Raw genomic sequence first — 71,172 nt, 5'->3', positions numbered from 1 at the left:
CGTTTGCCTACCTGAAGCCCCCCTCCATCTCCTCACCAGCTCTGGGTCTGGTGGTGGCTGTTCTGTACTCAGTGGTGCCTCCAGCAGTGAACCCCCTCATCTACAGCATGAGGAACAAAGATCTGAAGAATGCCCTAATGAAACTGGCTCAGTCGGTGCTAGAAATAAGCTCCCCATCCTTTCTAACAAGTGGTTCCTAATGCATCTCAGAGCGTTCTGTGCTTTGAGCACTCTCTCTGTGTTTATAATGATTTTTTACTTAACTTTTTGAATGTGTCCTGCTTTGCCAGAAGCATGAACCCACTCTGTGTAATTGCCATACCTGCTGTAAATATGTCTGTGCCTGTGTCTCTGTGTCAGTCCCGGCTTCGCTCAAATAAAAGTGGATTTCCTCACTGCAGTACTTGAAGGTTGGCCTCTCCTTCCAAAGTCAGATTCTAAAATGCGCTCAGGGACTTTCACCATCAAAGTATCTGTTTCTTTCTCAGGGCTCTCCAGGGCCTCCAGCAATGATCTCATAGATGATGTGTTAGGGAAGGAGGGTTGGATTCAATTCTCACCTGTGGGTTCTCAGAGCTCCTGCAGATGGTGAATGGTCAAGCCATATCTTCCATGTGACAGGGCTGATGATGGATATGGAGCCTCCAGGTGATCACAGGGCATCTTCAAGGGCACCGTGTTCCTAGGAGGGAATGGAGCTTCAGGAACTCAAGGGGAGCCACTGAAATGGAAAGGGCTAAAGCAATGAATGCCCAGACTAGGGAGAGCTCTGCAGTCCCACAAGAGGCAGTGGGGACCCAGGAGGCCCAGGGAAGGGAGCCTGGAGAGCCACTGAGGTCACCTTCAGTGTCAGTGTTTGGCTGCCTGGGCAGCTCCTTCCTGCCGGCCTCGGTGCCTGTAGCCAGAGGACCAGCCGGCCCTGCCCAGCCTCCCTCCCAGCTCAGAGGCCAAGGACAGCTCTGCACCAACCCCAGCGTGGTACAAGGCTAGGGCCAGCAGGGTTTGTGGGGGGACAGGGCAGTGCGGGCTGTCATGGGGACCATGTCAGAGGGACATTTCCCCAGGGCTGAGCACCCTGCTCTGGGTGTTGTCTGCACAGTGGAGCCAGGGAGCCGTGTGCGGGTGCAGGGATGGGCACACATGGAAGCCCCCGTGTTCCGCTTGGGAGAAGGGAGACTGCCAAGAGCTCTCCCACCTCTGCCCCACCAGCACTGGTGATGACCAGCCCTGCTGCTGCACCCACACTTTCTTGGTGCTGAACTCAACCACGTCCCCAAGCTGCTCCCTACAGCTGGCTGAAGGGACACCCATGGGGTCTGGCCATTCCTGCTCCTCACAAACTGCTTGTCCAAGGCAATGCTGGAAGAACAGGCTGGCGCCATCCTCTTGGCACTGCACTGCCTGTGGCTGTGACAAATGAACAGTCCCCTCCAGAGAATGGTTCCTGGGACAGGCACTTGGGAACAAGCAGCTGGCAGTGTTGATGGGAGCCCATCTGGGACGTGTCCTCTGGGTGGACAAGGAGGCCTCAGGCTCCCTCAGCCTGTTGGGGAGGAGTTGTCCGCTGGGAGGAGTGCAGGGAGGAAGGACATGAGTCCTCCTGTGGTTTGCGAGGTGAAGGTGCGGACATGTGGCGGAGACCAGGGCACTGCTCCCTCCTCGGCCCTCTCCCAGCTCCTGGGAGCTCGTTGCAGGAGCCAGCCAGTCCTTGAGAACAACTATTCCCACAACTTTGCAGTCAGTGCTGGCAGGCTGTGTGCACGTGGGGTGCCCTTTGAGCCACACACTTCCTCACATTGCTTAAAGGAGACGGTACCCCACCTCCTCACCCTGCCTGCGTGGTTGGTCACTCCCACTGTGGTCTCACCCTTGTCACCTACAAACTTGAACTCAGGTCCTAGCCCTCATGTTCAAAGAGCTCCACACATCTGAGCTGCCCCTTCACACTAAGGGCAGCCCCTTTGCTCACCTTCCTCCGCTCACTCCTAAAGATCTCCTACCCTGCTACTGTATGAGATGTAGAATCATGTGTGAGATTCCAGCACACCTCAGCAATATTTCTCAGTCGGATGAGCACCTCCATCTGCTCCTCTCTCCGCTCCAGGCTTTATGCACTTGTGCAAGTTTCCATTGCAATGCCTCAGCTATGGCGCCGAGAACAGGTTGGTGATAGTGAAACTTGTTCTACCAAGGGCCAAGGACACCGCATTTCTGGTGCCTGCCCTTCAGAGCACAGGCATGCAGTCATAGAGAGCAGGTGGCAACATGATGGTGAGAGAGGGGTCCCACTAAGAGAGCAAAGCCTGCAGAGCCCAGGGCCAGGGGGAAACAGAGTTGGGTTGCCCAGCCTTGGCAGGAGAGGGTTTTGCTGCCTGAGCTCCCTCTGCAGCACCTTGGCGCCTGCGACAGAGCTGAACTGATCTCCAGGAAGGACAATGCACCAGGGAAGAAGGTCCTGGCTTGGACTGCCATCCAGTCACCCGGTGAACATCACTAACATTGTCCTTGCTCCTGTCATCCAATGGTGGAAAGGGGTCTCTGCTCTAGTAGCCTCACCCTTAAAATCTTGTAGCTCTCCCTCTCCGGAAACTCTTCACACCCTTACATGAGGGAAATGGGCTAATGATGACCTCCGTGTGGTAAATCACAGCATGCCCAGCTCCAGAGACTTCTTCAGTGGCACCTTGTCCTTCCTGGAGAGGGGTTCCCCTCTGTCACAGGCCCAAGTTGCCTTTAATTACCCCTAGGAGGCAAATCCCTCTCCTGTTTCTCCCTGGCCTTGGGAATTCCAGGCTTTTCTCTCTTTGTGGGAACCTCCTTTCAGCATAACCCTGACAACTGCGCTCTACACGACCATGTCTCGGCTGTCAAGTGGAGCCATTGCACACATGGTGTCCTTGACTCGTAGTAACAGGTTTCTCCATTGCAGACTTCTTCCTTGTGCCTCAGTTGAGGCTTTCCAACCCCTATATCACACACAAGTGCATGCAGGCTGGGGCACAGAGGAGGGCAGATGGAGAGGCACAAGCTGTCACTGTACTGAGACACGGTTGGAATAATGGAGATGCTTTGAGACCACTCACATGACTAGAGGGCTGCGATGGCAGAGGACAAGCTCCGCAGGAAGAAAGGTGATGGGGTGGATGTCCTTGATGTGAAGGGACAACTCAGATGGAAGGAGCTCTTCCATGGGATGGATCAAGGTTTGGGTGAGAGCTTGCGTAGGCTCCCTCCCGCTGGGGGAATCCGACAATCTGAAGGGTGGTGGAGCTTAGGAAAGCCAGCAGGTCTTTAAGGAGCACAGCTACCCAGCACAAGGATGGTCTATCCCGATGCTCATTAAAACTAGAACACGCCTTGGGAGATCAGCTTGGCTACACAGGATAGCATTGTCTACTTTCTAGGATGGTGTTACAATAAGGACAAAAACCAGGTCCTGCCCTTGGGACAGACCAACCCTGGGGAATGTCCGGCTGGGCAGCACCTCTTTGGAGAAGGACCTTTGTGAGTAGCAAGCTGCATGTGAGCCAGCAACATGCTCTGGAGGCCACAGTGTCCTGGACTGCATGAACAGGAGTCCCCCTACTCTGTACTCATTAGAGTACTTCTAGATACTGCATCCGGTTGGGGCTTTCTGTAGAAGAACTTTGCTCATACATGAAGTGAGTTTAGTGTCAGGCCTCCAAGGTGGATGGGGGCTCGAGTATCACTTGCCCCCCTGTGAGGAGAGGGTTTGTGTTTGTTCAGTGCAAAGAAGTTAAGGCTTCTACCGATGTTTTTTTTCCCTTTGTTTTTCTTTTTTGCCTATGGGTCAGTACTTGACCCCAGAGTCAGGCCCTTCTGCTGGAGTGAGGTTGCTTTTTCAGGCCTGGTCAGCACAAGACCTGCATGGAGAAGCTGAGCGCCATGAGCTTCTTTAGCCTGCTGAACTGTTACAGCTAATGGGAAGAGAGCAGGAGCCTGTGACTGTCTGCAGGGTGGTTTCAGAGATGCTGGAAGTTGTTCAGGTAGTGGGAAAGAAACAGAGAAGGGGAAAGAGTCACAAACTGAAGCCTGAGGTACAGACTTGGCTTGAAGAAAAGAGAAATGTCACTGAAGAGCAGTGCTGTGGTGCAAGAGGTCACCTGGAGGGGACCTGAGATCAACTCATGCCTTATTGTTTCAAAGAAGAGTCACCGAGGACAGAGAGACATGGGAAAAAGATGGAGAGATGCTGGGGGGAGAACAAGGTGGGGAAGCAGCCTGGGTGTCTACAAGCTGCAGGGAAACAGGCACAGACAAGGGAAAATGTGGGACAGCCCAAAGGGGAGACAGCCGAGGGCAGTGCCACAACCAAAAACCTCCTCAAGAACTAGGTCTATGTCCTCTTGGCCATGGCTGGTGTGTCTGCCAGTGAGGCCTAGAAGAAGAAACTTCTTCCTTCTGGCAACAGGGCCTCTGTGCCTGCTTTCCCCCAGGGACACAATGTGTCCTGTATCAGTGTCCTGCCCGAGGCCTTGAACACCCCCACCTACACACTGCTCCAACCAAAAGCCTTGGGCAAAGCACAGTGGAAAGGATGTCCCTACTTGGGGACTGGGCACCTCTATTTGGTCAATCTGCTTGTTAACACACATGAAGGGTTGACTTGACATCAGAGGAACCTGCACGTTGCCTTTTCCTATCTGAAATCACGACTTCCAACTCTCTGCTCTAATCAGCCCCTGGGGAGGCTTTGCTTGGTAATGAACCACAGTGGGACCCATTAACCCTCCAAGAAACTTGGGGATGTGCTTCTGACTTGAACTTCTGGAGAAGTTTCTTCAGTCTCCTCTCAGCATCAGAGGTTCATGGACTCAGCACTAACTACTCCCAAAGGGTCAGTAAAATGCAAAACCCCTCAGGAGCCATGATTCTTGCCATAATTTTCTTCAATTTTCAAATCTTCTATAGCTAATTGGAAAGGAGTGTATTTACATTAGACTGATTACAACGAGCACCTGGAAAAGAAACATGGCTTTTTTTTTTTTTTTTTGACCTTTCTTTATTCTTCCATTTTCTGAATCAGTCATATGCACTTTCTCCACTTCCTAGAGTGTCTCCTAATGAAGTCTGGATATGTGTGAAAAGCAGTGTTTTTGAGGGGAGACCTGTATGAAGAACCTTCTTGCCCAGCTCCCCAGCCCTGCCACTTCCCTCATCAGCCACTGGGAACTTGGATCACTCTGGCTAAAATCAAACTGTTTTTCTCACTCCAGTAGCTGAAAGTTACAGCTCATGTGCACCAGTTCCCACCTGAACTAGCTGCAAACATGTAAAAGTATTAAGTATGATAAAACAAAATCACAATACTTAATACAAAAGTATTAAGTATGATAAAACAAAATGATAAAACAAAACAAAATCGATAGGAAACAAAATCCAAAACTCAACTGTAGGTTGAATCCCAAGTTGCCTCCAAGGAGCTCCACAGCCTACAAGGAATAACCTTCCTTGAACCTCTTTTCACAAACAGTTAGTAAAGGCTGATAGACACACGGTGAAGGAGCTGGTTAAGAGACAACAAGAGTCTCCTGAAAGACTCCCTGAAGCTCAAAGCAGCAAGGGAAGAGTTGAGGTGCCTGAATGATAAAGAGCAAGGGGAGGAGGAAGACTAAAACCCAGTTACTTCCCATTCTTGTTTGAAAACGATCATCCCTGCCCCACCAAAGATCAGTCTACAGGTTTGTTATATATCGACCGGGAGCATATCGTCCCCCCCGAAGATACCATCTATGAGGGTTGAGACCATGGCAGAATTAATCCCTTTATCTGCAATTGCTTTAACAATCGCTTGTACGTCCTTAGGTTTTATCGGCGAGTGGACCTTCTGTCCCCCGTCCGTCACCCAGACCGGGAACGCTAGTGCGGCCGATGGGGCCCAGTCGGCACACGCGATCTTTATTTTCCTCCAGTCCGTGAGAGGGATTTCTCCCCTTCGCAGTTTTTCTTTAATTTGGATGGGAATATTTTGGCTCTTAGCTCTGTTTACCTTCATTTCCTCCTCCCTTAAGTTTGAATCAGTTGTGAGCCACTCATCCTGACTAGTGCCTGATCCGGAGTCAGAACTCAACTGACTGGTTATTTGCGGGCTCCGGTACTTTTTCGTTGCACTCTGGCCCCGCCCACTTCCCTTGCGGGGGGGCTGTTCCCCCCCTCTTGGCTCGCCCCGCCTTCTACTCGCGGGGGTGCAAGTAGATATTTGCGGGGGTGCGAATTTTTTCAGATGGCCGCTCTAATCGGTTCTCAGCCCCTCACTCGCGCTTCCCTCCCCTGTCCGGTCACCCCCACCACCTTTCTCCTCCTCGTTCTCCTCCCCCTTCCGTTTGCATGTGCTTGTTAGTTCTAGCGCTTCCTCCCTGTTCCTGCCGGGTGCATCCTCGCCCTGCCCTTCCCCTTGCGGCTCGGCACCATTTTGGGGCGCATAGGGTGGTGGCCTGACCCAGACGTCCCTAAGCTCTGACTTCCTTTCGATGTTCCTAGCTTCCTCGGCTAGCTCGTCCCAAACAGATTTTGGTTGTTTCTGCTCCTCTGTAAGCGGGACGGGGTTCGGGGATGAAGGGGACGTATCGCCCTCTTGCAGATCTTTAGGCCCCACAGAATCGCCATCGTCTGGGGGTTGCAAAGTCTGTGTGGCTGCCCCGATTCCCACTTTTGGGATGACCAACAGTCCCTTACCGCCACCCAGGTCTCCTGCTCTTGTATAGCTTTCTGCAAAGCCTGTACAACTTTTCCCCAAGACTTAAGGTGTTTCCCACAACCCGAGGACATCGTCTCCTCGGCTAACACCTTCGTACGTTTGTCCCACACTTCAGGGTGGAGAATATCTACCAGCTGGTCTATGACCTTAATTTGTAAAAGCCTCGCAACAGATAGAGTAAAATCTTTTGGTTTACAATCAATACCCCAATGCTTATGTAATTGCGATACGACCTTCACAAGGGCTTCCATCCTCCTTGTTGGTCCGGGAGCGTCCTCCCCGCCGGGCTGGTCCAGCCGCTCCGGCCACCGTTCACCCGTCCAGGTGATGATCCCGGGTTTCGGCACCACTTGTTGCCTTCCAAAGGCGCGGCGACCTGGTTCAAGAACAGCACGGCGACCAACTCCAGGCCGCTCAGGCCATCAGCTCGCTAACACCAATGTGGTGGACGGCAAATGGCGTTTATTGATGAGTAACACAGTGTTATATAGCTAAGGTTTACAACGTCACATCCGCCTGCTTACATCATAAACTAAACGCTATTGGCTATTAGGAGAGGGGCCCTATCTTTCCGTACAGCGCGATATCTTCTGGCCGCCAGACCCTGATTACCTACAGAGAGTAAAAGAATAAAGCAGGAAAATGTGGGTTCATGGCTGAATGGGACTGGGATTCTAGCAAGTGCAGCCCTGCTTGGCTTCAGTCAACCTTCACCAACAAGGTGAAGCCTGAGAAATGTCTGAAAGGGGGTAACTGAAGAGGTCAATTCTCCGTCCTTGCCCTAGCAAGTGTGTTCCCTGGACAGACCATGGGGTTGCCTGGGGTTGGGGCTTGGTTTGGGGGTTTGGCATTTGGTAAGACAGGATCAAAGTCCTGTGGGATGAAAGAGCACAAAGTCTGAGCACAGGCTGAGATGAGGGTGAGCCTCAGCTCCATGATGACTGCTGTGAGCTTCTCTTTGGGTAGAAGTGGGATGGAGGAGAGTCCATGGCGGAAGACAGTCTTCCTCCTGGAGACACCAAAGCAGGCTCACTGTTCTTCACTTCCTCAGCAGGGTTTCATGCACTGTGCTACTTAAGATAGAGGTGATAGGCCAGAAAAGAGCAGAGGTGCCCTTAGCACAGATCCTCCTGAGAACTTTATCTAGGGCTCTGCTTCCTGCCTTACTTCATGGCCATGGTGAAAGTAGTGCACGAACATGGTGCTGCCAAATTAGAAGAATGAAAATGTATTTCAAATTGTTAAAGACTGTCTGAATTTTTGGAAAAGGCCATTTTTGTTATTCTTTCAGAATGTTCCTACTTATGACTATAATCTGCTTTAGGGGATGGATTCAATTTGATCACATAGAGAGGCTGGTGCTGCTGGAGATGCCCTGGGCTAGTTCCCTTGTGGTGCTGAAATTTTTGGAGGTGGCTCCTGCAGGCCCTTAGCTTGTCATTAGGAAAAATATCTGAAATAATAATAATAAAAAACTAAGACCACTTATTTTCCCTGCATTGACTAGAAAGGGAAATCCAGACAACTGCATTTGACAGAGACATCTTCACAGATGGGGTCTGTCATGGGGTGGAATCCGCCTGCTCACAGGCACACTTTGACCAATTCCTCACATATCTCCACATGTCTGATTAACTTGGACTTTTTGAAAGTCAGCTTTGATTCAGATGATCTGCACATCTGCACTTTCCGTGGTTTTAGTCTTCCTCCTCCCCTTGCTCTTTATCATTCAGACAGCTCTCAACTCTTCCCTTGCTGCTTTGAGCTTCAGGGAGTCTTTCAGGAGACTCTTGTTGCCTCTTAACCAGCTCCTTCACCGTGTGTCTATCAGCCTTTACTATCGGTTTGTGAAAAGAGGTTCAAGGAAGGTTATTCCTTGTAGGCTGTGGAGCTCCTTCGAGGCAACTTGGGATTCAACCTACAGTTGAGGTTTGGATTTTGTTTCCTATTGACATAGGATCCAGGTGATTTTGTTTTATCATACTTCATACTTTTACATGTTTGCAGCTAGTTCAGGTGGGTATTGGTGCACATGAGCTGTAACATTCAGCTACTGGAGTGAGAAAAACACTTTGATTTTAGCCAGAGTGATCCAAGTCCCCAGTGGCTGATGAGAGAAGTGGCAGGGCTGGGGACCTGGGCAGGAAGGTTCTTCATACAGGTCTCCCCTCAAAAACACTGCTTTTCACACATATCCAGACTTCATTAGGAGACACTCTAGGAAGTGGAGAAAGTGCATATGACTGATTCAGAAAATGGAAGAATAAAGAAAGCTCAAAAAAAAAAAAAAAGCCATGTTTCTTTCCCAGGTGCTCATTGTAATCAGTCTAATGTTAATACACTCCTTTCCAATTAGCTAGAGAAGATTTGAAAATTGAAGAAAATTATGGCAAGAATCATGGCTCCTGAGGGGTTTTGCATTTTACTGACCCCTTGGGAGTAGTTGGTGCTGAGCCCATGAACCATCAATGCTGAGAGGAGACTGAAGAAACTTCTCCAGAAATTCAAGTCAGAAGCATGTCCCCAAGTTTCCTGGAGGGTTAATGGGTCCCACTGTGGTTCATTACCAAGCAAAGCCTCCCCAGGGGCTGATTAGAGCAGAGAGTTGGAAGCCAGGATTAAACGTAGGAAAATGCAAAGTGCAGGTGCCTCTGATGCCAAGTCAACCCTTCATGTGTGTTTTCAAGCAGATTGACCAAACAGAGGCCCAGTCCCTAAGCGGGCGGATCCTTTCCATCATGCTTTGCCCAAGGCTTTTGGTTGGAGCAGTGTGTAGGTGGGGGTGTTCAAGACCTAGGGCAGGACACTGATACAGGACCTCTTGTGTCCCTGGGGGAAAGCAGGCAAGGAGGACCTGTTGCCAGAAGGAAGAATTTTCTTCTTCTAGGCCTCACTGGCAGACACACCAGCCATGGCCAAGAGGACATAGACCTAGTTCCTGAGGAGGTTTTTGGCTGTGGCCCTGCCCTCGGTTTTCTGCCCCTTGGACTGTCCTACACTTTCCCATGCCTGTGCCTTTTTCCCTGCAGCCTGTAGACACCCAGCCTGCTTCCCCACCTTGTTCTCACCCCAGCATCTCTCTATCTTTTCCCATGTCTCTCTGTCCTTGGTGATTGTTCTTTGAAGGCATGGCTTGATCTCAGGTCCAATCCAGGTGACCTGTTGCACCACAGTACTGCTCTTAAGTGACATTTCTCTTTTATTCAAGTCAAGCCTGTATCTCAAGCTCCAGCTGGTGGTTCTTCCCCCTTCTCAAACTCTTTCCCACTACCAGAACAACTTCCATCATCCCTGAAACAACCCTGAAGGCAGTCACAGGCTCTTACTCTCTTCCCATTAGCTGTGACACTTGAGCAGGCTAAAGAAGCTCATGGCCCTCAGCTTCTGCATGCAGGCCATGTGCTTACTAGGCCTGAAAAGCAAACTCAATAGTGTTGCATCACCTTGAATAAGGAAGCACCTTGAGTGGTGTGACTCGCTTGAGTACCTTGAGTGCCTTGAGTGGAGTGAGTGGCATAAGTGGCGTGATTGGGATGAGTGGCATGAGTGCCTTGAGTGCCTTGAGTGCCATGTGTTACGTGAGTGCCTTGAGTGCCGTGAGTGCCGTGAGTGGCGTGAGTCCCTTGAGTGGTGTGAGCGCCGTGAGTAGCGTGAGCGCCTTCAGTGTCATGACGTGAGCGCCTTGAGTGCTATGAGTGGCATGAGTCTTGAGCGCCGTGAGTGCCTTGAGTGCCTTGAGTGATGTGACTGGCCTGAGTACCTTGAGCGCCTTGAGTGGTGTGAGTGGCATAAGAGGTGTGATTGGCAAGAGTGGCATGAGTGCCTGGAGTGGCGTGAGTGCCTTGAGTGGTGTGAGTGCCTTGAGTGGTGTGAGTGCCTTGAGTGGCATGAGCGGCGTGAGTGCCTTGAGCGACTTGAGTGCTTTGAGTGCCTTGATTGGCGTGAGTGCTTGAGTGGCATGAGTGCCTTGAGTTCTATGAGTGGCATGAGTGCCTTGAGCGGCGTGATCTCCGTGAGTGCCTTCAGTGGTGTGAGTGCCTTGAGTGGCGTGAGTGCTGTGAGTGGCGTGAGTGCCTTGATTGGCGTGAGTGCCATGTGTTCTGCGAGTGGCATGAGTGCCTTGAGTGGCGTGATCTCCATGAGTGTCTTGAGTGGCGTGAGTGCCTTGAGTGGCGTGAGTGCCTTGAGTGCCTTGCTAAAAGTGAGTGGCGTGAGTTCCTTCAGTGGTGTGAGTGGCTTGAGTGTCTTGAATGCCTTGAGTGGCATGAGTGCTGTGAGTGGCGTGAGTGCCTTGAGTTGCATGAGTGTCTTGAGTGTCGTGAGTGCTTTGAGTGCCTTGATTGGCATGAGTGCTTGAGTCGCGTGAGTGCCTTGAGTTCTATGAGTGGCGTGAGTGCCTTGAGTGGCGTGATCTCTGTGAGTGGCATGAGCGCCTTGAGTGGTGTGAGTGCCTTGAGTGCCTTGAGTGCCTTGCTAAAAGTGAGTGGCGTGAGTTCCTTCAGTGGTGTGAGTGCCTTGAGTGCCTTGAATGCCTTGAGTGGCATGAGTGGCATGAGCGCCATGAGTGCCGTGAGTGGTGTGAGTGCCTTGAGTGACATGAGGGGCGTGAGCGGTGTGAATGCCTTGAGTGGCATGAGTCCCCTCAGTGGTGTCAGTGCCTTGAATGGCGTGAGTACCTTGAGTGGCGTGAGTGCTGTGAGCGCCTTGAGTGCCGTGAGCGGTGTGAGTGCCGTGATTGGTGTGAGTGCCTTGAGTGGCATGAGCATCATGGGTGGTGTGAGCGCCTTGAGTGGCGTGAGTGGCCTGAGTGCCTTGAGTGGCGTGAGTGCCTTGAGTCACCTGAGTTCCTTGAGTGCCGTTAGCGCCGTGAGTGCCATTAGAATCTTCAGTGGTGTGTGGCGTGAGTGCCTTCAGTGGTATGAGCAGTGTGAGTGGCGTGAGTGCCTTGAGTGGCATGAGTGCCGTGAGTGGCCTGAGTGCCTTGATTGGCATGAGTGGCATGAATGACGTGAGTGCCTTGAGTGGCGTGAGTGCCTTGAGTGCCGTGAGTGGCATGAGTGGGGTGAGAGCCTTGAGTCACGTGAGCGCCTTGAGTGCTCTGAGCACCGTGAGTGTCGTGAAAATCTTGAGCGCCGTGAGTTCCTGGAGTCGCATGAACGTAGTGAGTGTTGTGAGTGGCGTGAGTGCCTTGAGTGGCGTGATTGCCTTGAGTGCCTGGAATGGCATGACTGGCGTGAGCTCCCCGAGAGGTGTGAGTGCCCTCAGCGTTTGAGTGGCATAAGTTGCCTGAGTGCCTCGAGTGGCGTGATTGGTATGAGTGGCGTGAGTGCCATGAGAAGCGTCAGCGCCTTGACTACCGTGAGCAGCGTGAGTGGCGTTAGCGTCTTCAGTGCCTTGACTGCCATGAAAATCTTGAGTGCCGTGAGTGCCTTGAGTGGCATGAGTAGTGTGATCGCCTTGAGTGACATTATTGCCTTGAGCACCTTGAGTGCCTTAAGCGCCTTGAGTGCTGTGAGTAGTGTTAGTGCCTTAAGTGCTGTGAGTGCCTTGAGTGCTTTGAGTGGCGTCAGTGGCACGAGTGCCTAGAGTGACATCAGTGCCTTGAGTGCCTTGAGTGGCGTTAGCCTCTTCAGTGCCCTGAGTGCCGTGAAAATCTTGAGTGCCGTGAGTGCCTGGAGTGGCATGAGTGCCTTGAGTGGTGTGAATGGCGTGAGTGGTGTGAGTGCCATGAGCAGCGTGAGTGCCTTGAGAGGCCTGAGAGGCTTAAGTGATGTGAGTGCCTTGAGCACCTTGAGTGCCGCGAGTGGCGTGAGTGCCTTGAGTGCTGCAAGTGAGCTGAGTGCTGCAAGTGAGTGCCTTGAGCAGCGAGAGAGAGTGCTGAGATCACCAGAGAGCTGGCAGAGATGTCTGATACCCCCAGCAGTGCAGGGAAGGGCAGGAGGGGTCACTGTGCAGGAACCTGCCATTCCTGTAGTTCAGGAGTGACCCCATGCGCAGACACGCTGTGGCAGCCCAAGAAAAATCCATTCACTTGGGCTTGGTTAGGGATGCAAAAATGCAAGAGATAGCACTGTAGAAATGCTGAAGAAGAGCTGTTATCACCTCGTCTTTCATCCTTTCAAGAATGCTTCGGTAAAACTTCATTTTCACTACTTTGTCTTCAATGACTAGGATGCCAATGTCCCTCAGAACAAGGGCAACATTAGTCCCAGTCTGAAGACAGGAAGAGAGCTCCTTCATGGTCTCTCGTATGCAACTCAGCACTACATTGGAAGGAAAGCTGGTGTAATATGCTATGCAATCGTACTGCAGGTGCACACATCCGTTACAACCTAGGCAGCAACAAAACAGCAAGAGTAACGCAGTCACCAATGGAGCTCTTCAGCAGGCGAAAGAAAAAAAAAGAGAGAGAGTGAGTGAGTGTGTCTGCAGCTGGAAGGTCTTCCAGCAAGACAGTACTACAGAACTTCATCTTTAACCCTCTGGAAATCCATAAAGGAGGCTGATGCATCCCTCCTGTGGGAGAAATTCCTAGTAATCCACAGCCTCATGGGCCAAGAGTTCAGCAATGCTTCCTTCCTGCGCAAACTAAAGAAAGGCTTCTGGCTAACTCGCAAGACCGTGAGTCAGGACGGCAGCACAAGGAGAGGAAAAAGGGAGTCAGTTCCCAGGAGAAGGCACTGCTCAATCTTCGTTCATGTTCCCTAGTAAAGAATATTAAGTAATCGTCATTTTTACCTCACTCCTTCTGGCCACACCCAGGCCCTCAGAATTACTGAATACACAGCCTTGCTTTGGGTGCCCGAGGCCCATCCCCAAGGGATGACAGACTGATGTTATAGCACCATAGCCCCAGCAAGGCAGAGTCACTGGAAAGGAAAGGCCTCTGGAAACACAGCCCAAAGCTCCTGCTGCCCACGGCCATCACCCCCGTCACACTGCAGCTGCACTGCTCCCAGCACTGCCCAGCAATCACCACACGGCTGGCCTCGAAGGGGTTTTCCTGCACAGTAGTGTTCCCATCACTGTTTCATTCTGCCAGAGAACACTACGAGTGTTTTCAATCCACTTTGAAGCAGAAGCGGCTTGGAAGAGCCAGCAGCAGTGCTGACCTTCGCCCTTGCAAGGCCTGCTGAGGCAGCAATAAGGAACAGGAGTTTTAACTACACTGAATTAGAAGCAGCAGCTCCAAAACACTTGATTGGAGACAGCTGTAAAAGCAAGTCCAAGAGGGAGAGAGAGAGGACCCTTCAGTTCTGCATTATAATGTCATAGCAATACAAAATAAATGAGATAAATAAGATCTGAAGCTCTTCTCAGCACCCAATGAAGGAATTACAGATTTAAAACAGGCCCTACGGAACAGCAGTTATCCACAACCCACTGATGTTGCAAGGCAAAGCTAAAGTTTCAACCTGTCTTCTTACCAGCATCATCATCCTCCTCTTGGTCAAGACCATGACGCTCTGCAAGCTCCTCAGCCATGCAAAACACGGGTCTGTAGGCTATCACACGAGCAGTCTTGCCACGTTTTCCAATAAGAGAGACTTTTTGTCTAACAACTCTGAAGACCCCAAGTGGACAAATTTTCACATCCTACAAACAGAAGAGAAGAGAAGAGAAGAGAAGAATTCTAAGCAGGTGAGGGGAACAAAGAGACCCAGGCCTTGTGAGAACATGTCCATGGTGTGATGGGCTCTGCTCACTCCTGGCATACAAAGGGACAAGATGGAGTCCTCTGAAAAGCCTTGGAGATGTCCTTTGGAAGAACATTCCAGAAGATCTCCTCTCCATCCTCCCCTCACTCTCAAAAGTGTATGTAAAGCCTCCAACCACTCCCTAGAACAAAATTGGACTGGAGATTTGCTGTCTCTCTTTAGGGAGACATTATCCATGGCACTGCTGCTGTTTGTAGCATCCTTCTCCAAAGGATTTCCTTTTGTTTTCGAGGAGGGGCAGAACGATTGCATCCAATGGCACAGAGATGCTAGGACTTATAAAACCATCAGGGCTGGAGGGGAGGGACATCAGGGCAGACCCACCGTGTTCTGCACCAGCTTCTCTACGACATATTCAGCAGCACCTTCCCAGACGAGCACAGCCACTGGAAAAGCAAGGGAAAGGGTTGCCTGTCATGCTCCAGGTTGTGGAGCCATCCAGCACACACCTCACCAAGGAGATGTCAGGAGCAGGCACCAACAAACAGCACCCCCTCCCCAAAATGACCCCCCTGCTGCGAGGGGCCGCAGCGCTGAGGTGGGCACTGCCTTCAGGCTGGAACCTGTGCCCTGAGCCCGGCAGCGCTCGGCACCTGGCACAGGCGTGAGGCCGCGGCGATGCTGCCCCAGGACAGCCACGCTGTCTCCAGCTCACAGCCTGCACTGCCAGCCTGGAGGCACGGGCAGCGCGGAGGGAAGGAGCAGAGGCAGCACCTGGGGTGCCGCACAGAGATCCCTGTGGAGCTGCAGAGCAGCGCGAGGATTCTTCTGCAGCCCACGTGGGGCCGGCAGCCTCTGCAGAGCCCAGCAGGAGCTGCGGAAGCCCTCGGCCTTCCTCACCCAGCTCTCCTTGCCTGGCACGAGCAGCTCTCACAGGAGGAGCCTCTCCCTAGGGAGGTGGTGGTGGATTTTCACCCAGTGAGGGGATGGAGATGCCCGTGGCAGTGTGGTGACTCAGGGCATTCCCAAGGGACTCCCCTGCCTGGCCAGTTTCCCCAAATGGGATCCCTGCACACACACGGCCACCGGAGCTGCTCCAGCTCCTTCCCCCAGCAGGAGCTCGGGTGGATGATCCCCACTGTAAGGCCATCAGGGACCCGCGGGGCAGGGACGTCTGCCCAGGGGCCCCGGGACAGCAGGGGCGGCATCAGGGCTGGACCCAGGAGTCCTGGCGGTCACACTGGCACCACAGCTAGAGGGGACCATCAGCCTGGGCCCTGCTTGCTGCCCCCAGCTCCTCCAATCCCCCCAGCCCAGGGTTTCCACAGCCATGTTCACAGTTCATCATCTCTGTGACAGCTCCTGGAAAAGATCTCCTGAAGGTCTCACCTTCTGGGGGTACTTTTGTCACGGCCTCGCCACGTCGTTTTCCGTGGCCACCCTTCCAGAGCACCATCCTTCTCCTCCTCGCTCTGGGTCACCCTGCAGAGAGAGGTGATGAGGACAGAGCTCCTCTCCTCCTCTTCCTCCAGACACGTCGCTCAGCACTAGGCTGCCCACGCTGCCCCTCGCCGGCTCCTACTCGGAACGAGCACCTCTTTGGAGCAGAGCGGAGCCGAGAGCAGCCCCAGCGCCTGCGCTCTCCCAGCTCCGCCGCGACGTGTGGGGAGAGGCCGGGCCGCGTGGGACAGGGCAACTGTGGCTGTGACACGGGACGTCCCCTGTGACCGCAGCCCGTGTCACAGAGGGGACCGGGCCCCTCGCCCCCAGGGCCTGGCCAGGGCTGGCCCTGCAGTGGGCAGGGGCTGCGAGGGGCGCTGGGGCTGCCGCTGCCCCACGCAGGCTCTGTCGCAGGGATATCCCCCCGACGGGGTCCGGCCGGGCTGCACACTGAGCCTGTGCTCATCCGGCCACGGCTCTGTGTGGGGAACCTGCCTGCCAGGGAGGGCAGCGGCACCGCAGCGCGCTCGCCCCATGGCCACACAGCGCGGGCAGCTGCTGCCGCCGGGGCAGGGAGCGGTGCCCACTGAGACCACAAAACCTCCAGCAGCTCCTTGCAGCCACCCAAATGTTCTCCTGGGTGCTCCAACCAGCGGGTCCTTCCCTTGCCAGCTCCTGCAGAGCTGCAGGCCCCAGATAGATCACTGAACACAGGAGCCTCACTGGCCTCATCACACCACAAACACCACAACCAGCAGAACAAGTGGAGCACGGGGGCCCTGAAGCCACATGTGTGGTGACCCTCGCACAGGGAGGGAGCAGCTGCAGGGGTTCAGCAGATCAACACAAGCTCCCAAACTTTTAGAAAGATCTGCAAGACCCATCTGTATGAAACAAGAGACACTCAAAGGCGATCTGCAGACCTCTGCTTTGAACACACTCAGATCTAGGGTGGGGATGCCTAAGGTGGCGAGGAAATGAAAGAGAGAAAAGCAGCTCATACCCACACTTAAATAACCTACTGCTGAAGCAGGGCTCAGGAATGAGGTTTTCAAAACTTCCCAGCTGCACACTTGCCCACTAAATAACTAGTTAGGATCTAAGTATTACATCAGCTAAGGCAAAGAGGAATTCTTGTGAAAACGTCAACTTCGGGAACAGAGAGTAAACACGATTTTGTTGTTGTTTCATTTGTTTGCTTTCCTCTCTTTTCCTCTTTTCATTTCCAAGAGAACAGCAGACACTGCAAGGATCCTTTGACCTAAAAAAAAAAAAAAAAAAAAAAATCATATTCCTCTCTGAAGCTCTAAAACCCAGCTGGTACCACCACTATGTGAGTATCTGAGCAAGAAAGAAATGGGGGTGGTGTTGATTTTTGAAATCTGGGGATCCCAGAGCGTCCCTCTGCCAAGAGCCCAGGCAGAAGTGCTGGAAGCTGGACCAGAGGAGCCACTGGCCACAAAGAACGGGAGAGGGTTTCCCAGATGGTCATTCCTCCTGATGACCATAGAGACCCAGCACGGCTCCTCACACACTGTTCCTCCACCATGAAGATCACAGAGCTGGTATTTCTAGGGTTCAACCACAGGGGAGAAATACATTTACTATAAAGAGTTCACACTCGTAGAATTCCCTCCAGAAATGCCATGCCCACAACACCATTTATAAAAGTTGGTAAGGAGTGCTTTCTCTCCCTCTGCACTTTCACTCTACCCCCATGGAATTAAAAAAAAATAAAAAATAAAAAAGGAGATAGGGGATAAAGGGAAAAGGGGATAAAAGGAGATTATTCCCCTTGTCAACACCATATACCAATCAAGATATGCATGGAGGGATATATAATTTTATTGATGGACAAGAACAACAAAAAAATAAGGATAGTAGAACTATCACTCCAGTTCTAGTGATAGTATTTGAGATAATTTGAATTTCTAACTGGGTTTCTAACTGTGAACATGCTTGTCTTTTTGTCTTTATCATGGCATTGAAACTGGCAAATGGTTTATGGATTTGAATCCAATGAATCTGAATCCATTTTAATATCTGAGCTTAATTTTAGTTCTTAGAATCTTCTGTTATTCAGGGTGAGGAGGTGTTTGAAGCTTTCCTCAGTAACCCTTGGAAAAGATCCCTTGGAAAAGATCCCTTGGATCTCTTGGAAAAGATCAGTGCAGCTGAATTTCCGGAAACAATATATGAAACTGCCTTGAGTCAGCATGCACAGGCAGTATGTCATAGAATCATTATGGTTGGAAAAGACCTTTGAGATCATCAACTCCAACCATAAACCCATCACCACCATGCCTACTAAACCGTGTTCCTAAGTGCCTCATCTATATGTCCCAGTCCAAAATATTGTGTGTTCAAAATTTTATTAATATCTCTCCAGATGTCACTTATAATAGCTCCCTGTAAGCATGAGGCACAAGTCGCATTCCTTCCTTTCACCACCACAATCCAATGAGCTATGTGTATTTAGTTGCTACATATATGATGTGCATGGTATAATATATGGGACATAATTAGAACTGCTGTTATGGAAGGCATCATGAGTGGGGAAAAAGGCAAACCTTTGCACAGCCAATGGCTTCCTTCAGGGCAATCTTAACAGTCCTCTTTCTGAGACTGTAGGGGAAGGGGTTTAGGAATGGATACAAGACTGTGTTCAGCAAAGCTACAGTTCTGCTGATTTCCAGGGAAACATGGTCTTAGGGCCAAGCATAGAGAACAAGGCAGCTTCCCTATGTTATGGCTAAGCTGGTGAGATCGGAAGAATATGTAGCAAAGGCTTTCTACCTCCCAGATACTGAGGGCACATGCAGAATACAGTGGAAGAATGCACATGTAGGACACCATGGTTCAATATAAGGAGCTCAGCACAACCAACAATATCAAAGCAGAGTCTGCTTTCCAAAGCAGGCTGGTATCAGATCAGGACAGTTTGAATAAGGGGTAGTTGTCCCACAAGACATGGTGGGTCTCGTTGGGGCCACAGAAAGTCAGCTTTGAGAGCAGGACCAGGTGGTAACAGAGTGAAGCCTGTGACCACAGAGCAATAATCAGGTAGGTGAAGAGCTACTGCTTCATGATGGCAGCACAATGCAAAGGCTGGTGGAGGGCAAGGTAGCAGTAAAAGGACATGATAATAAGGGAGCAAAATCTGTACAGCCCAGAAACAGCACTGGGCAAAAGAGATGCTTCAGGAAATTGTTCTCTTTCCAGAACTCAGAATCACCAACAATGTGAGGGTTTTAGAGGATATAAACCAGATTTCAAGGAAGGCCAGAGTGATGATGAAACCGTACATGGGACTTTGCAGGCAGTGATTCACATACATGATAAGAAAATGATCTTGATTCTCCAGTTCTGCCAGGGCGGAATTTTGCCCTTGATGCTTTGGCAGTTCTGTGTCCCTTCATGTAGCTGGAACTAGCCCACAGAATGATTTACTTCCCAGGGACTGAGGTGGCACTGATCAGCCCATCACTCCCCAGATCCTCTTTCCTGGCCTGGAAGATGGTTGTAAACGTCTGGAGGGGAGGCCTGGGCGTCAGGCAGTGGCCATAGGGCTGTGCTAGCTCCTGCTGCACTGTTGGTCCTAAGGGTGTGGGGACACGTGACAGGAGCCAGGGCAATGTGGGGGTGGTGGCAGGTCAGTAGGGGCAGGGGTGAACAGCAGTGGGGGCTGCAGTGAGGGGTCATGGCTGGTGAGGCTGCAGTGCAGGGGCTGATGTGTTCACCTCCCATGCAGAAGCCCCACAGTGACCTCATGCAGACACAGGCCATTCCCCTGGTGCCTGTGCCACCCTCCACGCAGGACAAGCTCTGCAAGGAGAACACTCTGCGTGTCCCAGTGCTCAGGGCAGCTCCCTGAGGCTGGCACAGCTTTGCCTGAGGGACCTTCTGGTCTTCGCGATCTAGCCTGGTGTGTCTGCAGCAGGGACAAGAGCTTGTGGGGCAGGAGTGGGAGAGCTGCCCTGGCAGTTTCCCTTTTGCAGTGGAGCAGTGAGGAGCCCTGTGGCTCCCATCCCTGGTGGCCTGCACACCATGGTCCTGATGTGCAGGCACTGCATGGGGCAGGGTGCACTCCAGGAATGGGGAAAGGTTTCCCCAGTATGGACCCAGCAACAACCCTTGGTGTCTCAGCCCACCACAGCCCTCCTGCTTGGGCAGCCACCCCCAGCAACCTGCCCCTGCTGAGTCCTGCAAATGTCCAATGTTGGACTAGTGCTGGAAACGGCCAAAGTGAGAGACCAATCCATGACAAATGCCCTGTGGCCCCTTCACAGTCAGGCCATGCAACCAAGGACACCCAGCTCAGCAAACGTCCTTTTCCTCTCCGGACCCTCTCCAGCCCAGCCCAGCCCCTCTCCAGCTCTCCCCACCTGCCCTGCCCTCTCCCAGCCCACCCAGCAGAGCAGACCAGGCTGGGGGTGGCCCCACAGTAGTGCCCACCATAGGGCACTCACCCCACAGCCCCAGCCCCACTGTGGGCACAGCAGCTGCAGGGGACAGGGCTGTGTGTGTCAGGTGCCCCATCAGGCTCCAAGATGGAACTGGCCCCAGTGGCATACGAACACAGAGGACAGTGTCACTCTGTGCCTCTTGTTCCTGTATCCCAGAGCTTCCCTACCCCAGGCTGCCTGCAGCCCCCATGCCAGTCCCTCTCTCTAGCACAGCACAAGGCTCCCTGCCCTGGGGCTCTGCTGGCACCTCCTGCTGCCAGGGACACAGCAGCCAGCCCCTAGCTGACATGCAGAAAAACATTTCCCCATTTATTCCACCTTTTAAGGGCACAATTACTCCTTTTCCCCTTCCCCAGGAATATCCCTGCTCCCTGGAAAACCCTTCCCCAGGTTAATTCCTTAGTTATGGTCTGCCTGGAAGCTCCTGGAGCCTCCCCAGTGCTCCCTGCAGGACCCCGAAATGCTGGTGCTGCTCGGCAGAGTGAGTGGGCTGTGGTGCTCCGGGGTCACAGGGTGACTCTGCAGTTGTTGTGCTCATGGTTGGACACAGACCCAGATTGACAGGCATTATTGTACCTGAAACACCATGTCAAGGGGTTTCTATCTGTGAATGATGTTCTGAACAATCACAGGGCATATAAAATGGCTCAGGCTGTGTTCATGTGTCCCTAGATCCAGACCATGACTTCAGGTATAAGCTATCATGGGCAGCTCTTGAAGTTCCTCTCCCTGTGCCTGCAAGGTCCCCAATGTGGTCATAGGCCACCATACGGGGGACAGTCCCAGGCAGATACTACTTGGCCATTCACCACTATCAGAAGCACCGAGCACTCACAAGTGAGAACTGAATCCAATCCTTGTTCCCTAACATATTCCCCCAGGAGATCATTGCCTTGGGCCCATGAAGAGCCCCAGAAAAGCAACAAGCATCTCTCAGGCTGAAAGTCTTGGAGCAAATTCTTGGCACCAGCTTTGGAAGAAGAGCCCAATCCACAAGATGCACTGAAATCATACCATTTAATTAGGGGAACGACAGCTCTGCCACAATGACAGACACATTTAAAGAAGACCTCTGGGTCAGAAAGAAATGGTTAACACCTCTGGAGAAGTGGGATGAATTCAGAAACTGGTGCACAAACCTCATTATTAAAGCAAGAATGCTGAAATCACAGGAGTTGTCTGAGAGAAATTAGATATTGCTGGAGTAGAAGGATGGGATTTCAGCTTATTGCTGTTGAAATATTACCAATTGAATCATTTTTTTTCAGTGCATCCCTGAGTTCCTTGTTCCTCATACTGTAGATGAGGGGGTTCAGTGCTGGAGGCAGAATGGAGTACAGAACAGCTACAACCAGATCCAGAGCTGGGGTGGATATGGAGGGGGGCTTCAGGTAGGCAAACATTGCTGTGCTGACAACCATACAGACCACGGCCAGGTGGGGGAGGCACATGGAAAAGGCTTTGTGCTGGCCCTGCTCTGACGGGATCCTCAGCACAGCTCTAAAGATCTGCACGTAGGACACCACAATGAAAACGAAACATCCAAAAGCTAAACAAAAGCTAACAACAAGAAGCCCAACTTCCCTGAGGTAGGAGTCTGAGCAGGAGAGCTTGAGGATCTGGGGGATCTCACAGAAAAACTGCTCTACCTCATTGCCTTGGCAGAGGGGTAGGGAAAATGTGTTCCCAGTGTGCAGGAGAGCATTGAGGAAACCACTGGCCCAGGCAGCTGCTGCCATTTTGACACAAGCTCTGCTGCCCATGAGGGTCCCGTACTGCAGGGGTCTGCAGACGGCAACGTAGCGGTCATAGGCCATGACTGTGAGGATATAAAACTCTGCTGAAATGAAAAAGTTAAAAGTTAAGACCTGTGCAGCACATCCCCAGTAGGAAATGGCCCTGCTGTCCCACAGAGAATTGGCCATGGATTTGGGGACAGTCGTGGAGATGCAGCCCAGGTCGAGGAGGGAGAGGTTGAGAAGGAAGAAGTACATGGGGGTGTGGAGGTGGTGGTCGCAGGCTACGGCTGTGATGATGAGGCCGTTGGCCAGGAGGGCAGCCAGGTAGATGGCCAGGAAGAGCGAGAAGTGCAAGAGCTGCAGCTCCCGTGTGTCTGAGAATGGCAGGAGGAGGAACTCATTGAGGGAGCTGTTGTTGGACATTAGCTCCTTTGGGAGTCCTGTACAAGGAAGGAAAGAAAGCAAAAATTCAGAGCAGACTTGTCTGAGCCAAACTTATTCAGTTTCTCAAAAATCCCCCATATTTCCTCTCTCCCTTAATTCAGCCCCATTTCAGGTGATCCACATTGAAATGGCTGTATTCCCTGCAGCAGGGACCCGCTTCCCATGGCTCCAAAGAGTTGTTTCTGCTGTGATGCAGATGTAATTGGATGTGTCCAACTACTCTTTGATTAGTGTTTCTGGAGATGCCTGGGAATGGTGTCTTGCATTGCTTGGAAGGGATTTGTCCCGGAAAACATGCTGGGAATATTCTCTATTCACCAGCATGAGAGCTGAATACAGCACTAACACCAGTTGTGTCTGAAGGAGAAGAGCTTTGTGAAGGATTTGTCCCCATCAATCTTGCCTTCCTCAACAGAGATATTTGTGTCTGAATCTGTCACACCAGATCTGACTCCAGCCAAGGAGGAGAACAGTCAAATGGAAGCAAGGAAAGACCTTACCTCTTTTTAGATGTCGACATGTCTAGAGACAGACCTTGTCCTCATGCCATTTCACCATCTGCACCTGTATTCCAGAAACTTCAGAGAGAAGGAGTAGCTTTGCTGCGCAAAATCTGCATATATATGATGGTGCACACAGAAACACACAAAGGTGCCTCCTCAATGTGGGAGCATTCTTTGATAGAACAGAAATCTTTGGCATTTCAATCACCCTCAGCATGAACCCGTGTGCATCCCAACGGCAGAAAAAGGACTTCATCATGGGACTCGCTTCATCACTGAGCCTTACCCCTCACTGTCGTGTACTTGCACCTCACTCACATGAAGGACAATGACACTCAGAAGTGAGCCCAGTTCTCCCTGCAGAACCCTCCCAGGAGCAGGAGACTGTCCAGGGGCACCCCCATGTCTGCAGGTGCTAAGGAGCAGCTTAGATAGACCCTGATGCAGCAGCCCAGAAGCTGGTGCTGTCTATGCACTAAGGGATGGCTGAGGGGACATTCAGACGTCCCTGACAGACTCTTTGGCTGCTCCTTGAATCTCTTAATGAGTCTCAGTCTCTTGTCCAAATTTGACAATTTCATTTCCATTTTCCTCTTACCAAGTGGAAGGACCATCTAAGCACTATCTCATTGGCTTCCCTTCCAGGAAATGCCTGCCTTGCCTTTCCTTTTGCAAAGTGCCCCCTGAAATGTGCTCACAGCTAGACCTGTGAGCAGAGCTGACCCCCGCAGCACCCTCCCAGAAGGAAAAGGAGCCTGTCCTGGTAGAGGATAATCCTCCCACCCAGAACTTCTCCCCTCAGTCCTGTGAGGAGCTCCCTGGGCAGGCTGAGTGCTGACCTTCACAGACGACACAGTGACTGCTGCGGACACACGGCACCTTTGAGTGCAGGGGCCCTGCTCTGAAGTGCAGACCTCTCACCCTGTCTGCACAACCCGGCTTCACATCACTGCTGTTTCTGCTGGGGAAGGCAGCAGGATGCCCTGCCCACAGGTGGTATGTTAGAGAATCCCTGCTCTGAAGCAGCTCCTCTTCCTCTGCACTGAAAAAGCCAGGATAAAGAAGAGAAAAATGCTGCCAGCCATGGAGTGTGATGGGTTCTTATGTCCCCTTCAAGAAGCTCCGTAGCATTGTCCTGTAAGCACAAACTCACCATGTCAAGAGCTGTGGAGGTCTCCTGTGTGCTCCCGCTCCACACTGCCATTCCCCTCTCGCTGCCTTCTCTCCTCCCCTGTCCGCAGCAGCAGGCAGTGCCCGCAGCCCTGCTGCTCTTGCCACAGGAGCTGCTCCTGCACTCGGCTGTCTCTGGGCAGTGCTGCCAGGCTGCCACGAGCTGCCTCCGTCCCAGGAGCCTGGCCCTGCTCAGGAGCAGAGGAACAGCTGAACTCACCAATTTCTCTGTCCCTTGTGCTCCCTCCTCCTGGGAAATGTTCACTGGAATAGAGTGAAGTAATCACCTGTCATCTTTTCCCATTGAATGGAGAGCAACTATTTCCAACATTGCAAGTCCTTTCATCAGAGCATGACTAGCTGTGAGAAATGGAAATGCGCTCCTGTGGAACCTCTGATGCTCATCTCTTCACAGAATCACAGAATGATTAAGGTTGGAAGGAATCTCTAGAGATCATCAAGTTCAACCCCCTGCTCCAGCAGGGACATCTAGAGCACCTGGCACAGGGTGGCATCCAGGCAGGTTTTGAAGATCTCCAGAGAAGGAGACTCCACAACCTCTCTGGGCAGCCTGTTCCAGTGCTTTGTCACTCTCACAGTAGGTTCAGGGGATGAGTTACTCTGCCCATCTCATGCTGGTCTAGAAGTCCCTGGCATGAAGTGGGATTCAGAAAAATCCTGCAAACTCCACAGGCAGGTCCAGTGATTCCCCTTGCCACAACTGAAGTGAGCACAGCACAGAGGTCTGCAAGAGAGCTCCTCGTCTAGGCTGCAATTGCAATCACTGGAGATGGAGGATGGGAGTCAGCTGATCACACACAAACACTCCCTGGTGACAGTCCAAAAGACTGAGGAGGTCCAAGGCATGTGCTAGGGCCCACTTGCTCTGATGCAGCTCCTGCAGACCTGCATCATCCCAGAGCATCAGGGTGGGGGCCTCAGGAGAATTGCATTGCCCATCTGAAATGACCCCAGATGCTAAATGCAACAGGAGCCCCATTAACTATGAAGATGAGGCATAGAAAGATGCTTGTATTAAGCAGCGTCTCTGGTAATTCAATGCAGATCCTTGATTTGATGGCATAGAAAAATCCTAGCAGGGCCTTGTCAGATGCCTGGGGTGGCCACCACAACCATGTGTCTCTAGCAGATACAGTAGGGCACCTGCAGGAAAACCATGCCCCATTGCAGTGCTTGCTGGGCAAGTGCCCCACGCTATGCTGAGTTTCCTACCTCTACGCTAATCAATGAAGTCCAGCACTGACTGCAGGGAAAATTGTCCCACCTACATGCAGAACTTTCCCACCTACATACAAAATGCTGCAAGAAGAAGAGGCACATCACTCCAAGCTCTGTGGTCTGGTCCCTTAACTCTGAAACCCTTCTAGCTCCCCTCCCCTTAATGCCTGTTCACCCCACTAGATTATATGAACAGGGACTTCTTCAGCGGCACCTTCACATCTTTAAGCAACATGACAAAGTCTGTGGATCATAGACCCTGGTTCCTACTGGCAGAACAGTTTGGAAGGCTCTTGAATCCCCCTAACATTCACTGAAAAGGCAAAGACCAGGATGTAAACAGGCTGTGAGGTTTCTGAAGTGTGGACACCAGATGCAACAGAGAAGTCTCAGTTAAGGTGGAAGATATGCAACAGTTTGGGTAGCAACAGGATATAAAATACTACTACTGTTAATAAAAAATGAAGTGAAAAAATATTTAAAATATAATATAAATGTTAAAAAAATAGTGAAGAAACAATGTTCAGCATTGGTATGGGATGCTGAGAGAGTCATTTTTTAGAGAGCAATGACAATTTCCCAAGGCTGAAACATATCTGTGAAATTGTCTTCCTCATCCTCCTTGAGTGCCCTGTTCCTCGTGCTGTAGATGAGGGAGGTTCAGTGCTGCAGGCACCACCGAGTACCGAACAGCCACGACCAGATCCAGATTAGGAAAGGAGACATAGGGGATCTCAGGTAGGCAAATATGCCAGTGCTAAAGAGAAAGGCAGACAGCGGGCAGGTGCGGGAGACACATGGAAAAGGCTCTGTGCTGGCCCTGCTCTCAGCACAACAGCAAAGATCTGCTCATAGGATAAGACTGTGAAAATGAAACGAACATTAAACTGGCATTAATAATAAGATGCCTAACTTGGCTGAGGTAGGAGTGTGAGCAGGAGAGCTTGAGGGTCTGAAGGATTTCACACAAGAAGTGTCCACAGAGTTCTCTCTACAGAAAGAAAACAGGAAAGCGTTAGCAGTGGGGACAGGAACAGATACAGTAGGGAGCAAGTGCCCCAGGTTATGCTGGGTTTCCTACCTCTACGCTAATAAATGAATTCCAACACTGACTGTAGGGAAAATCCATCCCGCCTGCAAGCAGCGTGCTGCAAAAATAGGAGACACATCACACTGAGCTCTGTGCTCTGGTCTCTGAACTCTCACACCCTTCTAGCTCTCCTCCCTTGAATTTCTGCTCACTCTGCCAGATGATATGAACAGGGACTGGGCTAATGAGGGCCTGCTGGACTGATGATGGACTGCTGGCTACCCAGGCCTAGGGACTTCTGCAGTAGCACCTTTGTTTTCCCAGAGATTGCTTCAAGAAATCTGCCATCCTGCCCTGTCCCGTGGGCTAGGCAGCTGTGATAGTTACAAGTGGCCCCTGTGCCCACCTACAACCCCTGCACACGCACACCCATGATCCCTACGGCACTGGCATGGCCCTTGGGTGCCTAGGATCCCTTCGTTATCTCCTTAACCCCGCTTCGTGGACTCAGGGGGCCAGCAGAGGGGCTGCTGGTGCTGTCCATGGGCCAGAGTGGGCAAAGGCACTTCTGGAGCTTCCTCACAACCTGCTGGACTCTCCATGGGCTTTGGAGTCTTCAGCCGGTGTCCTTGGGGTGGCCTTTTCTCTGGCACAGTGAGGCACAGAACCTGCCTCCAGCAGCAGCATCCCTGCACATCTGGGCATGCACTCATGCAACAAGGGGAAACATGTCCTAAGGATTCCTGGTTTAATTCTGCATTTCAGATATCATAATTCATATTGCTAACCTGTACCCTCATACCAGCTTAAGACAAGCTGAAAATGGAGAGGACGAAGAACAAAGGACTTTTTCCCCCTCCTCTCCTCCCCTCCCCCCTTTTTATTTTTTTATTATTTTTTAATTATTATTATTTTTATTTTTTGCAGGAGCTGGAGGACGACCTGGAACATAGGCCACAGCAAGGCAGCAAGGCTGCAGGTTGTCACATTTCATTTGGAAGGAGGCTGTTCCCATCTGCCGAACTGATGGTCACCAACCAGCTGGCTAAGCTGGTGAGGACGGCCTTAAATAGGGAGTGACTCAGGGCAGAAGAAGACTCCAACAAGAGTGAGGAATTGATGGCCTGGGATGGCAGGGATATGTGCAGGAGATGTAGACAAAGGAAACCCTGGAGAGAGCAGTTGGATGCATGGAGCTCTGCTTAGGGATGGACAGAGATTCAATCAGGAATGTAGGGATGAGGATTGGTAGGCAGAGCAAGAGCAGTGGCCTTGTGTAGATCTCTGCTATGGATCTCCACCAAGACACCATGATGAGATTGCCATGCTGTTCCCCAAAACACTGTGATGGGGTCTCTCTCCATGGTCTCCACCAGGCCATCATGAGGGGTCTCCATAGTTCCCACAAAGGCATCATGATGGGGTCTCCATGCTTTCTACCAAGATGAGGTATCCACCAGGGCATCGTGACGTGGTCCTCATCGTCTACACCAAGACACCATTATGGGGTCTGCATGGTCTCCCCCAGGGCTTTGCAATGCGATCTCCAAGGTCTCCACCAGGACATTGTGGTGGGATTCCCATAGTCTTCACAAAGACATCCTGATGGGGTCTCCATCATCTCCATGAAGACATAATGATAGATCTACCATGGTCTGCACTAGAGTGTGATGATAGGCTCCCCATAGAAACCACCAGGGCTTTGTGATGGCAGTGGCTTCATGCCCACAAGGCCATTGTGAGGGGGTGGTCCCCATGGTGACCATGGCCTTCTTGGGGGCAAATATCCCAGAATCCCCACTATGAGGACAGCAGCTCCACCAGGAGGGAGCAGCTCCCCTTGGTGCCACTGTCAGGTCCCCACGAGAGGATCCTGAACATGGACAAGGAGCGGCAGGCGAACGCCTGTTCCCAGCGCACAGGCAGGCTCTCAGGCTTGCCGGAGAGCGGGAGCGAGGTGAGCAGTGGGGCTGAAGGGAGAGGCAGGCAGAGGGGATGGCATCAACACGGAGAGCACAAGGATGGTGTCGAAGGGGAGCTGGGATGAGGGGAGAGTTGAGAGCTCTTCTGGGGAAGGTTCATTTATTCCTGGCCCTGGGCGTTGATATAACCGGGTAGATTTTGTTTGTGCAAAGTTGGCCCTGCCAAAACAGAGCATTTCCTTGAAGCTGGTCCACAACTTTCTGCACCAGTCGAGAGAGGACGACACCTTCGAGTGCGATGTGCTCTGTGCAGAGAGTGAGGGGTGGCAGGGACAGCTGTGGGCAGAGGGCTTTTCTGAGCGCTGGGCTCTGAGTGGGACAAGGAAACCTTACAGGTATAGGCCTGATGGTAACAGAAAGGTTTAGAAGATTTGTTTAAAAACAAATCTAGAAAGAAAAGAAAGAATTAAAGCAAAAAAGTCATTTGTTATACTTTCCGCCTTTATTCGTTGTTGTGCTATAGTACGCTAGACTTGGGCATGATCATTTGTTCTTGAAAAGGGAAGTGATTTTCAGAAGTGGGTGGGCTGCAGTCCCAGAGTTCTGCACAGCTGGTGCCATTCCAGGTGCCGTGGTCCCCTGTCCCCAGCCTCCCTCTGCAGCTCCAAGGGGCTCTGCTCTCCCGCAGGTCCCTGCGAGAGTTCTCAGGCCCACGCAGGTCACTCAGAGACACTGGAACATCTCCAAGTCCCGCTGGGTGCTGGAGATCTTCCAAACCCGCTTGGACACAGTCCTGTGCCACGTGCTCTAGGTGACCCTGCGTGTGCAGGGGGTTGGACTAGATGATCCCTAGAGCTCCCTTCCAACCTTCAGCATTCCATGATTCCATGATTCAGCTGCTTTTAGCGGGAGTCGGCTGTGAACGTGGCTGAGCAGCCGCCTCCGTGTTCCTTATCGTTCCACCCAGGTGGGCAAACATCTTCTTTATCCAGGTCTGGATTCTGTTTCTAGAATACTCCTATGACCTTACGGATCATAAATAACCATAAAAATTTCCTATACATGCCACCCCGTGATCTGGAGAGGTCCATCTATTCTAGCGAAGCACCCGAAGAGATAACATTTTCATAGCAGTTTCAACCATACCTTGTGTCAGCATCATTACACAAGGGATACAGTACATAACACAGAGAAATGCAACAAATATAAATAATAGCCCTAATGGCAGTTTCAGTAGCCATGGCCAACCCCACTTCCACTGTCCGAATGGATTCCAGTCATCAGCAACTCTCAGTTGATGAGTCAGATCCTGTAAGGTCTGGATCTGGGCATGGATAGACTTGGAGTGGTCGCGTGGATTCACGGATCTTCCCAGAGACGGGACGCTAAGGTCAACGGTGCCTCCACTCAGCCCTGGTGAGGCCACATCTGGAGTTCTGGGTCCAGTTCTGGGCTCCACAGTACAAGAGGGATGTGGAGCTGCTGGAGAGAGTCCAGCGCAGGGCTACGAGGATGATCAGGGGCCTGGAACATCTGCCCTACAAGGAGAGGCTGAGGGAGCTGGACCTGTTCAGCCTGGAGAAGAGAAGGCTGAGAGGGGACCTGATCAGTGTCTAGAAGTACCTCAAGGGAGGCAATGAGGAGGATGGGGCTGGCCTCTTTTCACTGGTAGCCACCGACAGAACTAGAGGAAACGGCCCCAAACTGAAGCACCAAAAGTTCCACAGGAATTTAAGGAAAAAATTCTTAACAGTGAGGGTGCCAGAGCACTGGAACAGGCTGCCCAGATAGGTTGTGGAGTCTCCTTCTCTGGAGATCTTCAAAACCTGCTTGGACTCAGTCCTGTGCCACGTGCTCCAGGTGACCCTGCATGTGCAGGGGGGTTGGACTAGGTGACCTCTAGAGGTCCCTTCCAACCTTAAGCATTCTATGATTCCCTCTCTGACTGTGGGAGGGTCTCAGTTCACGGTCTTTTGCTTTCACTCTCCTGCCTGTACCTTTGCCCATCCCCTCGCTCTCCCCCATGGCACTGGAGCTGCTCCATGTGTCTGAAAGCCCCAGCCGTGTGGGTCTTCCCTTGGACTTTGAACACTTGGGCTTTTGCCCCGCACAGGGAGGAGCAGAACCGGCCAGGAGTGCCTGGGGGTGGGAATGCGCTGCCCACGGTGGTCCCGGTGGGACTCGTTTGGGAGGATGCGCTGGTGGCCGCACTGAGCGGTCGGGGCCCCTCTGCTACAGCAGTGTCCCCAGGCGTCCGGGGCAGGTGTGTGTGGGGACGTCCTCAAGGTCCCTTCTGGAGCCCAGCAGGAGGAACTCGACCCTCCAAACATGAAAGAAAAAAGGGGCTTTTGCGGTGTCCTGGGAAAATCACTGATGGCTGAGGGAAACCCGTCTAGAGGAATCCAAAGCAGGAGTCTCCAGGTAGGATGCACCCCAACATTGTGCAGTCAATAGACAGCAGCAGAGAAAAAAGCCATCCCCAGGCAGCAGGCTCATGAGCATTTCCCAGTGCCAAAACCTTCCAGGGCTGATGGGAGAGGAGACAACTCCCCCATGGCAGCTGGAGATGTTTCTCAGCCTTGGTGCAGTATGGGAACATTATTGGCTGCTTGCCTCAAATTGCCATTTCTCCTCCTTTCTTCCATTCCTTTTTCCCCCACTTAGCTTTCCTCACTTTATTTTGTTTACTTCCTATTTCCTCACCAAAACAGTTCTCCCCTTTTGCTGTCGTCTCCTCTCCTCTCCTCTCCTCCTCTCACATCTCCATGTGTTCAAGCTTCACTACCAGTCGTGGGCACCTAGTGCCATTTCAGATAACTAAGGAAGTTCTGCATCTGGCCCACATCTGATGCTCTAAAAGAATTTGGATACCACACTTGTTCCATCAGAGCAATAGACACTAACTCATGGCTTGGACCACTTCTGTCCAAGTGTCACCAGGTAACTGACTCCCACTGTCCAGCTGAGGTGGTAACAGCAGGTGCTTAGACAGCAAGCTCCCATGCAGACATTGGTGTTGTTCAACCTCAGTTTGGGCAAGGGGAATCTTGTGACCTCCATGTTTGTGGAGTTTTGGGAAAGGAACTGAATCCTTCTGCAGTCCATGGGCTTCTAAATCAGTGTAAGATGCCCAGACTGACTCATCTGAACTGATATCTAAAACATGGTGAAATGAACTCCGTTCTTGCCCCGGTCCCAGTGTCCTGCCTAGCTAAGAGATGTGATTCAGGGCTTCCACAATGGGACATTTCCAAATTCCATAGTCATTGTCTGATGAAAGAAATTTGTAATGTTGGAATTCATTTCAGTGCACTCTTCAGTTAAAGAAAGGAGGTGATTATTTTAGTTGATTGCAGTGAACATTTCCCAGGAGGAGGGAGAACGAGGGACAGAGAAATTGGTGAGTTCAGCTGGGCCTCTGCTCCTGAGCGGGGCCAGGCTCCTGGGACGGAGGCAGCTCGTGGCAGCCTGGCAGCACTGCCCAGAGACAGCCGAGTGCAGGAGCAGCTCCTGTGCCAAGAGCAGCAGGGCTGCGGGCACTGCCTGCTGCTGCGGACAGCAGAGGAGAGAAGGCAGCGAGAGGGGAACGGCAGTGTGGAGTGGGACGACAGAGTAGAGCTTGTTGTGGGAGCAACCTTCACAGCCCTTGTCACGGTGGGTCCCTGTCTGCAGGGCAATGTTACTGAGGTTCCTAGAGGGGATTTCTGAGCCCAGCCCAGGCCATTACTGATGGGATTTTTACAGCTCGCTCTCCTGCCTTCTCCTGTGCAGAGCAGGGGGAGATGCTTCCGAGCAGCATTCCTGTCACCCCAACAGTGGGACAGGGCATCCTGCTCTCTTCTGCCAGGGGTGGCTGCAGGAGTGTGAAGTCAGGGTCTGCGCCCAGGTCTGCCCAGTGCTGTAATTCAGAGCAGTGTCCCTGTGCCCAGGGCTGTGCTGTTCCCTGGACAGTGAGCCTTGCCACCTGCAAGGGTCAGCGCTCAGCCTGCCCGGGGAGGCTCCCCACTGGGCTGTGGGGAGAAGCTCTGAGTGAGAGGAGAACCTCCGGCAGGGCAGGTTCATTCTCCTGCTGAAAGGCTGGAAGGTCAGGGCCACCCATAGCTGGAGCTCATCATGAGGACATTTTGAGATTAGCTTTCTTCAGAGGACGTTTACCTGCATGGTGGAAATGGAAATGCTGCAGATGTGTTTAAACAAGGGCTCAGCATCTTCACCACCACCCTGAAGGATGAGTAGTTTTGGAAGTGACTTCACCACTCCTCAGTCTGCAGACAGCACCAGTGTCCCCTTTCCAGGCTCACCAGAGATTCTTTGATCAACTCTGTAGTACCTGCATAGAGGGAGATGTCCCTAGGCAGTTTCCTGTTACTTGGAGGATTCTGTGGGACTGAGCTGAGTGCCGAGTGAGTAGGAAGGGGTCTATGTAGGGACACAGGGACAGCTCCTGGCAAGAACACCTCCAAAGAGCAGAGAGATGATTTGAGAGTGAGAGGAAACTGCTGCCAGGAACCTCATGGAAGGCTGGAGTGCAGGAGTTCTCTGCCAGCCCTTGCAGCACAGATGCTTTCCCCTGAGAAAGCGCCCTGTGTCTTTTCTCTGCCACCCAGCAGAGGAACAGGGACTGAGCTGATTGTCCTTCAGATGCCACCTTTAAGACTCTGGACCCTGTGTTGGGGTGTGGTATTGGGCTTTTCCTCCTTGGACTGTTGCTCATGACATGAAGGAGCAAAATGTCCAACAGCAGCTCCCTCCACGAGTTCCTCTTCCTGCCATTCTCAGACAGGCGGGAGCTGCAGCTCTTGCACTTCTCGCTCTTCCTGGCCATCTACCTGGCTGCCCTCCTGGCCAACGGCCTCATCATCACAGCCGTAGCCTGTGACCACCGCCTCCACACCCCCATGTACTTCTTCCTCCTCAACCTCTCCCTCCTCGACCTTGGCTCCATCTCCACCATTGTCCCCAAATCAATGGCCAATTCTCTGTGGGACAACAGGGCCATTTCCTATCTGGAATGTGCAACCCAGATGTTTGTCTTCTTTCTTTTAATTTCAGCAGAGTATTGTCTCCTCACTGTAATGGCCTATGACCGCTACGTTGCCATCTGCAGACCCCTGCACTATGATCTCCTCCTCGACAGCAGAGCTTGTGTCAAAATGGCAGCAGCTGCCTGGGGCTGTGGTTTTCTCAATGCTCTCCTGCACACTGGGAACACATTTTCCCTGCCACTCTGCCAAGGCAATGTGGTGGAGCAGTTCTTCTGTGAGATCCCCCAGATCCTCAAGCTCTCCTGCTCACACTCCTACCTCAGGGAAGTTGGGCTTCTGGTGGTTAGTGCCTGTTTAGGCTTTGGGTGTTTCACTTTCATTGTGGTGTCCTACGTGCAGATTTTCAGAGCTGTGCTTAGGATCCCTTCTGTGCAGGGCCGGCACAAAGCCTTTTCCATGTGCCTCCCGCACCTGGCTGTGGTCTCCCTGTTTCTCAGCACTGGTCTGTTTGCCTACCTGAAGCCCCCCTCCATCTCCTCCCCATCTCTGGATCTGGTGCTGGCTGTTCTGTACTCAGTGGTGCCTCCAGCAGTGAACCCCCTCATCTACAGCATGAGGAATAAGGAGCTCAAGGATGCCATTAGGAAAGTGATTTCATGGACCTTTTTAAGCAGTAGTTATTTTTCCACATCTCTCCACAAATGACTCCTTCTGTATCCCATAACTGGATTGAGCATTGTTTCTTCATGTTATTTTTATTATAACTTTTACTAGTGATAGTAATTGTTGTCGTGTTGCTACACAACTACTTGTATTCATTCCCCTTTTTACGGTGTCTGCTTTGTCTCACCTGACACCCTAAATTGTGACAAATGCTGGACAAGGACTGGCTCCCTAACAGTAATCTGTTAGGAGATTACTGTTAGCAGATTACTGGTTATTACAGTTAAAACTGTTTATAAACTGTTTATTACAGTTATCTCTGCAATAAAGTAATTTCTATCAGTACAGTGCATGAAAGCTGGGCTTTTCCTCCAAAGCTGGTGTCAAGAATAAGCCCAAGGACTTGCACCCCTCAAGGGCCTGCTGCACAGGATTCTCCATGGGTTCAGCAACACAGAGCTCAGAATTGTGTAATGATCTTTCAGAGACCAAGGGCTGGTTTGGGAATTCACCTATCAGAGTCCAAGGATAGTGGAGACGCTGAATGGTCATGGATTTACACATGCACAGCTCTCCTACGTATTAAGGCACAGTGTCAGATGGCTGTTCTCATGAAGGGGAAGCTGGCGGTGTCAGGAGAGCACTGGGATCCTCCTGGGACTGCATATGCCTGGGATGGCCTGTGAGTAGAGCCTCATAAAGGGAGAGCTCCTCAAAGATGGAGTTTCTTAGAGGTAAAGCACTGGGTATTCACAGGCAAAAGAGGACTCTGCAGTCTCAGGAGAGGCAGTGAGGACCCAACTGTCAGGAAGAAGGGAGAACGGAGAGCCCTCTGGGTCACCATCTGTCAAATACCAGGGGCAGGATGTATAGGCACAATCGGACACAATGAGCATCCTTGGAAATGCTCTGCAGTCCAGGTGCCCTGGACTGTGCAGTCATCTGCAGTCCCCCGGAGGGATTAGAGGTCGTGATACCCATTTGGTTGGTTCTGACTCCTACCCCTGGTCACAGGGACACTGAAATGTCACCCTCAGATACTTTATTTGCCCACCCCACCGCCTCCATATCCTTCTCAGCTCTGGATCTCTCTGTACAGGCCATTCGGTACTCAGTGGTGCCTCCAGCACTGAACCCCCTTGTCTACAGCATGAGGAACAAGGAGCTCAAGGAGACGCTGAGGAAACTTCCTCAATGGGTAAAATGTCAGTGCCCAAAACTGTCCTGTGTGCAGTCAATTGTCATTCCCGTGTACTTGGTGTGAAACATGTGCTCTTCATTTATTTCTTTCTGAATTTTTACTCTTACCTTCCTGATAAAATAATAATAAATAATTATTTAAAATACAAAACAACAATACAGCAGGAACAAAAGGCTGACTAGGGAAAATACGGGCCTGCTGCTAAATGGGCCAAGGGTCCTGGTGAGAGAAGACACAGAAAAGGCCCTCTTTGCCTCAGGTTTTAGTGCTAAGAGTGACCCTCAGGAATCCTAGGCCCTGGAGACCATGGAAAAATGGAGAATGGAAGACTTTCCCTTGCTGGAGCAGGATCTGAGTAGGGCTCACTTCAGCAAACTGAACACCCACAAAACCATGGGCTCTGAGGGGACTCTCTTGCACTGTTCAGTGCCCAAGTCTGACAGAGCTCCATGAAATAGAAGAAATCGAGTCCCTCCAGTTACACTGCTTGTACCTCTGGCCCTTGGCAAGCGACCTTCACAATCAGAGACTCTCTGAGCACCGCTTGATAGAAGCAAAAAGGGGCTCACATTGGAATGCTGCATTTATGGCACTGCATCTCGCACTGCTTTCATGCCTCCTGATGGTTAGCTTGCTTCCCTTTACCCCTTCTCTGTCACGCTGCACCATTGCATGTGTCATGATCATATCTCAAAGTGCACAAGTGGCAGTTTCTCCTCTGCTGTTATTCCTGTGTTTCACACCTCAGATAACTTCACCTGCCACCTGCATGGTCAAAGTGACAACTGGGAATAGAAGCAGCTGAGCGCAATGAAGGACCTTGCTCTACCTTGCTTGGTCTTGTTACAGGCATTGCCTGGTTCAGGCTGGGCTGCTTTTTCTTGGAGAGCAACAAGAGAAGAGGCATCTTTCCCTTCTTTTAAAAGTCATCAGGCAATAATTTGCATCCTGCTTGTAACACACACTTGCTACTCAGGGCCACAAGGGCAGTGGGCTTGGGGCATGCAAAGGAGCACGATGAGAAAGAAGAGCACCGGCACAGCTCAGCACTGGAACTGAGCTCTTTTTCCCCTTGGAAGGTGGTCGGGAGGGGAGATTAGTGGGTGTTGTCACAGTCACCCATGGGATGGAAAGCCATGCTGTCACACACGGCATGTGGCCCGTCCTCTACAGTCCTGCACTCCTGCCTTTCACAGGATGGGTGGTGTGTGCTGAGAGGGATTTCTGGCTGAAAATGAGCCCCGGCAGGATGAAGAGGGTCACAGGGGAAGAGGACTGCTGCTTCCAGGGCTTGTCTGAACCTACAGCAGCTCATGGATGTTTCTAAAGCACAGTTGAGCCACGAGACACTGAACAAACTTGACCTGCAATCAGAACACAACCACAAGGACTGCTCCTGCTCTTTGTCCTTCTTGATACTGGCAAAAGAAAAGACAGTTTTACTTGCCACCAATGCCCACTGCATTGTAAGTGAATAGGCTCTAAGGCAGGACCCGCGGTGACAAAATCCACACCTCCAGGCCATCTGCTGACTGCTATGCAGAGCCCAGAAATCAAGTTTGGACAGAAGAAAGGACAGAAAGCATGGAGCACTGGAGAGTTTTCCTTCTTTCTTTACATCACAGCATCCAGGAAGGAGGAATTTGTGACCCAACTAAGAAACATTGCATGAAAACCACGACACTGGTTTACCAAATGAAGAGTACAGCAACACTTGCCTGCTCACTACCCTGGAGCAGGCAACTGCTGCCTGAGAGAACTCCAGGTGCAACTTGTGTCCTTGGTACCTCTTCAGAGCTGGCTGAAAACACTTGTGGCCCCCTCCAACTGGTCTTGATTTGAGGGTGACCAACTGCAGGAAGCAGCACCAGACCAGAAGTACAGCTGCGTTCAGAAATATTGTGACCTGCAAGGCTGAAAATCAGAAGCCAACCCTGCATCCTGGGAGCTGCAATGGGCATCTGCAAAGAACATGGTGTTTTGCCAATTGACTGGAGCAGATGGGGTGATGGAAAGAACCAGACAACACTGGAAAGAATGGTCTTATTTCACTATTAATATTAAGGCAGTACAGAATGATACATTTAACAAAATAGGCTTATTACCAACTCTGGTTTAGCAACAGAGAAATTAGGCAAGATAATGCACCTAACCATCACTATATGAGAAAGGGAATAGTGGTTAAAAGATACATCACCAATTGCCTAAATATGTTACTGTCATACAGATCCGCAGTCACTGGGGAGTCCCTGTTGCAGTGAGGATTTGGAGAACCTTCCTGGCAACTGGGAGGTCTTACGTGGTGCATCCACCCATGAGGTCTCCAAAATCGCAGCAAGTGTGTCCATCTTTTATAGAGCCAAATCAGCAAATCATGATAACTTGCATTTTGTTTGTGAGCGGTAACATGTGATGTGGCATACTTCCCCTATCATGCGGGATGGGGATCTGCTCAGAGCCCAGGCTTCGGATGGGAGGGTTCCCTTCAAGGTCAAAAACAGCCGCACGAGAGCTTAATAAAGCTACAGTTTAATAAGCCTCCGTGCAAGCTGGCATGACCAATTCTACAGGAGAGTGTTGTTTACTGCAAAGGCAGTGCCATATTCATCTCTAAGTCAACCCCGACTCGGGCCTGTCCTTCAGGCGCTGCTACTTCATTTCCTCATGTTCCACTCTGTCGTGACACACAAGGTTATATTCGTCCTCACATTATGGGGCTGCCAAGAGATTACCTTGGTAGTGGGAAGCAGCATGAAAAGTGGAAACAGGACAAAAATACAGCTTGGGAAGCTCAGATTGGGCAATAGGATGAAGAAACATCACTTGAAGGGTAGAGCAGTGGTGCTACAGGGCACCCAGAGCGAGTCTGTCACCACCCATGGCTTTGTGTTTCAAGAAAGAGCCACTGAGGATGGAAAAGCTCTCAATGAAGGGAAGGAGAACCTCTTGTGAGAACTTGCTGGGGAAGCAGATTGGGTGTCCACAGTCTGCAGGGACACAGGAGCAGCTATAGGATGACCCGTGGTAGAGATGGCCAAGAGTGTTGCCAAGGCCTCAACAGAATGGAGGTCTTTATCCTCTTGACTATGGCTATTCTGTCTGTCACCGAGGCCTACCCTGAATCATCAGGACTTCTTTGCCCCCTTTATCCTTCTGGCAACCCTGGGAGGTGTCGTGTGTTTGTCCTGCACTCAGCACTGCACACCCCTACCCAAACACTGATGCCAGGAAGAGACATAGGCAACAAATGGAGGAAAGGATCTCCGTTTCCAGGGTTTCTCTGCCCATGCGTGGCCATTTTCCTTGACAAAACACATCGAGGGTGTATTCAGCATCAGAGCCACCTGAGTATTTTTTCTACCTAACTATTACCAGTGATTATATTTTTTAGCTTTAATCAGCCCCTGGTGAGTTGTTGCAGTTAATGGCCTCAGTGGGATCCATTAATGCTCTACAAAAATTTAGGGTTTCCTTCTGACTTTGACTTCTTCACTGATTCCTTCAATCTCCTTTCAACAGCTGCAATTCATGGACTCAGCTCCAAGTACTGCACGAAGCTCATTAAAAAGCAAAAAGTCCTGATAAACCAGGACTCGCCCTGCAATTTCCTTCAAGTGTCCATGGCTAATTGGAGAGGTTTGGAGAGTGTAGCTGAAAGATGAAGACAACAATCATATACAAGTATTTCATCTTTTTAAAGTTTTCTAGTATTATTCTAAAGAATAGGTGACAGCACATCATCCAATTCATAGCCATCCAGAGTGACTCCTAATGAACTCAGCACATGTAGCAAAAGCAGTGTCCCAGAGATGAGACACTGTATGCACAATCTTCCTCCCCATCTCCCCAGCCCTACCATTTCTCTCATCAGCCTCTTGGGAATTAAAATCACTCATGTGGAAAGCTAGCCTTAGTCCACCTAAGTCTGCACTCAATGTTATAGCTCACCTGCCCCAATTCCCACCTGCTTTACTTAGACAACTGGCTGCCAACAGGCACAGGGGGATCTTCTTTTAGTCACAAGGAAACAAACAAGCAAAAAAATAAAGCAGAGCACAGTTTCATGGAAAATAATGACACTCTTTGACTGGATGCTAAGTCCATACAATCTGTACATATATTAAGGACTTGGTTAACAGGGCAGACTGCAGAAAGACAGAGCAAGCTTTAACCTCCGTAAAGGGCAAACCAGCCGCTGGGTCTCTGAGTGAACAGAGTATCGCGAGGAGTCACAATGTGTCCAGATAGAGCCCTAAAGGGGATGTTAGAAATTGTCACTTTAAACAGGACATGTGGGAATGGGAGACTTAGGTAGATGCACAGGAGACAGGAGAGAGAATGGGCCAAGACCCCCAGCATGCAGAGCTGGGCTCACAGCATCACTGATGAGCTGCCACAGACTGAATAAGCAACCAAAAGAAGTCCTTCCTTTGGCAGGGACTTGGAAAGCCACATCCCTGACAGGGTTCCAGGGAGATGGGGATTTTCTTCTTTAAGATGGTCCCCAGGACTCTGCAGAGATGAGGAAGAGCATGAAGGGAGGTTGCAGGGATGTTCCCCAACTTCATCAGCTGCAGAGCAGGGAGCTGGTCATCTCACAGATTGCTGATTGAGTCAAATGAGATGGGGACTGATGAGTGAGATGGGGACTGCTGGATCAACACTCGCAGCCTGGACCTCAGTTCTTGTTCCCAGGGATCCTGCTGCTTTCACCAAGGCTCCCAGCTTCGGGAGCTCCTTCCCGAGGTGTCACACAGAAACTGTCACTGCAAAGACCCCTGTGGATCCCGGGCTGTGGCAGTAGCTACTCAGGGCTGGAGACTGCCACAAGAGTCCTGCCTGAGGGTCCCACCTGGCTCAGGGGACAATGTGGCAGCCAGGACTCCTGGGGCTGGGGCTTCCCTGAGCCCCAAGGCTCCCGTGGGGCAGCTCCAACCCTTGTGTGGGTGCTGGGGGCAGAAGGAGAGAATTCAGGGCAGGTTTCCCTGGCACTGGCTGCCCCTCTTCTCCCCCACACCGGGGTGGGCAGTGCTGGCTGAACCCAACACAGCAGCTCACACAGCCCCCCAGGCTCCCACAACAGCACCCCCAGCACCCGCATCCCTGAGCTGGGCTCCCCTCCCTGCCCCTGCCCCTGCCCCACACAGCCCCCAGCACCGCCAGGAGCCCCGCGGGGCCTCACAGCCAATGGCTGCGCTGGGCACGAGGAGGTCACTTCTGGGCACGAGGAGGTCACTTCTGCCGCAGTCCCTGATAAGCCAGCTGCAGGGAGAGGGCGTGGCTGCTGCTTGGGAGATCACGCCCATGGGCAGAGCTGATTGGGCAGCAGCAGGGCTGGCTCTGCCTGGTGACTGTGAGGTCACCGCTCCCGCAGCGCCTCATTGGGCAGCAGCCGGGCCCTGTGGGGCTCTGCGCTGCTGAGATCATCTCCGCGGAGCAGCTGCTGAGCCTGGGCTGGGCTCCTGGCGGGGAAGGGCTGGGGAGGCCATTGCTGCCCTGGAGGGCAGGGCCAGAGAGCTGAGCGGGACAGCGCTGTGACGTCATGTCTTTGTGAGTGCCTGATTGGCCGGCAGCAGGCAGGCAGGCGTGGGTGGTGGGTGGGGGGTCTCTGTGGTGAGAGGAGCTGAGAGGGCAGCAGTGGTTCCTGTGTGGGGAAGGGGTTTGAGGAAGCTGCTGTCTCTGATGGCCACAGGCAGCAGCAGGGATGTGGTGGGTTTGCACCTGTGAGGTCACCTCCATGTGAGCAGGTGGATTTGGGGTTTAGGCTTTAGGGTTGTGATCAGTGGCACAGAGCCTAGTTGGAGACCTGCAACTATTGGTATCAGGAGTCAGTCAAAACCTGGTTGGTTCATTAATCAGTGGCCTGAAGGGACAGAGTGCACCCTCAGCAAGTTTTCTGACGATAGAAAATTGGGAAGAATGGCTGATAGCCCAGAAGTCTGTGCAGGCTTTAAGAGGGACCTGGACAGCCTGGAGAGTTGAGGGCAGAGGAACATCATGAAGTTCTACATGGGCTAGTGCAGGGTCTTGCAGCTAGTAAGGAATAACCCCATGCACCAGGACAGGCCGGGGGTTAACCTGTAAGAGAGCAGCTCCACAAAAAGCGACCTGGGAATCGTATTTTGCAGCAAATTGACCATGAGCCATCGGTGTGCCCTTGTGGCCACTGATACTGGTGGCTGAGGTCTGCTGGTACCCAGAGTGCCCCACAATATTGCAATGGCAGGAGATGTCTTTGGGTGGTCACCAGCTCCAGGCTGTGGTGTTTCACGGCGGGTGCAGGAATTGCCCTCCACTGCCCCTTCCCTGGGCCTCCTGGGTCCCCACTGCCTCTCTGGGGATTGCAGAGCCCTCCTTTCCCCATGTGCACCTGGCTTTAGTGCTCTACCTTCTGGTCCCTGCACTGTGAGTCATCCCTGTTTCATTAAAGTGGCACTCAGTGCCCACTCCCAGGCAAACCCTGTGCCTGGAGATCCCTGGGGGTTCTCTCATCAACACAGTCACGTGTGGGGCAGTCTGGCACAGGCAATGCAGAGACCCTTGCCTATCTGCAGTGGTCACTGAGAGATGAACCCTAGATTCCTGTGCAGTTGTGACAAAAACTAGGTATCTTTATTATTTGTTATTTTAAGATGGATGTAAAAGAGAGAAGTAAAAAAGAAAGAAATGGATAAAATACAGCTTTGATGGTGGATATCCTGATGAGTGAATGAAACAGTTGTTACCACTGACCTTGTACCCACTGAATGAGTTTCTTCAGTGCCTCCTTGAGCTCCTTATTCCTCATGCTGTAAATGAGGGGGTTCACTGCTGGAAGCACCACTGAGTACAGAATGGACACAACCATATCTAGAAGTGGGGAGGAGATTGAGGGAGGCTTCAGGTAGGCAAACAATATAGTAATTACAAACAGGGAGACCACAGCCAGGTGCGGGAGGCACATGGAAAAGGCTTTGTGCCGGCCCTGCTCAGAGGGGATCCTCAGCACAGCTCTAAAGATCTGCACGTAGGACACCACAATGAAAATGAAACACCCAAAGCCTGAAGAGGTACTAACAACAAGAAACCCAACTTCCCTGAGGTAGGAGTGTGAGCAGGAGAGCTTGAGGGTCTGGGGGATCTCACAGAAGAACTGCTCTACCACATTGCCTTGGCAGAGTGGCAGGGAAAATGTGTTCCCAGTGTGCAGGAGAGCACTGAGGAAACCACAGCCCCAGGCAGCTGCTGCCATTCTGACACAAGCTCTGCTGCCCAGAAGGGTCCCATAGTGCCGGGGTCTGGGGGATCTCACAGAAGAACTGCTCTACCTCATTGCCTTGGCAGAGTGGCAGGGAAAATGTGTTCCCAGTGTGCAGGAGAGCACTGAGGAAACCACTGGCCCAGGCAGCTGCTGCCATTCTGACACAAGCTCTGCTGCCCAGAAGGGTCCCATAGTGCCGGGGTCTGGGGGATCTCACAGAAGAACTGCTCTACCTCATTGCCTTGGCAGAGTGGCAGGGAAAATGTGTTCCCAGTGTGCAGGAGAGCATTGAGGAAACCACTGGCCCAGGCAGCTGCTGCCATTCTGACACAAGCTCTGCTGCCCAGAAGGGTCCCATAGTGCAGGGGTCTGCAGATGGCAACGTAGCGGTCATAGGCCATGACTGTGAGGAGATAATACGCCGCTGATACGAAGAAAAGGAAGAAAAAGACCTGGCCAACACATTCCAAGTATGAAATGAGCCTCATGTTCAACAGACAATTGTGCATGGATTTGGGGACAGTGGTGGAGATGCAGCCAAGGTCGAGGAGGGAGAGATTGAGGAGGAAGAAGTACATGGGGGTGTGGAGGCGGTGGTCGCAGGCTACGGCTGTGATGATGAGGCTGTTGGCCAGGAAGGCAGCCAGGTAGGTGGCCAGGAAGAGCGAGAAGTGCAAGAGCTGCAGCTCCCGTGTGTCTGCGAATGGCAGGAGGAGGAACTCGTTGAGGGAGCCGCTGTTGGACATCTGTTCTATTGGGCTCAGGAAAACTGTGTAGGGAAAAAAGGCAATAATAGCTTAGAAGAATTTTCTGTGAAATAAACTTTCCATTTTTCATAGAAATGCTTCTCGAGCCCTGTCCCAACTCTCAGTAATTCCTTCTTCTCACTCTCACCTTCAGTCAGCTCCTCAGTTTCTGCTCCACCTGAGTGTTCTGGGAGGAGCCGGAGCCTGAGTTACTCTACACCAATGTGTATAAAGGACTGATTCTTGGTATCTGTCCTTTTCAGAGTTGATATCACAGGACATCCACCTTTAAGATAAAGGGTCTTTTCATATTCCCACACACACTTCCAAGGAGTTCGGGGTGCAGCAGGGGGTTTTCGCATTTTGTTTTAGAATTACTTATTTTGGAAATGTTTATATTCTGTCACCATATCTGGTCGGGTTCTTTGCATGTCTTTATTGGCATGCAAATAGAGACAGATGTCTTTATTGCTGCAAGCACGAACATAAAGCAGACTGGAGAGGGAAATGGGGTCTCTGCTGCTGAGGGAACCGTGAGGAGTGCTGTTGAATCCATCTGCCTTGTTCCTGCAGACAAACCTGGACTCTGTTGAGATCATAGAAGGCTGGTTTCAAAGCACTCAGTTAACTTTGCTCTCCCTCTAAGTTCAAGGTGGATATGTGATGCAGAGAACAGGACACTGCTCCTTACATGGCAAAGACTCTTTGCAATGAATCCTCTTCTGGAGGGCACCTCACAACCCCAGCAGGACAACAGAGACACTCAAGTGTCCTGACAATCACGGGGTCTCCTAAAAGGAGAGTCAACCCCTTTGCAGCCCTTCCAATGACGCTGCCCAGCACCCTGGGCACATTGCCCCTCTTCAGACACCTCCATGGCAGGACCTCAGGGTGAGTATCTGAATTTGTAGCTGAAGCCCCAGCTGACTGCCAGGACAAGAGCAGAAAGGAGAGGCAGGGAAATGAGGAGAAACACTGTGACTGCTGCCAAGGGAGGACAGAGAGACAGAGCAGCACCGCCCCCAGGTTGCACCTTCCAGACAGTGTGGACTCCCAGGGCAGTGGTTCTCAGACCCTGGGCCTTGCAATGGGAAATGGGCACATGGCAGGAGAGAGGCAGCTCTGCTGTTCTGGAAATCTGACTGCAGAGGAAGTCAGAAATGCCCTGGAGCCCTTCCCCTTGAGAGCAGAGTGAGACTAAGCACAATGAGAATGAGGAGAGCTGCAAAGGGGATATTGCTGCTGCCCACAGGTGAAAAGGCAGTTGAAGGAATATTCTGGGGTCCTCGTAGACCTATTGATCCCTCAGAGCAGCACTGCAGAACTCTCTTTCAGGCATCTAAACCTAAAATGCCCCATTCATTTGCTGCCTTGTCAAGGATACAAAACAAAATCCTAGCCTCTGGATATTCCCTTCCCTTCCATAGAAGCTTCCCAAGAGTGTCCTCTTGAAAAGCCCCTTCCAGATATGTTGTGTGGGTGAGACTGCGCTGTGAGCAGCCCTGACCCCACACAGCAGCCTCTCAGCAGGAGAATGAACCTGCCCAGGGGGGATCTCTCCTCCCACCCAGAGCTTCTCCCTGCAGCGCCCTGGCAGACTGAGTGCTGATCCTCACAGAATCACTGCCCTGGGCACACAGCACCCTGGGGCGCATGGACACTGCTCTGAAGAACAGTGCTCTGAAGAACCTATGTGCCCACATTGCCTTCACTGTCCTGCATCAGCTCCAGAAGAAGCAGCCATGATGCCCTGACCTTGTGATGCTGGGACAGGGAATTTCTGTTCTGAAGCATCTCCTCGTATGCAGAGTAGAAGCAGGGAGAACAGTCCTCAAAAAAAGAAAAGTCATCAGCTGGAGGGGTGCTGCAGACCCCTCCAGAAACCTCAGTAGCATTACCCTGCAGCTGGTGACTTACCGTGTCACAGATTGCTCCCACCATGAGCTCTCCTCTGTCCTCCCACTCCACGCTGCCTTTCACCTCTCTGTCCTCTCTCCTCTGCTGTCCACAGCAGCAGGCAGTGCCCGCAGCCCTGCCGCTCTTGGCACAGGAGCTGCTCCTGCACTCGGCTGTCTCTGGGCAGTGCTGCCAGGCTGCCACGAGCTGCGGCCCAGCTGAATTCAGGAATTACTCTGTCCCTTGGGATTCCTCCCTCTGGGATATGTTCCATCAAGTAGAGTAACCTGTTTTCCTTCTCTAAAGAGTACAGGGATACAGATTCCAACACTGCAGTTTATTTCATCAGATAATGATTATCTACCAAAGTAAGAAATGTCTCACGGTAAGGCCTGATTCACATCTCTTAACTAGGCAGGACACTCGGACAGGGATAAGAAGGGAGCTTGTTGATACATGGTGCATATATGATTCAGATGACTTATTCAGATGACTAATTGGGGCTCCACATGTCTATTCAGAAGCGCCAGGTTTGGAGAAGGATTCAGCTAACTCATGAACTCCACAAATACATGGCAGGCGGGATTCCCCCTTACCAGGCTAAGCATGCACATGGTCTGCTTGCAAGCTCCTGGCCTAAAGGTCCTAATGGAATCACTGGAGATAGAGCTTCAGCAGGAGGCCGGGTCAGGAATTTCCTTGGTCATCTCTAATGACCCTGGATGCCTTTTATCCTACTAGAGCAGCACTCACAATAAAGCTGAGGGACAGGCAGATCCCTACAGCTCAAGGGGGCTTGAGGGAGAGAAGGCACCTTTCTCTGGTTGCAAGGGACGTTTGGGGATCATCTGTCAGATGATGATCAAGTCAATGTTAGTAAGCACCTGGGAGGCCAGCAGCAGGCACATGGCACCGCTACTGCTTGGGAGGGAGGTCACATTGTCCGTGCTCCTGACTGGACAGCACCAGGCATTAGCAGGTCCATACATGTCTGTGAGGGTGGCCGTGAGCTCTGCTCTTTGCTGAGTCCCGGGCAGGCCAGCAAGAGGCGCCTGGCTGGGAAGTTCCTTGGGAGGTCCCTGCTGGCAGAGCAGCTGCGAGGCCAGCGCTGGCCCATGGCTGGGGACGGGCTCTGAGGCCGCTCCTGTCCCAGCAGCAGCGCGGCCGGCAGCGGGGTCTGGTGCAGACACGCAGGGAGGTCCCTTGTGTGCGCGGAGCTGCCGGGGCAGCAGCAGGCGCTGCCTGTGAGGCCAGGGGTGTCTCAGCAGCGGGCAGGGACACGGAGGCCATTGCGGGGACGCTGCCAGGAGGCCCCTGCTCTCTGCAGGGCTGGCTCTGTGCTGACGCGTGGGCGTCGGCTGGTGACGTCACTGCTGCCGCAGCCCCTGATAGGCCAGGCCGCGCAGCTGGTTGTGACGTCAGCAGCCCCTTCCTGGCCGGGGCGGCTCTGCTGAGGAACCTGGTGTCCCTGCAGCCCGCGGCGGCAGCAGCCCACGCTGGGCTGTGCGTGAGCGAGGTCCCCCTGCCCGAGGAGCTGCTGGGCCAGCAGGAGGCTCACGGCGGGTGCTGGCGCTGAGGTCGCTGCTGCCAGAGCAGTGAGGGGCCAGCAGCAGCGGCGGGGACGAGAGGGTTTGCTGAGGGTGCCCCATGGAGGGGCTGACACCTGCGGAGCTCTGCAGCCCTGGAGAAAGGCAGCTCCTTAATCAAGAGGAGGGAGAGGAGCACTTAGCACCAGGAATTTGTGCCGCTGTGAGCATGATCTTCTCTGGCAAACGTGGACAAGGAGCAGAGACTTGCAGCCAGCTACCACTGGACCAGAGAGTCCAGCAAGACCTTTTAGCCTGCTAAATGAACAATTGCCTGAGTGAGCATGGTGTATTGAGAGCAGCACCATTAATAATCTGTGATTGTAAGGCTCTGTCTGTAGTAATTCCCCTCCCAGTCCAACAGGAGGGATCTTGTGAGATTTTCCTATAAGGTCTGAACTGGGTCTCTGTCCTTCATGGGTCCACCTGCTTTTATGATCTAGGTAGGACTGAAAGACAATAGAGGTCTGTGACTTTCTATTCAAGCATGTTCTCCTTGGATAACAGGCACAAATGCTTTAGCAGGAGACAGAACGAATGTCCCCCCCAACAAAAGGGAGCTCAGAGCCTGCTGCCTGATGGACACTGAGGTTCAGGCCTGCAGCTTCCTCAGCTCTTGCCAGGATCTGCATCCAGATATCCCAAGTGGCCTGTGCAATACATACAGATATGTATCTTGGAGCATGTGGAGTAGAAGAGGTAATATCTCAGGTGGAACTGAGAAGAACTGGTGTGGGATGCGGTCATGGAGTCCTGGACAGCTGGTGCCATTGCAGGTGCCCTCGTCCTCTCTGCTCAGCCTCCCTCTGCAGCTCTGATGGCCTCTGGTCTCCTGAGGTTTCTGTGAGGAGCTGCCAGGCCCAGGCAGCTCCCTCAGAGATCTCGGGGCCTCTCCAAGTGCTAGTTTTAATTCCAATATTTTCCTTTCACCTGTTACCAAGACTGAGAGTATGAAAAATGGTTTGGAAAGTGCATATGGGCAGCTAAAAAGAGCCCTGCATGTTCTTGGTTAGAAGTGGAGCTTGGAGACCTCCCTCAAGTGCCCTGAGAAAGGGAGAGAAGTTGGAGATTGGAGGTTTTGAAACTGGACTGGTCTGCTCTTAAGAAGGGCTGGGTTCTTTTCAGGGGAACTTATTTAGGGTGATCGTCATGCAGTTCAAAGAGATGTGGGCACATGATGCTGGAATCAAGGCTAACAGGCAGACGAGCTGTCCTCACTTTGCACAAGGTGACTATGAATCCATTTTTCTCAAGATTCCCAGTAGAAATGCTGAAAATTTCTGCCTCTGAGGGACACTCCCCAGGTGGTATTTCACCTAATCTGCTGCTATTGCAAGAGCCCTGGGGTTACTCTGAGAACCAGTCAAGAGCACAGACACATGCCAGCAGTATCAGTGACGGGGAGTCCCATTTCGCTGGGTCTGCTACCCACCCCAACCACCAAGACCAATGTGGAGTTAGGAGTCACCCCACAGCCCCACTTGTCTCCCTGGAGATTTTCTGACACCAATTGACACGAGGAGAAAAAGCTACCAAAGGGGTTTATTTGAAGGAGGCGAGGGCTGCTGGTGATGTTGGTGAGTTTGGTTTCTCTGGGCACATGGGTGCTGTAGGACACAACAGGGCAGCATCTCCGTAGCCCCCAGGACGCAGCATCTGTCGCTCTGTCTCTCGGCTCTGCTCCAGCCCCCATCTCAGGGGACCTGTCTGGCACATGCGTCCGCTCACTACTCCTCTCGCTGCCCCACGATGCAGCAGCAGCAGAACACTCTGCGCACAGCCCGAAGCGCCGTCCTGAGCCGCGAGCGCCATCGCCGGGGAGCCGCGATGTCCGGGAGGGCAGCGATGCCTGTGGTGGGAAGCAGAGCTGTGGGCAATGGGCTGCAGGGCACAGGGCTGCACCTGCTTGTCCCTGACACCAAGAGCTTCCCGAGGGGCTCTGTCCTCGGCACAGCAACTCCCGAGTGCTTCCTGCTGCTGGCCTTGGTGCCACCCCCTGTGCCAGGACAGGCCCACTGTCCCCAGCAGGGCTCTCCACGCAGGTACGTACCTGGCTCAATGTCAGGTGTGGGGCTGCAGGAGGATGCTGACTTCTCCTCTTGGGGCTCCAAGGCCGCCTGCATGGGCAGAGCAAGAACACGCACCCGTCAGCCATCAGCTGGCCCTGCTGAGGGTCCCAGTGCCCCAGGTTGCACAATGGCAAAGGGTTTGGATCAGAGGAGGCTGCCCATGGCTGCACGTCCCAAGGGAAGGGACCTGCGGCTGGCACGGCAATGGGACAAGGCTCGTTGTGGGGCTGTAGCAGCAGGGCTGGGCAGGGGGAACGGAGGCAGCCAGGGGCGTGCGTGGCACAAGTGGGTTTGTGCCCTGGTGTCGAGGGAGCTGCCCCTTCCCTCCTTGCTCGGCATCCAGATCCCAGGGCTGAATGTGACGTGGGCTGGAGCAGACTTCATTGCTGTGCCTTTGGCACTTGGAAACAGAGAGGAGCCGGCATCTCCCCATGGAGACATGGCAGAGGGCAAATGCCTGGGGGTGACAGTGGGATGCCATGGGCAGGGGGGCTCCGAGGAAATGGGGAAACTCTGGGCGCCCCCCACACAGCTCCCACGGCAGCTCCCGGGGATGGTAGGGACAGGGGAGGTGCTGCTTGCTCACCTGGGGAGCAGGGCCTGCAGCCGGGGGAGAAGCTGCTGCTGTTGTTTCCTGCAGCAGGGTTTCCTTGGGAGACGGGCTGCTGCTCATCTCATCCCAAGGGGTTTCAGCCAAGGGAGAGGCCTCTGGTGCAGTTTCTGTAGGAACTGATGGGGACGGAGGAGCATTTTCCCTTGCATGCTGAATGCAGTTGCTGGATGCAGGAGAGGCCTCTGGTTCTGCTCCTGCACTTGCTGTTGGTGGGACAGACACGCTGGCCTCTGCGTGCAGAAAGCTGCTGGCCAAAGCAGGTGCTCCTGGCTCGCTGCCTCTGGGCACTGCTGGCTCCAGAGAGGGGCTCTCCACGTGGCCAGGTGCCTCGCTCACAGCCTCTGTGGTGCTGACATGGGGCGAGCAGGGCACCTTCTCGTGCTCCGTGTCCTTGTCCACAGCCGGGCTGCAGAGGCTGGCTCTGACCCAGGGCAAGGAGTTAATTTCCTCCACCTCCTCCCCTTGCACAAGCTCTTCGCCAGCCTCCTCCTCCTCATCAGTGTCCTCTGCTGTCTCCTCCTGCAGTGCTCCCAGGCCTCTCTTGCCTCTCGGCGCCTCCCGTGTGGGGGCATGAGCATAGAGCCGCTCCAGCACCTCCCACTTGCAGCTTGCGCCTTTGAGGAGCTCCACTCGCGTGATCTCTGGTCTCCAGAGGTCATAGAAGGAGTTTCTGGCGAGGAGCTAGAAGGAGAGAGGGAGGTTTGTGAAGGGAGGAAAGGCCTCGGGGGCTCCGCCAGTGCTTTGACAAGCCGGCTGTCCCACACGGCGCGGCACAGCTGCTGGCCACAGCACCGGGAGGGCTCCCCCGTGGCCCAGCACTCCCTTGCACTCACCTCCTTGGGTCTGGCATTGAGTGATCCTGCCAGCGTCAGGGACAAACGGTTGTCATGGCCCTCCTCCTGCTCGCCCTGGCTCTCTCTCAGGTTCCGCTCCCTCCTTGGAAAAGCTCCTTCTCGGAGCTGGGCCAAGCTCTGTCCAGTGCGGTGCAGGCAGCTCCTCTCGAGCTCCTCCAGTGGCTCTGTTTTGATGCTGAGCACAGTCAGGTAGCGCGCAGTGTTGTCTTGCTGCACGTGCACTGGCCTTCCTTGGAGGTGGCACGTGATCTCCAAGGGTTGTTGCCGTGCCTGTGCTGTCCGTGCTCTCACTGGCCCACTTGGGCAGCTCAGTCCACTAGGCCAGCTAGGCCAGCTAGGAATGCTGCACTGGTGTCCTCCCCGACGACTGTAGGGATCGGGCCCTGTCTGAAGGGCAGAGGATGATGTGCTGGGGCGCCACTCTATGCTCTGGAGCTGCCATGATCTTGCCCGTGCACCTTGATCGATGGCACGTGCCAGTGCGTGTGGTGGCACAGGTACAGCGAGCTCCATCCGAGCACCGTCGGCATCAGGCTGTGCTGGCTCCCGTGGAGAGGGCGATGGTGTTTCCTGAGGCCTTGCAAGGCTGGTGGAGGGCTGCGGCTCTTGCACCGTGGAGAGGACATCGCTGGCCGTCTCCTCCACAACCTGCAATGAAGGACACCACAAAGGCAGTCCTTACTGCCGTGCTTGACCCTTCCCTCCATCCTTCCCAACGGGAAACCTCCTGCAGCCTCTGATCCCCTTGACAATGGCTCTGCCATGCAGGTGGCTGCTGCCCTGCTCCCAAAGGCTGCCTGGGGAGAGGGCTCGTGCCTACGGGCAAGCCTTGGGCAAAGGCAGCTCCTCGGAGAGCCCGAGGCGGGTGCGTGCAGGCTGCCGTGCAGAGCAGCGCTCGGCCTGCCGGGCACAGAGACCTCCTGGTGTCTCCCAGCACGTCCCGCCTGCTTCTCAGCCCCATGGGGAGTCAGGCAGAGGCTCGGCCTCCACCGCCGCTCAGCTCTGTACCTGTGCAATGCTGTGTTCAGAGGTGCGTGAGCCCTGAGGGCCGGGCAGCGGCGACAGCCGGTCCCTTTGGTGGGACAAAGCCGGGCTCCCACTGCTCTGCACTGCTGCAGGCAGCTCCTGCTGGCCCACCTGTGGGGAGAAGGAGGCCCGTGATGGGGACACTTGTGTTGGTACGAGCAGCTCCTAAGCACAGGAAACCCCAGCCTCATGTCGAAGGGAACCTCCTGGCTGAGCACAAGTGGCTGTGTGTGGCCTGGACCTGCTCTCTGCCCTCAGCACAGAGCTCCTGGGGTTCATATGGGTCTTGGTGCATCCAGGTCATAGAATCATAGAATCATTATCTTCAAAACCGTCGAGTAAAACTGTAAGAGTTTCTGGAGAGAGAGTGATAGAAGGTGTTAAGGGTGCAGCGACTAGAGCAGAGACCTTGGGGTGATGTGCCTCTCCCATTTCTGAAGCATGCTTGACTGGAGATAAGGAGGACGTGGCCTAAGGCAGTGGTGGCATCCAGTTGTTTGGGCTTTGTCAGGAAACCACTGCAAAGTGTCCTGGTTTTCCTATAGTTGCCCTGCTGTATCTGCTAGAGACATGGGGTTGTGTTGGACATCCCAGGCAGCCCACCTGTCCCTGTGGGCCTGTTTTGGTATCACTGAGTCAGGTGACTGCACTGATTGACATCAACTGCTTGCAGTGTCTGCATGTGCTTCAGCTGCCTAGTCAAGGAGCTCTGGTGGCAGTGGGCATGTGGTGTCCTTTCAGGTCACCAACTCCCTACCTGGTCCCCAACTGACGCTCTTGACAGAAGTAGGTGCATGCCTTCAAGCATCTCACTCGCTTTCAGTGTCACCATGTGCTTGTGTGTGAGCAGCTGGCTTTCCCCCTCCGTCCCCAGTGATTTTAAAGGGAGCATAGAGCAGGATCTTGCTTGCACACAGCCTTGCTGTGCTCCCTTCTGCCTGCACAGGGGGAATCCCACTTCCTGGGTGCTTCTGTAGAGCACATGGGAAGGATCTGAATTCCCCTCCAGCCCAGGGCCTCCTAGGCCAGCTGGAGAAGCCCAACCTGGCTCATCTGAGTCAATACCTGAACTCTGGGAAAATGAGTCCACTTCTTGTCCCCATCTAGGTGTCCTGCCCAGCTAAGAGATGGGAATTGGGTCTTCCAGAGTGGGACATTTCTACCTCTTGCAAATAACCATCCTCTGATGAGACCAGTTGCAATGCTGGCATAAATCTTCCTTCAGTGCTTAGACAGGGACCACTGTTGATTATTTCAGTCTATTCCAGGAGGAAGGAGCACACGGGATGGAGAAATTCATGAGTTCAGCTGGGCCTCTGCTCCTGAGCAGGTGTGCTGGATGGGCTCGGGATTTGGCAATAAAAACACATCTGATGAGACAGACTTACTGACACTGATGCCTTTAATCAAAACAATATAGGTACAAGTACAAAGGAATAGGAAACGGTTACTTACTGAATAATACTTGCCAGCAGAACTATGAGACCACACATTTCTCCAAGATAGCAGTGTGGAGAGGCTGGCAGGCTCGCAATTGTAGCGGGTATCCCTGCAGGAGACAACGTTGACCTCGATGTTGGGAGTCTCCATCCCACCGGAGTCTGCCCTCATGCTTTATTCCCGGGGCGTCCTGTCATGTAAGGCCAGTACATGCCAGGAGGCTGCCCAGGGGTGGGCAAATCTCCACCTTCCTGTTATAGAATCCTTCTAAGACTGTGCATGCGCACATTCCAGAAGGGGGTCTCATTCCTCAGTGTGGTGGTCCCGCTTTCCTTATCCTTCTCATTCTCACATTCTCAAATATCCTTAGACAGCATTTTATAGTTAGGCTGGCAGGAAAGCGGCCTGAACAGCAGTTCTTGTTTCCTTAGAGATCTGGGTGTTACAATCTTCCTTTTTTGGTGGCCTCTGCTGAGCATTATCAAAGTTGAGTATTTTTCCTCCAGTCCCAGCCCCAGCACCGTCATTCTCACCCAGGCCAGGAGGAGGGGAGGCCTTGGGAGAAACAGCTGGATGGTGCAGAAAGAATGGCAGCCGCGGGCTTTACCTTGGGACCTGTGACAGAGGTGAACCAATCTCCAGGAAGGACAAGATGCCAGCGAAGAAGTCCCTTGGCTTGAGTTCACAGCCTGAGGTCATCATTGGCCCAAGTCCTGTTCATGCCATCTAGGGGTGTGAAGAATGTCAAGAGAGGGAGAGCTAGAAGGTTTGAAGGGTGTGGAGACCTTGGGGTGATGTGCCTCTCTCACTGATGAAGTAAGCTTGACTGTAGACTGTTAGGACTTGGCTGAAGGACAGTGGTGGGATCCAGACATGTGAGCACTGTTAAGAAACCTAAGTGCCCAAAACCACTTGAAAGGGACACATTTACCCTGTAGGTCACAGGCTGTATCTGCTAGAGACACGCGGCTGTGCTGGACGCCCCAGGCATCCAGCATGGCCTATTTCTGTGTCAGTGAATCAAGTGCCTGAACAGAATGAGATGAACTATTTCAATGTCAGCATCTGCTCGTGTGTCAGCTTCCTAGTGAGTAGAGCTCTGGTAGCAGTGGGCATCTGATAACATTTTGGGGGAACAAATCAATTCCCTACCCGCTCCCAACACATGCTCTAGAATAAAGTAGATATGGTGATCATAGCAATCAGACACTGGCACATGCCTTCAACCACCTCTGACCCTTCCAGTGTCACCAAGGGTTTGTGTGTGTGCAGCTGACACCCACCCTGAACAACCAGTGATTGGGAGCATAGAGCAAGACCTCCCATCCAGGCATCCCTGCTGTGCTCACTTCAGCCTGGGCAAGGGGATCCTACCTGCTGTGTGTTTCTGTGGAGCTCACCACAGAATACCATGGCAGCCCAGGATCTTCTAAACCAGCCTGAGAATCCCACACTGGGTGACATCAACCAATACCTGAGCACTGGGAAAGTGAGCTCTATTCTTGTATTTATTTATCTTGACTAGCTAAGTGTTGGGAAGAGGGGCTTCCTGAGTGGGACATTTTCAGCTCTTCCAAGTAACCATGCTTTGATGAAACAAACTACAGGGCTGACACCAGTCTTTCCTAGTGTTTAGAGAGGGATAACCAGGGATTATTTTAGTTGACTACAGTGCACATTCCCCAGGAGGACGGAGCACGAGGGACAGAGAAATTGGTGAGTTCAGCTGTTCCTCTGCTCCTGAGCGGGGCCAGGCTCCTGGGACGGAGGCAGCTCGTGGCAGCCTGGCAGCACTGCCCAGAGACAGCTGAGTGCAGGAGCAGCTCCTGTGCCAAGAGCAGCAGGGCTGCGGGCACTGCCTGCTGCTGCGGACAGGGGTGGAGAGAAGGCAGCGAGAGGGGAACGGCAGTGTGGAGCAGGAGGACAGAGCAGAGCTCATTGAAGGAAGAAATCTTCACAAGCCCTTGCGTGGTAAGTCTCTGGCTGCAGGGCAATGCTGCTGAGGTTTCTGGAGGGATCTTCTGAGCCCATCCCACCCCATGACTGATAAGACTTGTCTCTCCTGGAGTACCCAGGGGTTGGCAGGAGAAGGAGGTGATTCAGCTCAGGGATTCCCTGATGCACCTTCACAGGGCAGGGCATGCTGCTCCTTTCTTCCAGGTATCGCTGCAGGGGTGTCAAGTGCTGGGTGTGCACATAGGTCTCTCCAGGTTTCTGAATCAGAGCAGCATCCCTGCACCTGAGGGAGCACCCTGGGCAGTGACTCTGCTGCCTGCAAGGGTCAGTGCTGCACAGAGAAGCTCTGACAGGGCCGGTCCCAATCAGCCAGGATCATCTTCCTGTTGACACTGTGCTGCCTCGGTCAAATCTGCTCACCTTGTTCATGTACAGGACATGTCCCAAGAGTCTTTCCAACAGGAAGATCAAGAGAAGGGCTACTTCCAAGGGCAGGAACTTTCCTCTTCCTGTCTGCACATTCAGTTATCCCCCTAACTGCTGCAGGGAGAAAAGAGGAGTGTATTCTGTTTTGCCAAAGTAGTGGACTCAAGCCTTCCCCCTCAGAGATCAATAGGTCTGTGAGAAACTTTGTAGAGCCTCTTCAACCCACCTTAGTCTGCAGACAGCATCAGCATCGCCTTTGTGCAATATATTTTAGTTGCTCTGTAAAGTGCCTGCACAGCGATGCCCCTGGACAGTGCCCTGTCCCCAGAGGCTTGTGTAGGGCAAAACTGGGCACACAAAAATGATGTGCTCTGTGAGCACAGACTGACAAAAATTGTTGGGACAGAGTAAGATGCCATCAGGGACTGCAGTGGGCAGCAGAGATGGTCAGGGAAGGAGAGGGAAGTGCCCACCATGACGGGAGGATGGATTTGGGGAAGTCATGCTCAGTCCTTCCAATGCAGACACCTTCCTCTGAGCAAGCCCTGCCACGTCTCCTCTGCCACCTGGCAGCCTCTCTGCCCTCACAGCCTTGGGGTCCAGGGTATCAGCCCACTCCACTACAGCCAGATCTCTGGCAAAGGACAGGGACATCCCTCCTGCTCTGGGCACATTTCCTGCTGCGCAATATAGGGGCTTCAGATGCATGGCCTGCAATGTCACCATCTGTGAGGTAGCATGCCCACATAGGTGAGGTAAGGGTGTTCCTGGGTGCCCCTCTGCCTGTCTTTCCTTTCTCCCCTCGTCAAAAGGATCACAGGATTGCTCCTTACGAGCAATCCTCACTCTAAATAACATGACTATAAATCGATTTTCTCACGATTCACAGTAGAAATGCTGAAAAATTCTGCCTCTGAGGAACACTCTGCAGCGGTGAGGGGGGCATCCCAAAGATAATGCATGTCAAAATAAATGTTAAAAATGCCCAAATTGTGCTCTCAATACACGTTCATTAGAGGTGGTGCTGTAGATACTGAAAAGCCCTTCAACAAACCAGGGGGCTTTAACTTTCAAAACTTTAAAAATCTGGGATAACTGCTCAATATCTTTTTTTTTTCTGAACAATCCACAAGGCTTGGAGAGAGTGAAATGTCCAACATCTCCCTCAATGAGTTCCTCCTCCTGGCATTTGCAGGCAGGCGGGAGCTGCAGCTCTTGCACTTCTCGCTCTTCCTGGCCATCAACCTGGCTGCCCTCCTTGGCAATGGCCTCATCATCACAGCCGTAGCCTGTGACGACCGCCTCCACACCCTCATGTACTTCTTCCTCCTCAACCTCTCCCTCCTCGACCTGGGCTCCATCTCCATGACTGTTCCCAAAGCCATGGCCAATCCCTGTGGAACACCAGGGCCATTTCCTATTTGGAATGTGCTACCCAGATATTTTTCTTCTTCTTCTTGTTTGGAGGAGAGTTTTCTTGCCTCACAGTCATGGCCTATGACCGCTACGTTGCCATCTGCAGACCCCTGCACTACGGGACCATCATGGACAGCAGAGCTTGTGTCAGAATGGCAGCAGCTGCCTGGGCCAGTGGTTTCCTCAATGCTCTCCTGCACACTGGGAACACATTTTCCCTGCCTCTCTGCCAAGGCAATGTGGTGGAGCAGTTCTTCTGTGAGATCCCCCAGATCCTCAAGCTCTCCTGCTCGCACTCCTACCTCAGGGAAGCTGGGTTTCTTGTTGTTAGTACCTTTTTAGTCTTTAGTGTTTCGTTTTCATTGTGGTGTCCTATGTGCAGATCTTCAGAGCTGTGCTGAGGATCCCCTCTGAGCAGGGTCGGCACAAAGCCTTTTCCATGTGCCTCCCGCACCTGGCTTGTCTCCTTGTTTGTCATTACTGTATTGTTTGCCTACCTGAAGCCCCCCTCCATCTCCTGCCCACTTCTAGATATGGTTGTGTCCATTCTGTACTTGGTGGTGCCTCCAGCCCTGAACCCCCTCATCTACAGCATGAGGAACAAGGAGCTCAAGGAGGCACTGAAGAAACTCATCCAGTGGGTACAAGGTCAATGATAACAACTGTTTCATTCACTCACTAGAATATCTAGCATCAAGTCTGTATTTTATCCATTTCTTTCATTTTTACTTCTCTCTTTTACATCCATCTTAAAATCATAAATAATAAAATAAAGATACCTAGTTTTTGTCACATCTGCCCAGGAATCTCTCATTAGGACTTAAACATAGACCAGGATAAAGCAGGAAGCCAGGCTTCCCCCTTCACTATCAGAGAGGGGGGATTCTCTGAGCCGCTTCTTTGAGCGGATGTGCCCAGTGCAGAGAGGAGAGTTTCCCTCTGCAGCGTCTTTTCCAGCACTGACACCAAGGAACCTCTGGGATACAGAGTCACGGTGGGACAAGGGCAGGTAGGGTGAGACCAGGGGTCCAGTGTTGTTTAGGAGATCTCAGCTCTCATGCCTATGGTGAGAGTGTGATCTCAAATCTCTCTAACAGAAATGGCAACCAAGTGTAAGCACACATTTCCATGGCTCCATGCAAAGCTCCAACACACAAAACTAAACATGAGTGAATTGAAGGAAAGTCTAGAGGCAGCCTTTCCATGGCAGTTCATCTTTCCTGAAGACACATTCCAGGAGGGCAGCAGGACTTTCTCTATTTAGAGTTGGCCTCCTCATTTCCATGCTGTCCTTCCACGCTTTATTCTGCGGATATGGCCCAAGAACTCTCATAATCTGGTCGAGATAGACTTGTTTTTCCTCGTACCCTGGAAAAACAGGCAGGACCAATCCCTGGGCTCCCTTAAGCCACAGCTGGATTCCAGAATAATATTTCCATAATAAAAGGGGATCTGCCCTATGATGGTCCTGAATCTGGCCTCTCTTTAGAAACTGGAATCAAAAAATATGCCCAAGGGTGTGCAACCACAAATGGGCCTGCTCTTCTGCTTGTGAACTCCATGAGATCCAGGGGATGACCTCAGCATTCCAGGGTGATCTGTTAGCCTCAATCTAGGGTTCATCTCTCAGTGACCACTGTAGATGGGCAACAGTGCCCATCTGCCCCACACGTGACTGTGTTGATGAGAGAACCCCCAGGGATCTCCAGGCACAGGGTTTGCCTGGGAGTGGGCACTGAGTGCCGCTTTAACGAAACGGGGATGACTCAAAGGGCAGGGACCAGAAGGTAGAGCACTAAAGCCAGGTGCACATGGGAAAAGGAGGGCTCTGCAATCCCCAGAGAGGCAGTGGAGACCCAGGAGGCCCAGGGAAGGGGCAGTGGAGGGCGATTCCTGCACCCGCCGTGAAACACCACAGCCTGGAGCTAGTGGCCACCCAAAGACATCTCCTGCCATTGCAATATTGTGGGGGCACTCTGAGTACCATCAGACCTCAGCCACCAGTATCAGTGGCCACAAGGGCACACTGATGGCTCATGGTCAATTTGTTGCCAACCACGACTCCCAGGTCCCTTTTTGTTGAGCTACTCTCCAACAGGTCAACCCACGGCCTGTCCTGGTGCATGGGGTTATTCCTCCCTAGCTGCAAGACCCTGCACTTGCCCATGTTGAACTTCATGATGTTCCTCTACCCCCAACTCTCCAGGCTGTCCAGGTCCGTCTTAAAGCCTGCACAGACCTCTGGGCTATCAGCCATCCCTCTCACTTTTCTGAGTCTTGCTGAGGGTGCACTCTGCCCCTTCAGGCCACTGATTAATGAACTGACCAGGTTTTGACTGATTCCTGATACCAATAGTTGTAGGTCTCCAACTAGGCTCTGTGCCACTGATCACAACCCTAAAGCCTAAACCCCAAATCCAGCTGCTCACATGGAGGTGACCTCACAGGTGCAAACCCACCACATCCCTGCTGCTGCCTGTGGCCATCAGAGACAGCAGCTTCCTCAAACCCCTTCCCCACGCAGGAACCACTGCTGCCCTCTCAGCTCCTCTCACCACAGAGACGCCCCACCCACCGCCCACGCCTGCCTGCCTGCTGCCGGCCAATCAGGCACTCACAAAGACATGACGTCACAGCGCCATCCCGCCCAGCTCTCTGGCCCTGCCCTCCAGGGCAGCAATGGCCTCCCCAGCCCTTCCCCGCCAGGAGCCCAGCCCGGGCCCAGCAGCTGCTCCGCGGAGATGATCTCAGCAGCGCAGAGCCCCGCAGGGCCCGGCTGCTGCCCAATGAGGCGCTGCGGGAGTGGTGACCTCACAGTCACCAGGCAGAGCCAGCCCTGCTGCTGCCCAATCAGCTCTGCCCGCAGCGGGGACCTCCCAAGCAGCAGCCACGCCCTCTCCCTGCAGCTGGCCTATCAGGGGCTGCGGCAGCAGTGACCTCATCATGCCCAGCGCAGCCATTGGCCGTCAGCTGCCATGGCAACGCTGCGCCCTGCTGACCCACCAGCAGCTCCGCCCTCCCCTGCTGCGGGCAGCGCCATCTCGTGGGGGCTGCGCAGGGCGTCGCAGGGCTGGGGGCTGCCGGGCCCTGAGGTCGGGGCCCCGGGGCGCGTTGGCTGCCCCGGCGGGGCTGGGCTCTGTCACAGGGGCCCCGCGGGGCTCCAGGCTGTGCTGGGGGCCGTACGGGGCCGGGGCAGGGAGGGGAGCCCAGCTTGGGGCTCGGGGAAGCCCCAGCCCCAGGCGTCCTGGCTGCCACATTGTCCCATGAGCAAGGTGGGACCCTCAGGCAGGATTTTGCAGCAGCCTCCAGCCCTGAACAGCTACTGCCACAGCCTGGGATCCACAGGGGTCTGCAGAATCCTGGGGACCATCTTAGCGAAGAGAAATCCCATCTCCCTGGAACCCTGCCAGAGATGTGGCTTTCCAAGTCACTGCCAAAGGAAGGACTTCTTTGGGTGCTTATTCGATCTGTGGCAGCTCATCAGTGATACTGTGAGCCCAGCTCTTCATGCTGGGGGTCCTTCTCTCCCCTGTCTCCTGTGTGTCCACCTAAGTCTCCCATTCCCACATGTCCTGTTTAAACTGGCAGTTTCTAACATCCCCTTACGCAGGAGGCGAGACATGACTCCTGAAGGCTTCAGTATGAGTCTAGCAGAAATCACTTTATCCGCATTGCAGCACTCTATTTATCTACTACATTTCTGTTAAGTCATCTAACCATGTGTACGCTTACATTGCGATTGGTTGCATACTACTGTCCACACATCTTCACCGGAATAGGTTGCCTGTAGATATCAGGGGCACACATTTACATGATTGGCCTGCGCACAGTCCTCTATCCTGCACTGATAAGCTTGTTTACAGGTTCTTCCTCTCCTACTTCTGTGTTCTTGCAGCTGGTGACTTTCCCACGATCTTTTCGCCTTGGTCTTAGTCCGGCTCATCATATTCGTCTTCTATCAGGAAGCCTCTGTTACTTAGATATGCTCCCACACCCTTAGGACACCATCTGGACACATTGTGACTCCTCCTGATACTCTGTTCACTCAGGTTGCCACGCTGTTTGAACGGCAACAAGAGGCCCAGCGGCTGGTTTGGCCTTTACGGAGATTAAAGCTTGCTCTGTCTTTCTGTAGTCTGTCCCATTATTCAAGTCCTTACTATATGTACGGATTGTGTGGACTTTGCATACACTCAAAGAGTGTCATTATTTTCCATGAAACTATACACTGCTTTATTTTTTTGTTTCTTCATAACTAAAAGAAGATCCCCCTGTGCCTGTTGGCAGCCAGTTATCTAAATAAAGCAGGTGAGAATTGGGGAAGGTGAGCTATAACATTGAGTGCAGACTTAGGTGGACTAAGGCTAGCTTTCCACATGAGTGATTTTAATTCCTGAGAGGCTGATGAGGGAAAGAGGAGGCGGGGAGGAAGATTGTGCATACAGTGCCTCATCTCTGGGACACAGCTTTTCCTACATGTGCTGACTTCATTAAGAGTCAATCTGGATGGCTATGAATTGGAGGGTGTGCTGTCAGCTATTCTTTGGATTAATAATAGAAAACTTTAAAAAGATGAAATACTTGTAACTGATTGTTGTCTTCATCTTTCAGCTACACTCCCCAAACCTCTCCAATTAGTCATGGAGACTTGAAGGAAATTGCATGGAGAGTCCTGGGTTATCAGGGCTTTTTGGTTTTTAATGAGCTCCATGTAGTACTTGGAGCTGAGTCCATGAATTGCAGCTATTGAAAGGAGATTGAAGATATCCGTGAAGAAGTCAAAGTCAGAAGGAAACCCTAAAGTTTTGTAGAGCATTAATGGATCCCACTGAGGCCATTAACTACAACAACTCACCAGGGCCTGATTAAAGCTAAAAAATATAATCATTGGTAATAGTTAGGTAGGGAAAATACTCAGGTGGCTCTGATGCTGATTACACCCTTGATGTGTTTTATCAAGGAAAATGGCCAAGCATAAGCAGAGAAACCCTGGAAAGGGAGATCCCTTCCTGCATGTGTTGCCAACATCCTCCCTGGCATCAGTGTTTGGGTGAAGGTGTGCAGTGCTGAGTGCAGGACAAACACACGACACCTCCCAGGGTCCCCAGAAGGATAAGGGGGGGTAAAGAAGTCCTGATGATTCGGGGAAGGCCTCTGTGACAGACACCAGCCATAGTCAAGAGGATAAAGACCTCCATTCTGTTGGGACCTTGGCAGTGCCCTTGGCCATCTCTACCACGGGTCATCCTATAGCTGCTCCTGTGTCCCTGCAGACTGTGGACACCCAATCTGCTTCCCCAGCAAGTTCTCACAAGAGGTTCTCCTTCCCTTCATTGAGAGCTTTTCCATCCTCAGTGGCTCTTTCTTGAAACACAAAACCATAGGTGGTGACAGACTCGCTCTGGGTGCCCTGTAGCACCACTGCTCTACCCTTCAAGTGATATTTCTTCATCCTATTGCCCAGTCTGAGCTTCCCAAGCTGTATTTTTGTCCTGTTTTCTCTTTTCATGCTGCTTCCCACTACCAAGGAAATCTCTTGGCAGCCCCACAATGTGGGGACGAATATAACCTTGTGTGTCACGACAGAGTGGAACGTGAGGAACTGAAGTGCCAGGGCCTGAACGACAGGCCCGAGTCGGGGTTGACTTAGAGATGAATATGGCACTGCCTTTGCAGTAAACAACACTCACCTGTAGAATGGCTCATGCCAGCTTGCATGGAGGCTTATTAAACTGTACCTTTTTTAAGCTCTCATGTGGCTGTTTTTGACCTTGAAGGGAACCCTCCCATCTGAGGCCTGGGCTCTGACCAGATCCCCGTCCCACATGATAGGGAAAGTATGCCACATCACATGTTATCGCTCACAAACAAAATGCAAGTTATCTTGATTTGCAGATTTGGGTCTATAAAAGATGGACACACTTGCTGCGATTTTGGAGACCTCATGGGTGGATGCACCACATAAGACCTCCCAGTTGCCGGGAATGTTCTCCAAATCCTCGCCACAACAGGGACTCCTCAGCGAATGCAGACCTGGAGGATGATGACATATGATGGCATATTGAGGCAATTGGTGCTGTATCTTTTAATCACTATTCTCTTTCTCATATAGTAATGGTTAGGTGTATTACCTTGCTTATTTTGTCTGATGCTGAAACCAATGTGTAATAAGCTTATTTTGTTAAATGTATCATTCTGTACTGTCTTAATATTAATAGTGAAATAAGACCATTCTTCCCAGTGGCGTCTGGTTCTTTCCATCGCCCTGTCTGCCGTCTGCCCTAGAGCTGTGCCGGTGCTCTTCTTTCTCATCATGCTCCTTTGCATGCCCCAAGCCCTGGGCCCTTATGGCCATGAGTAGCAAGTGTGTGTTACGAGCAGTGTGCAAATTATTGCCTAATGACTTTTAAAAGAAGGGAAAGATGCCTCTTCTCTTGCTGTGCTCCAAGAAAATGCAGCCCAGCCTGAACCAGGCAATGCCCGTAACAAGACCAAGCAACGCAGAGCAAGGTCCTTCCTTGCACTCAGATTCTTCTATTCCCAGTTGTCGCTTTGACCATGCGGGTCACAGGTGAAGTTGTCTGAGGTGTGAAACACAGGAATAACACCAGAGGAGAAATTGCCACTTGTGCACTTTGAGATTTGATCGTGACACATGCAATGGTGCAGTGTGACAAACAGAGAAGGGGTAAAGGGAAGCAAGCTAACCATCAGGAGGCATGAAAGCAGTGCAAGATGCAGTGCCATAAATGCAGCATTCCAATGTGAGCCCCTTTTTGCATCTATCAGGCGGTGCTCAGAGAATCTCTGATGTGTGACGGTCGCTTGCCAAGGGCCAGAGGTACAAGCAGTGTAACTGGGGGGACTTGATTTCTTCTATTTCATGGAGCTCTGTCAGACGTGGGCACTGAACAGTGCAAGAGAGTCCCCTCAGAGCCCATGGTTTTGTGGGTGTCCAGTTTGCTGAAGTGAGTGCTACTCAGATCCTGCTCCAGCAAGGGAAAGTCTTCCTTTCTCCATTTCTCCATGGTCTCCAGGGCCTAGGATTCCTGAGGGTCACTCTTAGCACTAAAACCTGAGGCAAAGAGGGCCTTTTCTGTGTCCTCTCTCACCAGGGCTCTTGGCCCATTTAGGAGCAGGCCCGTATTTTCCCTAGTCAGCCTTTTGTTCCTGCTGTATTGTTGTATTCTATTTTAAATAATTACTTATTATTATTTTATTCAGGAAGGTAAGAGTAAAAATTCATAAAGAAATAAATGAAGAGCACATGTTCCATGATAGGTACATGGGAATGACAAGTGACTGCACACAGGACAGTTTTTGGCACCGACATTGTACCCATTGGGGAAGTTTCCTCAGTGCCTCCTTGAGCTCCTTGTTCCTCATGCTGTAGACAAGGGGGTTCAGTGCTGGAGGCACCACTGAGTACCGAATGGCCTGTACAGAGAGATCCAGAGCTGGGAAGGATATGGAGGGGCGAGAGAGGGGAATAAAGTGGCTAAGGGTGACATTTCAGTGCCCCTGTGACCGGGGGTAGGAGTCAGAACCAACCAAATGGGTATTACGACCTCTAATCCCTCTGGGGGGCTGCAGATGACTGCACAGTCCAGGGCACCTGGACTGCAGAGCATTTCCAAGGATGCTCATTGTGTCCGATTGTGCCTATACAGCCTGCCCCTGGTATTTGATAGATGGTGACCCAGAGGGCTCTCCGTTCTCCCTTCTTCCTGACAGTTGACTCCTCACTGCCTCTCCTGAGACTGCAGAGTCCTCTTTTGCCTGCGAATACCCAGTGCTTTACCTCTAAGAAACCCCATCTTTGAGGAGCTCTCCCTTTATGAGGCTCTACTCACAGTCCATCCCAGGCATATGCTGCCCCAGGAGGATCTCTGTGCTCTCCTGACACTGACAGCTTCCCCTCCATGAGAACAGCCATCTGACACTGTGCCTTAATACGTAGGAGAGCTGTGCATGTGTAAATCCATGACCATTCAGCTTCTCCAGTATCCTTGGAGTCTGATAGGTGAATTCTCAAACCAGCCCTTGGCCTCTGAAAGATCATTACACGATTCTGAGCTCTGTGTTGCTGAACCCATGGAGAATCCTGTGCAGCAGGCCCTTGAGGTGTGCAAGTCCTTGGGCCTATTCTTGACACCAGCTTTGGAGGAAAAGCCCAGCTTTCACGCACTGTACTGATAGAAATTACTTTATTACAGAGATACTGTTAGGGAGCCAGTCCTTGTCCAGCATTTGACACAATTTAGGGTATCAGGTGAGACAGAACAGACACCGTAAAAAGGGGAATGAATACAAGTAGATGTAGCAACACGATAACAATTATTATCGCTAATAAAAGTCATAATAAAAATAACATGAAGAAACAATGTTCAATCCAGTTACGGGATACAGAAGGAGTCATTTGTGGAGAGATGTGGAAAAATAACTACTGCTTAAAAAGGTCCATGAAATCACTTTCCTAATGGCATCCTTGAGCTCCTTGTTCCTCATGCTGTAGATGAGGGGGTTCACTGCTGGAGGCACCACTGAGTACAGAACAGCCAGCACCAGATCCAGAGATGGGGAGGAGATGGAGGGGGGCTTCAGGTAGGCAAACACTGCAGTGCTGACAAACAGGGAGACCACAGCCAGGTGTGGGAGGCACATGGAAAAGGCTTTGTGCCGGCCCTGCTCAGAAGGGATCCTCAGCACAGCTCTGAAGATCTGCACATAGGACACCACAATGAAAACGAAACACCCAAAGGCTAAACAGACATTAATCACAATAATCCCAGCTTCCGTGAGGTAGGAGTGTGAGCAGGAGAGCTTGAGGATGTGGGGGATCTCACAGAAGAACTGCTCCACCACATTGCCTTGGCAGAGCGGCATGGAAAATGTGTTCCCGGTGTGCAGGAGAGCATGGAGAAAGCCACAGGCCCAGGCAGCTGCTGCCATTCTGACACAAGCTCTGCTGCCCAGGACGGTCCCATAGTGTAGGGGTCTGCAGATGGCAACGTAGCGGTCATAGGCCATGACAGTGAGGAGATAATACTCAGTTGACATGAAAATAGTAAAACTTAAGACCTGCCCAACACATCCCAAGTAGGAAATGGCCCTGGTGTTCCACAGAGAATTGTGCATGGATTTGGGGACAGTGGTGGAGATGCAGCCAAGGTCGAGGAGGGAGAGGTTGAGGAGGAAGAAGTACATGGGGGTGTGGAGGCGGTGGTCACAGGCTACAGCTGTGATGATGAGTCCATTGGCCAGGAGGGCAGCCAGGTAGATGGCCAGGAAGAGCCAGAAGTGCAAGAGCTGCAGCTCCCGTGTGTCTGCGAATGGCAGGAGCAGGAATTCTTTGAGGGAGCTACTGTTGGACATTTCCTCCCCATACATATGGGGGACTCACCAAGGGAAAAACAGATAGAGACAAGTTAGGAGACACTCTTAAAATGAAAATAATCAAATTAATGAAATTTTCTTATCTATCTATCTATTTGTCTCATTCCCAGATCTCTGAGGCTCCTGCCTTTTCTAACTAGAAAACGATGTTACTCTAAAAAGAGAGCAGCCCCTGCTGAGAGCAGAGCCTGATTTCAGAGTGCCCATCTCTGACCTTCTCATCCTTTCTACATGCACCTGAGGGAAGTCTCCACACTCCCCTTCTAGCAAACAACACATACGACCCTTTTCTGCTGCCCATTTACAGCCTCTCGCCATCACTTCCATACTATCAGTATTTCCATAAGTTCCCCATGGGTCGCTGAGATACCACGGATATGCCATGAGACAGCAGAGGCTTTCTGGAGGACAGGTGGCATCCTGCAGGACACCACAGGGAAACAGCCAAATGACTGTGAGGATTTAAGATGGGCTTTACTTAAGGAACAGTCAACTCATTTCCCTGTACTGCATGAGCTCCACAGGACAGAATGGGGCTGTGGAGACCTCACTCCCTTGGAAATCCCTCTTTTCCACTACTTGTAGCTTTGGTGCCTGAACTGCAGCTGAATACTCCCAACCACAGGAGAAGCAGAGAGCAAGAACAGGAGCAGCATGGACAAGAGAAGGATTAAGGAGCAACACCCTGACCCTGCTGCCAAGGGAGGCAAGGAGAGGGACAGAAAGGCATTCCGGAAAACCTTCACTTCAGCTGCAGGGTATGGCACCTTGCAGAGGGGGACACTGCAGCACTGCCCCTCTCAGCCCTTTGGTGGGGAGACACCGAAGAGATGCCCCTCTCCTCTGCCACAGCTCTGGCTGCAGAGTTCAGCCAGAGTCCCCTGACCTGCAGTTCCTTGTCCTTCCCTGCCCATCTCTGCTGCCTGGAGCTGTCCCTGCTGGCAGCTCTTTCTCTGTCCCAGTGTCTTGTCCCTGTCACTGCTCAAAGATCCCATGTCACCCTCTGGGTGCTCAGTTCTGCCCAACAGAAACCTCTGGCAATGTCCAGGGCCAGCTCTGTGGTTGCAGGTTGGAATGGAGCAGGTCACATAAAGTCCTGGGATGCTGCAAAGAAGATGCTGATGCTGCCTTTAGGCTAAAGTGGCGATGAAGCAGCTCACTGACATTTCTCACAGACCTATTAATCTCTCAGAGTGAAGGTTTACGACTCCCAGCTCATTGCCAAACAGAAAACTTCTTCCTTCATTCTCCCTGTCAAAATGAGGCAAGTGAAAGTGCAGAGAGCTGAAGGAAAGCTCCTTCTCCTTCAAGCAGCTCTTCTCTTGATTTTCCTCTTGAAAAGACCCCTCAGACATGTCCTGTGCATGTGCTGGAGCACATGCATGTCCAGCTGTGTGCTGGAGCTGTGAGAACCTGACCCATGCAGCACGTCTCAAAGGCAGAGAGAACCTGCCCTGCCAGGGATCTCTTCCCACCCAAAGCTTCTCCCCACAGCACCACAGGGAGCTCCCTGAAGAGGCTGTGTGCTGACCCTCACAGGTGGCAGTCACTGCCCTGGGCAAACAGCACCATGAGGTACAGGGACACTGCTCTGAATCACAGCCCCACGCAGACCTTGGTGCACTCCCTGCCTTCACAGCCCTACAGCCATGTGTTCAAGTGGCATACCCAAGAGAAGCATACCCTGATCCTCTGAGCATGTGTCAGGGAATCCCTGCTCTGAAGCATCTCCTCCTGCTGCTATGTCCTGCTTACTCCAGGAGAGAGACCATTAAAAATCCAGACACTCCCTCTAGGAACCTCAGCAGCATTGCCCTGCAGACAGAGACTCACTGTTTCAAGGGCTGTGAAGATTTCCTCCACAATGAGCTCTGCTCCCGCTCCACGCTGCTGTTCACCTCTCGCTGCCTTCTCTCCTCTCCTGTCCGCAGCAGCAGGCAGTGCCCGCAGCCCTGCTGCTCTTGGCACAGGAGCTGCTCCTGCACTCGGCTGTCTCTGGGCAGTGCTGCCAGGCTGCCACGAGCTGCCTCCGTCCCAGGAGCCTGGCCCTGCTCACGAGCAGAGGCCCAGCTGAACTCATGGATTTCTCTGTCCCTTGTGCCCCCTCCTCCTGGGGAATATTTCCTCAAGCAAACTAAACTAATCATCTGTTTTCCTTTTCTTGTGAGTGGAGAGAGGTTCCAACATTGCAATTTATTTCATCAGAGGATGAGGAGCTATGAAAGTTGTGAAAATCCCACTCTGGAAGAATGATTTTCATATCTCAACCAGACAGAGACACCTAGATGGGACAAAAGTGAACTCACTGAGACTTTGTTCAGATTTCGATTAGGATTAATCAATCTGGGCATTACAGAATTCAGACCCCCAGGCCTGGGTCTGAAGTGATATCCAGATTATTCCTGTAAATTCCACACACGTCATCGGTGGGATTCCCCTTGCCAAAAACAAAGTGAGCACAACACAGAGGTGTGCATGTGTGCTCTGTCTAAGATCCCAGTATAATCATTGGAGATGGAAGAGTCAGTCGCTTACACACAGATATCTGGTAACAGTTGAAGAGACAGATGTGGTCCAAAGCAGATGTGCCACACACAGATGTGGTGTCAATGTCAGCTTGCTCTGATGCAGGGAATGGGGGACCTGCATCATCCTAGAGGATGAGGTGAGGATCAGGTGGGGAGTTGTCTTGGCTATCTGAAATGGCCTCCTGGTGCCAAATACAACTGGAGCCCCACTCACTCCAGCTGAGGCATAGGAAGATTCCAGTATTAACCAGCAGCTCTTGTAATTCAGTGCAGACACTTGACTTGATGGTGTTGAAAAGTGCTGGAAGAGCCTTGTCAGATGCCTGGGTTGTCCAGCTCCACCATATGTCTCTAGCAGATTCCACTTACAGGGAAACTATTCCTGCCACCAGAGTGCCTGCTGGGCAAGTGCTCCAGAGAATCCCGGGGTTCCATCCTGAACCCAAACAAATGAAATCCAGCACTGTCTGTAGGGAAAGTCCATCCCGTCTACATCCATGTGTGCTGCATAAATGAGAGGCACATCGCACCAAGGTATCTTGAGATTCATTGCACTCTCAAGCTCTTATTGCTCTCCTCCCCTCAACTTCTGCTCACTCCATCATATTATATGAACACGGACTGGGCTAATGAGGACCTCAGCGTGGCTGGATCACAGCCTGTCAAGGTCCATGGACATCTTCAGGGGCACCTTGTCCTTCCTGGAGATTTGTGCAATAAGTCTGTCATAAGTCCAGTATAGCCACAGAGTCACCTCAGGCAGCAACCCTCTTTCCTGCTGTTTCTCAGTGGCCCAGCTCTGCATCTTCCTGGCCTCAGACACTGCTGGATTCACTTTCTTAGTAGGAAGCTGCTTCCACCAGTGCATTGTTCCTGCTATATACGATGGCATGGCTCTGCTCTGAACTGGGCCATTGCACACCCAGTGTCTTTGCCTCTTGGTAACAGGTTTCTCTGTGACCATTCTGTTCTCTGTGCCACAGCTGAAGCTCTATAGCCCAAATATAGCCTGAATAGCCTGAAGTAGAGGCAGGAGCACATGAAGATGTGCAAGCTGTCACAGGCCAGAAATATCATTGGAATGGTGATCAATGGAAGATGAGGGAGGATGCCTTTTGCGTGAAGGAGCAGATTGGATGTGTGGAGCTCTTCCTTGGAAGAAGCAGGGTTTGAAGTGAGAGCTTGTGGGTGAGCATCTCAGGAGGGAGCTCTCCTATTTCTCGGCAGTATAAAAAGTGTCTGTGGATCACTGGCCCTGGTTCTTGTTGGGCGGACTTTAATCTCCCTATCGCAACCTGGAAAGGCAAACTGCAGGGTGCAAGCAGTCTGGGAGGCTTCTGGAGGGCATTAAGGAGAACTGTTTTGCACAGCTGCCAGATGGGCTGATAAGGATCATGCTTTCTGTTATCTGGGCATTTCAAACAAGGACAAACTGATCAGGGATGAGATAGTCAGTGTCTGCCTTGCCTACCGTGACCATGAGAATCCGGAGTGCCTAATGCTGAGGGGAGTGCAGAAGGACAGTAGCAGAATAGAGACTGGGCTTCAGAAGAGCCGACTTCCTGGCCTGTTCAGGGGACTGTTAGGGGATCCCAGGGGAGGCAGCTCTCAAGGACATCAGAGCTCAGGAAAGCCAGCAAGTCTTTAAGGACAGACCTGCTGAGCATAAGGATGGGCCATTCCAATACTCACTAAAACTATCAGACACCTCAGGACACTCAAACCAGCAGATATACCTTGGGTAGATTGGGATCTCGTTACTTAACTCCAGACTAATAGGGCAATATAGAGGAGAAAAAAAGGCAGAGGCAAAGGCAGAGGCATTTAGAAATATTGCCCAGCATCACATTACAAGGACAAGTGCAGGGTCCTCCACCTGGGGAGGAACAGCCCCAGGCACCGATATAGATTAGAGGTTGACTTGCTGGAAAGCGGCTCCACAGAGAGGGATTTGGGAATCCTGGTTGACAAGTAGTTAACCATGAGTCAGCAATGTGCCCTAGTGACGAAGAAGGCTAATGGCATCCTGGCCTGCATCAGGAGGAGTGTTGCCAGCAGATGTTGCCCCCTCTCCTCAGCTCTGGTGAGGCCTCACCTGGAGTATTGTGTGCAGTTCTGGGCTCCGCAGTACAAGAGGGACATTGAGCTTCTAGAGAGGGTGCAGCATAAAGCGACCAAGATGATTAAGGGACTGGAGCATCTATCATACGAGGAAAGACTAAGCGAGCTGGGCCTGTTTGGTCTGGAGAAGAGAGGACTGAGAGGAGATCTGATCAACATGTAGAAGTAAGTAACTTAGGGGTGACTGTAGAGAGGATGGGGCCAAACTCTTCTTGGTGGTGGCCAGTGGCAGGACAAGGGGTAATAGGTGCAAGTTGAAACACAGGAAGTTCCATCTCCACGTGAGGAGGAACTTTACTGTGAGGGTGACAGAGCCCTGGAACAGGCTGCTCAGAGAGGTTGTGGAGTCTCCTTTTCTGGAGATCTTCAAAACTCACCTGGATGCCACCCTGTGCCACATGCTCTAGGTGTCCCTGCTTGAGCAGGGGAGTTGGACTAGATGAGCCCTATAGGTCCCATCCAATGTTAACCACTCTGTGATTCTGTGAACTTGTTGCTGGAGACAGTGCCCATCGTTTCCCTTACCACATCTTCAGAGTGCAATTCAGCCGAGTCTACATTAACTCACCCATCAGACAGGGAGGGGAATTACTGCAGCACAAACAGCCTGGCAATCATAAATTACTAATGCCACTGCTCTTGTTACACCATGCTCACTTAGGCACTGGATTCATTTAGCAG

General features: G+C 52.2%; 1 pseudogene; it reads right to left on the bottom strand.

Annotated features, from left to right (window-relative positions):
* Nucleotides 1-18,362: 18,362 nt before the first annotated feature.
* Nucleotides 18,363-62,164, bottom strand: LOC148593069 (olfactory receptor 6C3-like; annotated as a pseudogene).
* Between the last annotated feature and the right edge of the window lie 9,008 nt (nt 62,165-71,172).

Source organism: Tinamus guttatus, unplaced genomic scaffold (genome assembly GCF_059628265.1).
Source record: "Tinamus guttatus ecotype Peru unplaced genomic scaffold, ASM5962826v1 Tinamus_guttatus_pri_ptg000460l, whole genome shotgun sequence".
In the NCBI taxonomy this organism is placed as follows: domain Eukaryota; kingdom Metazoa; phylum Chordata; class Aves; order Tinamiformes; family Tinamidae; genus Tinamus; species Tinamus guttatus.
This window is presented reverse-complemented; position numbering and strand designations above follow the sequence as displayed.